The 54,056-nt window shown below is 37.7% G+C and overlaps 4 protein-coding genes across 4 annotated transcripts; 3 read left to right on the top strand and 1 right to left on the bottom strand.

Annotated features, from left to right (window-relative positions):
• Positions 1-17,568: 17,568 nt before the first annotated feature.
• Positions 17,569-18,507, top strand: OR4A47C (olfactory receptor family 4 subfamily A member 47C). Its single transcript, NM_001388959.1, has one exon. It carries the CDS (start codon positions 17,569-17,571, stop codon positions 18,505-18,507), a length of 939 nt encoding a protein of 312 aa, NP_001375888.1.
• A 7,029-nt stretch (positions 18,508-25,536) lies between these two features.
• Positions 25,537-28,699, bottom strand: DLA-79 (MHC class Ib). Its single transcript, NM_001020810.1, is given in 8 exon segments — positions 25,537-25,565; positions 25,724-25,765; positions 25,890-25,937; positions 26,568-26,681; positions 26,782-27,057; positions 27,650-27,925; positions 28,132-28,404; positions 28,612-28,699. Coding segments are annotated over 8 exon segments (1,146 nt in total).
• Positions 28,700-37,064: 8,365 nt separating this feature from the next.
• On the top strand, positions 37,065-37,994 carry OR4A47D (olfactory receptor family 4 subfamily A member 47D). Its single transcript, NM_001388955.1, is given in 1 exon segment — positions 37,065-37,994. A coding segment is annotated over 1 exon segment (930 nt).
• Positions 37,995-46,994: 9,000 nt separating this feature from the next.
• On the top strand, positions 46,995-47,956 carry OR4A47B (olfactory receptor family 4 subfamily A member 47B). Its single transcript, XM_038562482.1, has one exon. It carries the CDS (start codon positions 46,995-46,997, stop codon positions 47,910-47,912), a length of 918 nt encoding a protein of 305 aa, XP_038418410.1. The 3' UTR covers positions 47,913-47,956.
• Positions 47,957-54,056: the final 6,100 nt, after the last annotated feature.

Below are 54,056 nucleotides of genomic sequence, written 5' to 3'. Positions count from 1 at the left end.
GTGCAGATAGTTAAATGTTGAATTTCATAGTTGTTGCCAAACCGTCATCCTTGACATTGTACTAACAGCTATCCTGCTGTCACATTCTATGAGAATACTTCTGTTCCTATACTCAACAACTATCTTATAAATACTCATGGCATAAGGCAATCTGAATAAATTGTAGTCTTTCTCATAGTATTGAGTTTGAGTATCTTTTCATATGCTTAGTATAATTTATATTTCTTTTTCTGTGAATTGTCTATTAACATCTTTTACCTGTTTCATGTAATTGTTGATCTTTTCCATTCTGATATTAGTGAGTCGATTATACTAAAGAAACAATCTCTTCTACTGTTGTATAAGTAATTGTTGGTTTTTTAGCTTGTGATGTGTTTTTAGTACTTGTATACTGTATAGAATGCTTTTGGCATGTAAACAACATTCTAATTAATTTAATATTAATTTAATATTAATTCTAATTAATTTAATATTAATGACTTGCTTACCAAGACTTCCCCACTTCATTCATATTGAAATATTCTTCACTGTTTTTTTATCATTTAATTTTAAAGCACTTTTGAGGTTGTGTATCTATTAAACTTTTGCTCCATCTGGAATTTATTTTGATATAGGCATTAAAAATATATGGATTTTTAGTTGGTTTTCTAAATTTCAAGGTTTTTTAAATAGTCGCAGAATTTTCTTCTTGCCATTGACTTGAAATTCTATTATCTTCTAAAGCTCCATACATACTTGGATCCCATTTAAGTTTCTGTTCTCTTTCATTAATTTCTATTCATGTGCCAGTTGATACACAATAAAATTGCTTTCATATATAAGATATTGTGATATGTGATGAAGCTAGCAGTCTCTCATTTCTGATCTTTTTCAGATTTATGCCTAGTCTTGCATATTTATGTTTCAAATTCAAACTTAAAATAATGAGTTTACATTGAGATAAGATAAGTTTAGCATTAAAATAAGTTGTCAGTTAAAATAAGTTTAAAATAACTTAGTTACAAACAAAAGTCAGTTATTACTTTAAAGAAGATTCAATTTAAGATTAAGAAGATTGATTTAAGATTCAATTTATTTAAGTTTACTGCTTTGAGTACTGGGACCTGTTATCCATAAGTGGATCTTCGATTCAACAAGTTATCTTTCATAAGCTTGGGTACTGCTTCTATTTCCTGCCTGTGTGTCTCAACCCTTCCAGATATCTGTTGCTCTTCATCCATGACCCCTGAAATGCTGCTTGGCATTTTTGCAGTAAGAAAAACCATCTTTTTCAAGAAGTGCATGACTGAAGTCTTTGCTGAGCACCCATGTGGCCATCTGCAAATCCCTGTAGTATGAAATCATCACAAGTGACAGGGATACAGCTTTGTCTTTCAGGTGGCATGTGCTAGAGGCTTTGTCCTTGCAACCACTCAGGTCCTCATCACATTGTGGCTGCCTGTGTGTGGCTCCAATGTCATAGACCACTTGAGTGTGATGTAAATCCTTGGTTGAAAGTCATCTGCATGGACACTCATACCCTTGGTCTCTTTGTTGCTGTCAAATGTGTGTTCATCTGCCTGTGAACATTTTCCTCTTGATGGTCTCCTAGCTGGTCATCATATGCTCCCTGAGGACCTGTAGGTTGTAAGACAGACACAAAGCCATGTTTACCTTTATCTCACATGTCACTGTGGTGGTTTTAGTATTGTGTCCTGAATATTTATATATTTGCATCCAAACACCATCTTCTCCACTGAGCAAGTTTTGGCTGTATCTTATACCATGGTAACTCTCCTGTTGAACTTAAACTTAAAACTTGCACATTCAGAAATTTGGAAGAGAAAAATGCCATGAGGAAGTACTGAGGTAAAAATGGTAACTTTGACAGATATCCACAACTTTATAAAGTTTTCTGCTAAATGGAAAAGAGAAAAGAATCTCTGGGGTACAGGGGCACATGAACACTATTTGTCCAATGTATGCTTATTTTGACATCTAGGTACTGTGAGGAACGGTCCAGGGAGGAAATTACTTATCACTGTAAAAATATCCCACTTAGATTTATGAATTTATTGTCCAATGGATAGTCAAAGTTCAATGTACTGTGAGAATTAGAGTTCTTATAAAATGCAGAGTGTCAGGACACAGCTCTGGTGATTAATTTACCAGTTTTCTTGTTGGATGACATATGTACTTTCTAAACTGGTGTCTGTAAAGCCAATGATAAATAGCCATTGCAGTTTATATTGAAATCATGTAATTATTAATGAATCAACTTAATTTTTAAATGTAGCTTTCAACTTGCAGTAAGATACAAATAACAAAAATTTCTACATGCGTAGTTCAGTGCTGCTGAGTCATTTCACATTGTCATGATGGTTAATTAAGTAAATTGATGTTTGTTATGCAAACACCAGTACCATCTATGTCCAGTGCCTTTTCATCTTCCAAACTGAAATATCACACTCATCAAACACTAATTCCATATTCCCTCTCTCTGCGCCTTAGACAACCACCATTCTGTTTTCTTTCAGTCTATGAATTTGGCTATTTTAAGTACCTGTGTCTGTGGAATCATAGAATGTTTGTCTTTTTGTGACTGTCTTACTTCACTTGGCATGGTGAATTGTAGGTTAATGTATGTTATAGCAGGTGTCAGAATTTCCTTCATTTTTAAGGGTAAATAAAAATCCGTTGTGTGCATATATCTCATTCTGTTCATACATTTATCTGTCAGTGCACACTTTGGCTACTTGTACTTTCTAGCTCTTGTGAATAATACTGCGATGAAAGTGGGTATGGGACTATCTGTTTGAGACCATGATTTCCATTATTTTATACACCCCAAAGTGGAATTGTGGATCATATAATAATGTTTTCCTTAATTTTTTAGGAAGTATAATAACATTTTTCCTAGCAGCTGTATAATTTTACATTCCCACCAGCAATGCACACTTGTTCCAATTTCTCCAGCGTCTTGTATGTGTTATTTATTGCATTTTATGGTCATAGCTTGGATATGAAGTAGTATTGCATCATGGTTTTCAAATGCATTTCTCTAATAATTAGTGACATTGAGCATCTTTTCATGGGCTTACAGGGCATTCACATATCTTCTTTGGAGAAATATTTATTGAAGTTCTTTGCTCATTTTTAATCAAGATGGTATTTTGTGTGTGTGTTTTTGAGATGTAAAAGTTCTTCCTATAATCTGGATTTAAACACTTTATCAAATGTATCAGTTGCAGATATTTTGTCTCATTTGTAGGAAGCCTTTTCTCTCTGTCAATAGTGTCTTTTGATGTTCAAAGTACATAAGTTGATAAAGTATAACTTATGTCTTTTTCTTGCCTGTGATTTTGGTGTCATACCAAACTCATTGCCAAATCCAAAGTTATGAATTTTTCTCCTAATATTTTCAGAGTTCTAGTCAGTAGTTTAGGTCTTTGGTCCATTTTGAGTCTATTTTTATATATGATGTATGTTAAGGGTTCAGTTTCAGTACTTTGTAGATATTCGGTTTCACAGTGTCATATTTTTTTTGAACACGCTGGTCTGGTCTATTAATGTTCTTGTTATTCACTGAAAATCATTTGGACACCTATGTAAAGGTTTATTTTTAGGCTCTGTATTCTGCGCCATTGCTATGGCTGTCATTATGACAATATCACACTGTTTTGATCACCATAGTTTTGTAGTAAGTTTTAGAACCTAGATATAGTCCAACTATTTGTTTTTTTCCCCAAGGTTATTTTGGATACTTGGAATGACTTGAGTTTTGACCTGAATTTTAGGATGAATTTTTCTTTTTCTGCAAAAACAATTTTTTAAAGATTTTTTATAGGGATTGCATTGAATCTTTAGATCATGTTAAGTAGTATTGACATCTTAATAACATGACCCATATCAATTCATTACAGTCTTTCCATTTATTTGTGTCTTTTAGAATATCTCTTACCAACAGTGTGTAGTTTTAAAATATAGGAGACATTTGCCTCCTCTTTAAGTTTATTGCTAAGTGTTCTTTTCCTTTTGATGCTGTTGTAAAAGGAATAGTTTTTTTAAACCTCTCTGGGTTATAACTGGTAACACAGAAATTCAATGTGTTTTCTTTAAGAAAAAACAACCCTCTTGGGGTTGTGGTGCCTGGGTGGCTCAGTCAGTTAAGCATCTGATTCTTGATTTCCGCTCAGGTCACGATCTCAAGGGTAGTGAGTCGAGCCCCACATTGGGCTCCATGTTGAGCATAGAGCCTGCTTAAGGTTCTCTCTCTTTCCCTCTCCACTTGCCATTCCACAGATCACCACTTTCTCTCTCTCTCTCTCTCTCTCTCTCTCAAACTCCCTCCTCACCACCCAAAACAAGAAAATAAAAACCAAAAACTTATCAGGGAGCTAATATGGGGGAGCATTATGGGGAGCATATGCTTGCCTGATGCCTTGAAAACAACTTGATAAATATCAAATTATCTGGACACCAAGGAAATTGTTCTGAGTACTGAGAGAAAAATGCAGAACCAGGAGGAGAAAAGAGGCCACATCATGGAAAGTATGTGATGTGATCTGGGGGAGAAAAGAATGGTCAGTCCAGTAGAAGGGAGGGAGCCCTGATCAGGGAGGGAGGAGAGAAAGAGAGAACAGAGCACAAGGCTTTGCATACTTTCCCCAAACCACTATTAGGAAATATGAGGAGGGCTGATTATTGTAAGTTTTTACAAGCAGTGAGAGAGCCCAAGAGTGTCATTGAGCTGCCCAGTTCATTAGCAAAGGAGCAAAGACTCCTGCTAACCGATGCTGGCTTTTTGCTGTGCTTTGCCATAAACTCCAAGGGCTTGTGCATTCATGCAACTGCCCTTCTGGGACAAATTGGCACCAGCCATAGTGTGGCGAGACCCTCCCTCAGATGATCACCACAACTCTGCCATGCCAGGTTCCTAACATTTGGAGTTTTGAAATCAAGCTAGAATGTCTGAGATAAAACACAGGAGCACTCTGCTGCTGGGTGGGCAGATAATTCTGATGTAGGGTAAAGGCCTGGGCCTGAGGGAAGCCTGGGACAAATGAGGGGAGATTTTTCTTTATGTGAGGGCTTCCTGAACAGTGGTGGGTGCAAATTCCCCTCTCGAGGGACAAGAGAGCCAGTTGATGCCATTTTTACCCACACCCATCAACACAGTACTCACAGTGGACACTTGCACTGCTTACGCCAAGCCCCATCCCCCTGTACTCTGCAGGTGCTTTTTTCCCCCCTGGGCAAGTGTGTCTGAGAGTCAGCATCAGTGTCCCACCAAAGACCAGCACAAACCCCTGCATGCACCAAATCTAATGACCATAGAGTGCTGCAAAGCTCCAGCTCTAGGGGATAAAGGATCTAGCCTCTTTTAATAGGCAGACCAAAACACACCTAGCCAAACTCAACACATGGTAGACAAGGTCCAAACATTCCCCAGTGGACGCAAGGACATACTCTGCAAATGACTCACCTGAGGGAAAGAGAAGCCAGAACACAATAGCACAGTGCAGACAGACTACACCAGAAACACTTCCTGACGTGCCCGCCTCTTGACAGTATATGACCTCTTCCTCAGATAACCATTTCTCTCAGGAGCAGGAAACATAACAGGCCTTTCTAGCACACAAAAGACAGAGACCTAGATGAAATGTCAAGATGGAGGAATCCATAGAAAGAATAAGAAGAGTCATGGGAAGGGATCCAATCAAAACAGATATAAGTAATATGCCTGAACTAGATTTTAAAAGAGTAATCATAAGGCTACTACTTGGGCTTGAGAAAAGCATAGGAGTCACTAGAGACACCAATATCTCTTATTTCAGGGATAAAAGACCTAAAAACTAAAAGTTAGGCTGAAATAAAACATGGGACAACCAAGATGGAAAACCGGCTGGATGTAATGACCGTAAGAATGAGGAAGCAGAGAAAGGAATCGGTGATATAGAAGACTAAATTATGGAAAATAATGAAGCTGAAAAGAAAAGGGAAAGAAAATTATTGGATTATGAATGTGGATTTAGGAAACTCAGTGGCTTCCTAAAGCATAATAACATTCATTTCATAGGAGCCTCAGAAGAAAAAGAGGGAGAACAAGGGGAAGAAGGTTTATTTGAGCACAACATAGCTGGTAATGTACCTATCCTAGGGAAGAAAGAGACACCGCATCCAGACAGCATAGTGAACTCCTGTTAACATCAACAAAAGCAGGCCAACACCAAGACATATTGCAGTCAAATTTGCAAAATATTGAAAGACTCCTGAAAACAGCAAGGGAAAAGATATCCCTAAACTACAAGGGATGACTGATCAGGTTCACATCACGTCTGTCCACAGAAACTTGGCAAGCTGGAAGAGAGTGGCATGATATATTCTATATACCAAATGGGAAAAATATAGGGCCAAGAATACTTTATCCAACAAGGATGTCATTCATAATAGAAGGAGACATAGTTTCCCAGACAAAAACTAAGGCAGTTTGTTACCACTAAATCAGATCTGTAAGAAATATTAAGTGGGAAAGAGAGATGGAAAGTGACAAAGACTAGAAAGAACCAGAGCAAATCTTCATAAATACCAACTTTACAGGTAATACAGTGGCATTCAATATATATCTATCATAATCATTCTAAATGTAAATGGAATAAGTGCTCCAATCAAAAGACATAGGGCACCAGGATGGATTAAAAAAACAAGACCTATAAAAACAAAACAAAACAGGACCTATCTATATGCTTCCTGCAAGAGACTCATTTTTGTCATTTTATTTTACTTTAAATTTTTTTAATTTAAATCAATTTTGTTAACATATAATGTATTATTAGCTTCAGGGGTAGAATTTAGTGACTCATCAGTTGTGTATAACAACCAGCACTCATTACTTAAAGTGCCCTCCTTAATGCCCATCCCCCACTTACCCCATCCCCCCACCTACCTCCCCTCCAACCCCCACTTAGTTTCCTATAGTTAAGAGTCTCTTATGGTTTTCCTCCCTCTGCTTTTATCCTATTTTATTTTTCCTTCTCTTATCCTGTGTACATTTCTTTTGTTTCTTAAATTCTACGTATGAGTGAAATCATGTGGTATTTGTTTTTCTCTGATTGACATATTTTCCTTAGCATACTTGCCTCTAGATCCATCCTTATTACTGCAAATAGCAACGTTTCATTCTTTTTGATGGCTGAGTAATATTCCATTATATATATAATGGAATATATATATATATATATATATATATATATATATCATGCATATATATAAAACTCACATCTTCTTTATCCATTCATCTGTTAATGGACATCTGTTCCCTTTCCATATTTTGGCTATTGTGGACCTTGCTTATATAAACATGGGAGGGGGGCATTAACGCTTCAAATGACTCTGTATTCTTTGGAGAAATACCTAGTATTACAAGTACAATTGCTGAGTCATAGGGTAGTTGTATCTTTAACTTTTTGAAGAACCTTCATACTGTTTTCCAGATTGGCTGCACCATTTTGCATTCCCACCAACAGTGTAAGAGAGTTATCTTTCTCTGCATCCTTAGCAACATCTGTTGTTTCATGAGTTGTTAATTTTAGCCATTTTGACCAGTGTGAGATGATGTTTTATTGTGGTTTCAATTTGGATTTCCCTGATGCTGAGTGATGTTGAGCATATTTTTTATAGGTCTGTTAACCATTTGTTTGTCTTTTTTGGAGAGATGTCTATTTGTCTTCTGCCCACTTTGTGACTGAATTTTTTTGTTTTTTAGGTGTTCAATTTGATGAGTCCTTTGTAGATTTTGGAACTAGTCCTTTATCTGATATATCACTTGTGAATGTCATCTCCCATTCCATATAGTGTCTTTCAGTTTTTTTTTATTGTTTTCTTCACCTGCAGAAGCTTTCAATTTTGATGAACTCCCAATATTTTGTTGTTGTTGTTGTTGTGAGGCAATTTTTTTTTTGCTTTTATTTCCCTTGCTGTGTCTAACAAGGAGTTGCTGCAGCCAATGTCAAAGAGGTTGCTGCCTGTGATGTCCTCTAGGATTTTTTTTTAAAGATTTTATTTATTTATTTCTGAGAATACACAGAGAGGAGAGAGAGAAGCAGAGACACAGGCAGAGGGAGAAGCAGGCGCCATGCAAGGAGCCTGACATGGGACTTGATCCGGGTCTCCAGGATCAGGCCCTGGGCCGAAGGCGGTGCTAAACCACTTAGCCACCAGGGCTGCCCTGTCCTCTAGGATTTGATAGATTCCTTCTCACATTTAAGTCTTTCACCCGTTTTGAATTTATTTTTGGGTATGGTGTGAGAAAGTGGTTCAGTTTCATTCTTTTGTATGTGGCCCAATTTCCCCAACACCATTTATTGAAAAGACTGTCTTTCCTCCCTTGGATATTCTTCCTGCTTTGTTGAAGATTGACCATAGAATTGAGAGTCTATTTCTTCTTTCTCCCTGAAGGATTTCAGCACTGATGGGCAGGATGAATATGGCTGTGCCCTCTCTCTTGCTCCAGAGCTGAAAATTCCTGCCCCCAATTCCAGTGAGCCTTCACAGAGAATCGATTAGTCACTCTTTTATCCCAGTTTCTGTCAGAACTCTGTGTTCACCTGGCCTGTGACTGAGTGTTTTTATCTCAGGCACGTAAGGGAGTTTCAAACTTCAAAGGCTATGGACCTCCGCGGCATGGACCTGCGCTGTTCCTTCTGGGGTGCGGGGGTGTCTGACCATGCTTCAGTCTTTTGTAGGAAAGTGATCACATGATCTCAGAGAAGTTGTAGCTTATTACAACACAGAGCAGAAAGCGGAAACCTACACTCACTGTTCCATGCCAGCCTCCTCACTCCTATGCCTGGGAATTCTACCACACGCAGGCACCAACCATTCTTCTTGCAACCATGGGGTTCCTCAGACCATGCTGTCACACCTGGGATTCTTCCCCAGTTCACCACTTAGGCACCTTGAGTCCTGGCACATTCCTCACTGTAGCCCACTTCTAAAAGGTTCAGTTTGCACTCCACTTGTCATAATATTTCGCAGTAGCCCCCTTAAGCAAGTTCCCCCCGCACCACAGCCTCAGCTATCACGTGGGATTGAAGGATCAATTCTCTATACCTGTACTTTCCAAGCAGTGGTCCCTTTTCTACTTGTAGACTTACAACATTTGTTTTCCTAGATCTCTGATTGATTTCTTGGGTGTTCAGAAAGATTTGATAACTATCTAGTTGAATTCGAGGGATGAGAAAAACTTAGGGTCCCTCTACTCCTCCACCATCTTAACCCCTTGAGAGACTTATTTTAGACCTAAAGACACCTGCAGATTGAATGTGAGGGGCTGAGAACCATCTCGTGTGCTAATGGACATCAGTAGAAGGCTGGAGTAGTCATACTTATACCAGATAAACTAGATTTTAAGCTTCAGACTGTAATAATAGATGAAGAAGGGGACTATATCATAATAAAGTGGCCTGGGGTACCTGAGTGGCTCAGTTGGTTAAGCATCAGACTCTTGATTTCTGCTCAGGTCTTGACTTTGGGTTATGAGTGCAAGTTTCTCATTGTGAAAAATTAATGAGAAAATAAAGAAACTCATTGATAACAATATAGTAATAATAGGGGACTTTAACACCCACCTTACAGCAGTGGACAGATCATGTAAGCAGAAAACCAAGAAGGTAACAAAGGCTTTGAATGACACATTGGACCACATGGACTTAAGGAATATGTTCAGAACATTTCATCCTAAAGCAGCAGAATACACATTCTTTTTGAGTATACATGGGACATCCTGTAGAATAGATCACATATTAGGTTGCAAATCAGGCCTGAACAGCTACAAAAACATTGAGATCATACCATGCCTATTTTCTGACCACAGTGCTATGAAACTTGAAGTCAACCACAAGGAAAAATTTGGAAAGTACAGTAATGCACGAAGATTAAAGAACATCCTACTGAAAATGAATAGGTTAACTAGAAATTTAAGGAATACATGGAAGCAAATCAAAATGAAGACATAGCCATCCAAAATCTTTGGGATGCAGCAAAAGCAGTCAGGAGAGTGAAGTATATAGCAAAACAGGCCTTACTCAAAAGTAAGAAAAATCTCAAATATGCAACCTTAGCTTGCACCTAAAGGAAGTAGAAAAGAAACAGCAAATAAAGCCTCAAGCCAGCAGAAGAAGGGAAATAAGAAAGATTAGAGTAGAAATAAATTATATATAAACAAAAAAAAAACAGCCCCCTCCCCAAGCCCCAGTAGAACAGACCAATGATATTAGGAGCTGGTTCTTTGAAAAAATTAATAAAATTGATAAATACGTTGCTAACTTATCAAAAAGAAGAGAAAGAACCAAAATGAATAAAATCATGAGTGAAAGAGGATATATCACAACCAACACCACAGAAGTATAACCAAGCATAAAAGAATATTAGGGAAAATTATATGCCACCAAATTTGGCAATCTGGAAGAAATGGAAAAATTCTTAGAAACATATAAACCACCAAAACTGAAACAGGAAGAAATAGAAAATTTGAACAGACCCATAGCCAGCAAAGAAGTTTAAGCAGAAATCAAAAATCTCCCCAAAAGTAAGAGTCCAGGACCAGATGGTTCCAAGGGGAATTCTATGAATCATTTATTTTTTATTTTTTTTATTTTTTAATTTATTTTTTATTGGTGTTCAATTTACTAACATACAGAATAACACCCAGTGCCCGTCCCTGTTCTTCTCAAAATCTTCCAAAAAATAGAAATGGAAGGAAAACTTCCTAACTCATTCTATAAGGCCAGCATTACCTTGACTCCACAACCAGACAAAGACCCCGCTAAAAAGGAAGAATTACAGATCAATATCCCTGAAACATGGATACAAAAATTCTAATAAGATACAAGGAAAACAAATCAAACTGTACATTAAACGAATTTTTCACCACAACAAGTTTATTCCTGGGCTATAAAGTTAGTTTGGTATTTGGAAATCAAACAACATTACCTACCTCATTAATAAAATAAAGGACAAGAGATATATGATCTTCTAAATAGATGCAGAAAAAGCTTTTGACAAAATAAAGAATTCACTCTTGATAAAAACCCTCACGAGGGTAGAGATAGAAGAAACATGCCTCAACATCAAAAAGGGCATATAGGAAAGACCCACAGGTAAAATAATGCTCAATATGGAAAAACTGAGAGTTTTTCTTCCATGGTCAGGAACAAGACATGGATTTCCACTCTCACTATTCTTATTTAACATAGTACTTGTAACCCTAGCCTCAGGAATCAGACAACAAAAAGAAATAAAAGGAATCCATATCAGCAAGAAGGAGTCAAACTCTCTATTCATAGATGATATGATACTCTCTGTAGAAAACCCTAAAGACTATATGTTGGCAAATCGAACTTAAAAATAAAAAAATACATATAAATAACCCACCCCCCCAAAAAAAAGTACATCAAAAAATTGCTAGTACTGATGCACACATTCAACAAAGTTACAGGATAAACAAAATGAACATATAGAAATCTCTTGTATTTCTACATATCAATGATGAAGCAGGAGAAAGAGAAATAAAGGAATTGATCCTGTTTCCAATTGCACCGTAATCCATAGGATACCTAGGGACAAACCTAACAATGAGGTAAAAGATCTCTACTCTGAAAAATATGGAACACTTATGAATGAAACTGAAGATGACACAATAAAATGGAAAAACATTCCATGCTCATGGATTAGAAGGATAAATATTGTTAAAATGACTGTTCTACCCAAAGCAAGCTACACACTCAATGCAATCACTATCAAAATACCACCAGCATTTTTCATAGAGCTGGAATAAACAATCCTACGATTTGTATGGAACTACAAAAGATCCCAAAATGGCCAAAGTAATGTTTAAAAGAAAACCAAAGTGGAAGCATCACAATTCCGGACCTTAAGGTATATTGTAAAGCTGCAATCATCAAGGTAGTATAATACTGGCACAAAAAAGACATCTTGATCAATGACACAGAAGAGACAACCCAGAAATGGACCCTTTACTATATGGTCAATTAATCTTCAACAAAGCAGGAAAGAATATGTAATGGAAAAGAGATAGTCTCTTCAACAAATGATATTGGGAAATCTGGACAGCCACGTGCAGAGGAATGAAACTGGACAATTTTCTTACACCATACACAAAAATAAATTCAAAATGAATGACAGACCTAAATGTGAGACAGGCATCTATCAAATCCTAAAGAAGAACACAGACAGCAACCTCTTCGACATTGCTGCAACAACTTCTTGTTAGACACATCTCCAAAGGCAAGGGAAATAAAAGCAAAATGAAACAAAACCATTGGGACTTCATCAAGATAAAAAGTTTCTGCAAGTGAAGGAAACAGTCAACAAATATAAAAGACAATCCCTGGAATGGAAAAGATATTTGTAATTCACATATCTGATATTGGGTTAGTATTCAAAATCCATAAAGGACTTATCAAATTGAGCACCCCCAAAATAAATAATCCAATTAAGAAATGGGGAGAAGACATCCAGATGTCTAATAGATACATGAAAAGATGTTTGACATCATTCATCATTAGGAAAATACAAATCAAAACCAGGATGAAAAATCATCTCTTATCTGTCAGGATGACTAAAAGGAACAACACAAGAAACATCAGGTGTTGGAGAGGATGTGGAGAAAGCGTAACCCTCTTACACTGTCGGTGGAAATGCAAACTCGTGCAGCCACTCTGGATAGCAGTATGGAGGTTCCTCAGAAACTTAAAAAGTGAACTAATCTATGTCCCAGCAAATGCACTACTAGGTATTTACCAAAGGATACAAAAATACCGATTCAAAGAGGCACTTGCACCCTGATGTTGATAGCAACATTATCAACAATAGCCAAATTATGGAAAGAGCCCAAATGCCCATTGACTGACATATGGATAAAGAAGAGGTGGTGTGTGTATGTATAAACACACACACACACACACACACACACACACACACACACAGGAATATTACTCAGCCATCAGAAAGAATGAAATCTTGCCTTTTGCAACGATGTTAATGGAGCTATCCTGCATTTTGCTAAGTGAAATAAGTCAGCTTGAGGAATAACAATACCATATGATTTCACTCATATGTGAAATTTAAGAAACAAAACAGATGAACATAGGAGAAGGGAAGGAAAAACAAAATAGGATAAAAACAGAGGGAGGAAATCCATAAGATAATCTTATAGAGGGATCCCTGGGTGGCGCAGCGGTTTGGCGCCTGCCTTTGGCCCAGGGTGTGATCCTGGAGACCCGGGATCGAATCCCACGTCGGGCTCCCGGCAGGGAGCCTGCTTCTCCCTCTGCCTGTGTCTCTGCCTCTCTCTCTCTCTCTCTGTGACTATCATAAATAAATAAAAATTAAAAAAAAATCTTAGAACAAACTGAGGGCTGCTGGAGGAGAGGTGCGGGGAAGAAGGGTTAGATGGCTGACAGGCATTAAGGGGGGCACTTGTGATGAGCACTGGATGTTGTGTGTAAGCGATGAATCATTAAATTCTATTCCTGCAACAAACATTATACTATATGTTAACTGACTAGAATTTATTTATTTTTTTAACTGATGGGAATTTAAATAAAAACCTACAACTAACTAACTAACTAAATAAATAGAAGAAAAACAAAACAAAACAGAAACTTCAATTTACATAAAGAAACACAGTTCACCTACCTGCACCCCAATGTTTATAGCAGCAATGTCCACAATAGCCAAGCTGTGGAAGGAGCCCTGATGTCCTTTGATAGATGAATGGATAAGGAAGATGTGGTATGTATATATACAATGGACTATTAGCCATCAGAAATGACAAATACCCACCATTTGCTTTGACGTGAATGGAACTGGAGGGTATTATGCTGAGTGAAGTAAGTCAATTGGAGAAGGACAATCATCATATGGTTTCATTCATATAGGGAATATAAGCAATAGTGAAAGAGATTATAAGGGAAAGGAAGGGAACTGAGTGGGAAAAATTAGACAGGGAGACAAACCATGAGAGACTCCTAACTGGGAAATGAACAAAGGGTTGCGGAAGGGGGGATGGGCAGGGGGTTGGGGTAACTGGGTGATGGGCACTGAGGAGGGCATTTGAAGGGATGAACAGTCAGTTGGTGTTATACTATATGTTGGCAAATAGAACTTCAATAAATGGAAATGGAAAAATAATGTATAAATAATATAGAAATTCTATATTCATATGTTTTTTCCATATATTGATAAGAAACTTACATGTACTTTTGTTTATAATGTCTCAAAGCCAAAAGCTGCATGCTAATTAAAGATAGAGATAAAAAGGATAGGATAAGCATCAAAAAAAAAAAAAAAGAAAGAAAGAAAAGAAAAGAAATACAGTCCACTGAAGAAGGGTCAAAGTAAGGTAAAATAACATATCTTATTTATCTTAAAAAAATAAATTTAAACTTCCAAAGAAGTTGCAAAAATACTAAAGAATTCTCACATACCTTTTGCCAATAGCACAAGAAATTAGATGCTCTGTAAACATACGGAAATGTAAAGTAAAAATCACTTAAAGAATGAAAAAAAAATCTTCTCAACAAACTGGATACAGAAGGAATTGACTTCAACATATAAAGGCCAGATTTAATATGGGTAATACGACATTCAAGAGGGAAAGGTTGAAAACTTTCCCACTCTTATCAGGAATAAGATGAGAGTGCCTACATTCACCATTCCATTTTACAATAGCAGTGTAATAAAAATCGTGGGGAAATTTTTAGCATTTTTCTGCATGTAGGTCATACCATCATTGGAGTGAGAACAAATTACTTAGCATCTTTATTTAATTTTACTGCCTTTAACAATGTTCCTGATGGTAGCCACCTTCTATCCTTTGGATCTCAGCCTAAGCTTCACCTTTGAAGAAAGGTCTTCTCCATAGTAGAATTCTCCCTAAGTACCTTGTTTGTTATAATATTAACTCTGATGAAGACTATAATTAGTTTAGTAAGTTGTCCCCTTATTTGCTGTCTGACTCTTTTATGAGTATACCAGGCCCATGCTGGAAGGACCTTTTGCATAAATTTCCCCCCTATTTCACTAATTGCTATGTTCTCCCTCATAGAATGGTTCCTGGCGCTAAACAGGACCTTCAAGTTAAATAAATTAATAATTTAATAGTTACTATGTCTAAATCTGTAAGTAAATAAAATATCTAACCACACTTAAATTGTCTATTAAATAAAAGGAAATAAAACTTACTATGACAAGTGGGGAAATATATGATAAATTAATCTTCCCTTACACAAAATGACTGGGCTGAAATTTTGTTCCTGACTGGAATTAGTCTTATCATGGTTCTAATGCTATATACTTTGTTTGTGTTACATCTTTTTGGCTCAAACTATGTGATTTGACCTAATCCTGTATCCAGATATTTTCAGAGTTTTTGTTGAAAGTCCCAGTGAATTTAATTAAGCAAGAATCAGTCTTGGACACTTTCCAATTTTAGGACTTAATGAGGAATGTGGTTAGAAGGGATAAAATGTCCAGTGATCTTTGCTCGAATTGGGAAGAAGATTCTATGCTCCTAACAACTGATACATATTTTTTAGGAGGTTTCAGTTAGGTTTAAAGCATTACCGATAAAAGCACAAGAATATCTCTTGAATTATCAAGTCAGCTTATCTGAGCAAACTAACAGGACAGAATGAGGACAACTGAACAGTTGAATGATATTTTTCGTTTTATAAATTAGTGGGAATGAAGTTATTTGAAAAAAATCTCCCCCTGCAAATGGCTAGTTGCTCTCTTCTTATGTAAGATGAGATTTATTTGTCTTTTTAATAAATTATCCTAATGTGATACCTTTTTCTTTTTCTGTGTGGAAACTGGAATTCCTAGGAAGTAATCTACAGTGCAAGTTAAAGCAACTGACTAAATAACCAGAAGACTCCCTGGATAAAATGAATAGACAGTTGAAGGAAATAAATATATTGTCAAGGAATGTATCTTTTTACCCTCTCTTGTCAGATTGGATGACAGAAGGATTCAGGTCCTGATGAGTGAGTAAAAAGTGTCCCTTCAAATTGTGGATATGCGACACATATAAGACTAACAAAAAATAATGGAAACCAAGCTTTGCAATTGTGTGAGTAGCTTTATTATGTAAAAGTTAGACCACTTTGAGATAAACCAAACTTGGATTCCAATTCTAGTTTTATCATTTAAAAATGGGTGACATTGGAAAATTAATTACATGATCTGAGCCACACTTTCTTGAACTATGAAACGGGGATTACAGTTTCTTTTACTGTTAGGTGAAATGTGATTCATTAAGTTGTGAGTGTGTGATTGGAATCCACTGTAGTTGTGAGCAGTGGAGTGATAGATCAGAATCAGATTTAGAAAGGATCATTTGTCTGCTTCAGGTAACAAATTGATGGAAGCCAGAATGAAAGGGGAGGGGGTGGGAGGGGGTTAGTGCAGTGGGGAAGAATAAGTGATGGGGGGGGGGAGGCAAATGATCCAGTTTGTGATATATTTTAAAGGAGGTTAATAGAATTTGTTAAAGGCATCAATATGCCATATGAAAGCAAGAAAGCCATGCAGGATACTGTGGTATTTCTTATGTGAGCAATGATGTGGAAAGTGGTACCATTTAGTGAGGTAGGAAACACCTATGATTTTCTGAGGAAAATAAAAAATTCAGTTTCAGAAGTACTGAATTGAATTCTAATTGGAGATGTCCACAGTTGGAGATGCTGTATATATGAAGTTTAAAAATTAACAGAGAGATACAATGCTGGAGTGCTTTCCCATTTATTGGCCAAGTAAAGGGGTCATAACCAACCAAAGACCAGAAGAAAGAGGTCTCCAGGAGGGGACAGACAATCCAGGACAGTGGCCTTCCATTCCTAGATTGATCTACTCACTTTAAATATGTCAGTTACCTTAAATGGTTCTCAAGTATTTCACTTTTGTGACTTTATAAACTGTGCACCTTTATTTGGAATTCCCTTGCCTTCTTTTCTTGTCCTTACTCTTTTCCTTTGAAACTTAGCTAAAGCATTGCTTCCTTTGGGAAGTCTTCTTTGAGTTATCTTTGGTTAATATATTCCTACCCCTGTTCTTTGCATTGTGTGACTGTTTTTATAATGGCAGTTATTTCATTGATGATTATTATGTATGATATCAATGAGTATAGGAAACTATGACTTATTTAACTTTGAAATCATAATGTCCATTACACATGTGACATAAACAGGTACTCCTTCCACAGCCTTATTATTATTTTTTTAGATTTTATATTTATTTGAGAGAGACTGAGAGAGAGAGATAATAGAAGAGGAAGAAGCAGACTCACTGCTGAGCAGAGATCCCAATGTGGAGCTTGATTCCACAAGATCCACAAGATCATGACCTGAGCTGAAGGGAGAGAGTTAACTGACTGAGCCCCAAGAACCCCATCTTCCACATTCTTTTCATTAAATGAGTCAATAGAAGAGTGATCTAATAATGCATTTAATGGTTTTCCCTCTCCTTTTGTAGATCACCTGCTTCTAATATGAGAAGTCAGCTCCTATGCAGAAGATGGAACTAAGAAACAATGTAACTTACTTTGTCCTCTTGGGCCTCACACAGAATCCAAAGGAACAGAAGGTCCTTTTTGTTATATTCTTGCTCTTCTATATTTTGACTGTGGTGGGCAACTTGCTCATTTTGGTGACTATATCTCTCAGTAAGACCCTGGGCTCACCTATGTACTTGTTTCTTGCTAACTTATCATTTATGGATGTCATTTATTCATCTTCTATATCCCCTAGATTGATTTCAGACTTATTCTTTGCGAAAAATACCATATCGTTCCATTCTTGTATGATTCAGCTCTTTACAGAGCACCTTTTTGGTGGAACAGAAATATTTCTTCTGCTGGTGATGGCCTATGACCGCTATGTGGCCATCTGTAAGCCCTTGCATTATTTGGTTATCATGAAGCAATGGGTGTGTGTTGTGCTGCTGGTGGTATCCTGGGTTGGAGGTTTTCTGCACTCAGTAATTCAACTTAGCACTATTCATGGGCTCCCATTCTGTGGGCCCAATGTCATCGATCATTTTTTCTGTGACATGTACCCTTTACTGAAACTGGTCTGTACTGACACATATGTTATTGGGTTGTTAGTTGTAGCCAATGGAGGGATGATCTGCACTATTGTGTTTTCATTCTTGCTCATCTCTTATGGTATCATCTTGCACTCTCTAAAGAACCTTAGTCCAGAGGGGAAGCGGAAAGCCCTCCAGACGTGTGGCTCCCACATCACTGTGGTGGTCTTTTTCTTCGTTCCATGTATTTTCATGTATGCAAGACCTGCTAAGACATTCCCCATTGACAAATCCCTGAGTGTGTTTTATACAGTCATAACCCCAATGCTGAACCCGTTGATCTACACTTTGAGAAATTCTGAGATGACAAATGCTATGAAGAAGCTATGGAGAAGAAATACTATATCTTTCAGTAGATAAGTGTATTATTTACCATGAAGAGAGTTATTTTATATTGGATTCCATTTTCTAAGAATGTAGAAATCTTTAAAAAATGAATCTGACTCTTTTTGTGTCAAGAATTTAAGTTAATTAAAGAATAAACAAGATGATTATGGTATAATAACATTTTCCCTTTCTCATAGAATGTGAAGTTTATAGTGTCTTATAGATCACTTCATTTAGAACGAGCACTGCGTATCATATGCAACTAAGGAATCACTAAATTTTATCTCTGAAACTAATAATACAGTGTATATTAACTAAATTGAATTTAAATAAGGAATTTAAAGGAAGAAAACAATTTTTATCTATTTTATGTATTTATTTTAAAACATTCTTTAATATTTATTGTGCATAATTCGTTTTTTATATTATATTAATTTATAAGATATAGATCTGTTTATGTATGTGTGCATTTCCTTTTTTATAAAAAAGGAAGGTTTTATTATTTATTTATTTATTTATTTATTTATTTATTTATTTATTCATTTTTATTTTTGGTATATTTTTTATTGAAGTTTGATTTGCCAACACATAGTATAACACCCAATGCATCAAGTGCCCCCCTCAGTGCCCAACACCCAGTCACCCCATCCTCCCACCCACCTCCCCTTCCACTACCCCTTGTGTTAATTTCCCAGAGTTAGGAGTCTCTCATGTTTTGTCACCCTCCCTGATTTTTCCCATTCATTTTTCTCTCCTTTCCCCTATAATCCCTTTCACTACTTTTTATATTCCCCGTATGAGTGAAACCATATAATGATTGTTTTCTAGCTCTTTTAGGTTAAGGTTAGATTGTGTATTTGAGACTTTTCTTACTTCTTGAGGAAGGCCTGTATTGCTATAAGCATCCTCTTAGGATCACTTTTGCTGCATCCCAAATGTTTTGAACTGTTGTGTTTTCAGTTTCAGTTGTTCCCATGAATTTTAAAAATTCTTCTTTAATTTCCTGGTTGACTCATTCCTTCTTTAGTAGGGTATTTTTTAACCTCAATGTATTTGTGGTCCTTCCAAATTTCTTCTTGTGGTTGACTTCAAGTTTCATAGCATTGTCTTCTTAAAATATGCATGGTATAATCTCAGTCTTTTTGTACTGGTTGAGAACTGATTTGTGGCCCAGTATGGGATCTATTCTGGACAATGTTTCATATGCACTCAAAAAGAATGTATATTCTGCTGCTTTAGGATGGAACACTCTCAACATATCTGTGAAGTCCATCTGGTCCAGTGTGTCATTCAAAGCCCTTGTTTCCTTGATCTTCTGCTTAGATGACATGTCCTTTGCATTAATGGGGTGTTAAAGTCCCCTCTTACTATTATTAATTAGTTTCTTTAATTTTTAATTAATTGGTTTATATATTTGGCTGCTCCCAAGTTGGGGGCATAAATATTTACAATTGTTACATATTCTGGTTGAATAGACCCTTTTATTATGATATAATGTCCTTCTTCATCTCTTCTTAGAGTTTTTGGTTTAAAATCTATTTTGTCTGATATAAATATGGCTACTCTAGCTTTCTTTTGATGTCCATTATCATGATGAATGGTTCTCCACCCCTCACTTTGAATCTGGAGATGTCTTTGGGTCTAAGATTAATCTCTTGTAAATGACATATAGATGAGTCTTTTAAAAAAAAAATCCATTCAAATACCCTATGCCTTTTGATTGGAGCATTTAGTCCACTTACATTAAGAGTAATTGCTGAGGGGATCCCTGGGTGGCTCAGTGGTTTAGCGCCTGCCTTTGGCCCAGGGTGCGATCCTGGAGTCCCAGGATCGAGTCCCACTCGGGCTCCCAGCATGAAGCCTGCTTCTCCCTCTGCCTGTGTCTCTGCCTCTCTCTCTCTCTCTCTCTTTCTGTGTCTATCATAAATAAATAAATAAATCTTTAAAAAATCCTAAAAAAAAGAGTAATTGCTGAAAGATATGAATTTAGTGCCATTCTATTGCCTGTAAAGTTACTGTCCTTGTAGATTGTCTCTGTTCCTTTCTGGTCTTTGTTACTTTTGGCCTCTTTCTTCCCTCAAAGGATCCCCTTTACTATTTCTTACAGGATTGTTTTAGTGTTCACAAATTCTTTAGCTTTTGTCTGTACTGGAAACTCTTTATCTCTCCTTCTATTCTAAATGAGAGTCTTGCTGGATAAAGAATTCTTGGCTTTATTTCCCCATTTAGCACCTTGAATATATTATGCCAGTCCTTTCTGTCCTGCCAGGTCTCTGTGGACAGATCTACTGCAGGTCTGCTGTCAGCGTTATGTGTCTATCCTTGTAGGTTAAGGACCTCTTATAGGTAAAGTAGGTTAAGGACCTTAATCTACTTTCAGGATTTTTTCTTTATCTTTGTAATTTCCAAGATTCAGTAATCTGCCAAGGTGTTGAACTATTTTTGATAATTTTGAGGGGAGTTCTCAGTGCCTCTTGGAGTTGGATGCCTATTTCCTTCCCCTGATTAGGGGAGTTATCAGCTATAAGTCATTTAAATAAATCTTCTACCTCTTTTTCCTGTTGCTTCTCATTTCTGGGACTTCCAGAATATGGATATTATTTTGCTTTATGGAATGACTGAGTTCCCTATGTCTATGTTCATGATCTATTTTCTTTCTTTCTTTTTTTTCAGCTTTTTCATTATCCATCACTTAATCTTTTGTATCACTGATTCACTCTTTTGGTTTATTTATCCTTCTTTTCATGGCCTCCATTTGGGACTGCATCTTGGTAATAACATTTCTAATTTTGACCTGACTAGATTTTAGTTCTTTAATTTCTACAGTAAGGGATTCTCTAGTGTGCTCTATGCTTTTTTTTTCAAGCCCAGCTAGTGTCTTTATAATCACTGTTTTAAGTTGTAGTTCATCTTACTTATATCTGTATTGATTAAATACCTGGCAGGGAGTACTGCCTCTTGTTCTTTTTTGTGGGGTAAATGTCTCCATCTTGTCATTTTTTCTAGAAAATAAAAGATGAATGAAAAAGAAAATAAAGAACAAAAACAATAACAGCAACTAAAAAATCAAACAAAAAACTAGATCCTGGGAGGGTTTTGGTCTTGTTAAAAGCACAAGAATCCAAAAGGAAAGTAAAACAATAAAATAAAATAATATGAAAGGAAACAAAAAAATAAGGTATATAAAAAAGAAAAAAAGAAAAAAGAAAACAATGGAAAAATAAGAAAATAACAAAAAATTATACTAAAAATTAAATGAAAATATAAAGAATTCTATATATTGCTTTCCTCAAGAGCTGAAGCTTTTGTAGTCCTCTATGATTAAAACCTGGTGAGAATGAATTGTTTGTGCTGGTTTTCCAGAGAAAGCATCTGTTGCACTGATTCTCAAGTGGTTCTGCCCTAGTGGAAATGCTTCTCCAGGGCACAGGGAAGCAGGGCTCAGTATAAGCAGTTCTAGACTTCAGTAGGTGGCACTGTTTTGGGCCCTGAAGGCTTTCAGCACTGATGGGTAGGATTTATATTGCTGTGCCCTCTCTAGCTTCTGAGCTAACCTGAAAGCATTGGTCTCCCATTCCAATGAGCCCTCACAGAAAAGCAATTAATCACTCTTGTCTTCTTGTCAACTCTGTGTCCATCTGGCCTGTCACTGAGCATTTTTATCTTGAGCTTGTGACTGAGTTTCAGTACTCCAAATTTTAAGGACTCCCTTGAGGTGGATCCATACTGTTCCTCACAGGAGAGGGGCAGGATTTCTCATGCTTCTGCCTTTTGCTGGACTCATCCAAGGAGAGAGGTCCTAGGACCATGCCACAGTTTGCAGTATATGGCAACACAGAGCAGAATGCTGGCACCTAGACTGTTCTCATGCTGGCTTCCTCCCTCTTATGTCTAGGGAACTCTACTACATTCAGGCACCCTCATTCTTCTTGGGACCCTGGGGATCCTGAGACTGTGTTGTCATGCCTGGGATTCCACCTGCTTCACTACCTTTAGGCCAGGCCCTTCCTCCACTGTAGCAGACTTCTAAAAGTGTCAGTGTGGGGCTCTGCTCCTTATAATACTTTGCAGTAGCCTCCTTAAGCAGGCTCATTCTCCTCCCCCATATCCTCAGTTTTATCACACAGAGTTCAAGTCTCTGCACCTCCTGCCTTCCAAGCTTCTGCACCTTCCTGCCTTTCTACTCCTAGAGGTGCAGCATTTGTGTTCTTAGATCTTTGATTTCTCAGGTTTTCAGCATGATTTGACAACTGTCCAGTTGTACTCGAACGAGACAAACTTAGGCTTCTCCTACTCCTCTGCCATCTTTATTCCTCTCCTTTACGTACAAATCTAAATGATTTTTTGTAGGAAGAAAAATGCAAAATGTGCTGGGAGGTTTCTCTCCCAAGGGGTACAGCCAGGTGGCAGATTAAAGAAGTGGTATGAGCTTGACAAGAAAAACTCTCCTTGCTAAAAGAATAGAACTGAAATGTTCTCACCACAAAGAAAGAAACAATAAAGTATGTGAGACAATGCAGGTGTTAGCTAATGTTATGGTGGTAATCATTTTGCAGCATAAAAATGTATCAGATCAAAACGTTGTACACTTAAACTTACAATAGGTTATATGTCAATTATTCTCAATAAAACTGGAAAAAATTTCTGTTCTCTGAAAGTATACCGTCATGGATTCCTTGCTCCTTGTTTTGAACAACAGATTCCAAGTTGTTTTAATTGAAACTATATGTTTATATGGAAACACACACATACATACATATAGATATATATCTTATAAATTATAAATATAAAATGTGAATTATGCACAAGAAATATAAATATTAAAGTATATTTCAAAGTGAATATATGAAATGTATATATGTTATTATTTTTTAAATTTTTTATTTAAATTCAATTTAGTTAACTTACACTGTATTATTAATCTCAGGGCTAGAATTTAGTGGTTTCTTAGTTGCATATAATACCCAGTGCTCATTAAATCCAGTGCCCTCCTTAATGCCCATCACCCAGTTTGCCCATCCTCCCATTCACTGCCCCTCTAGGGCCCCTCAGTTTGTTTCCTGGAGTTAAGGGTCTCTAATATGCCAACAGATGCTTCTAAGGAGAGGTTGTATTGAATGGATTATCTTTCAAAACTGTCTTACAAAAAAAAAAAACAAACTGTCTTACAACTCCATAGCTCACTCAGAGGAAACTCCAAGCCCTTCTAATGTTAAGGCCTAACATCTGACTTCATTTCAATTGCTGTCTGCTCCAGCTACAGTGGCCTCCTCACCCTTCCTTGAACACAAGACATGCTCTTGCCCTAGTGCATATGCACTAGAGTTTCCCTTGCCTGAGAGGACTTCCCCCAGATAACCACTTAAACAATTGTTTCATGACCTTCAAATATCTCAGAGGTCACCTTCTTGGTGGGCTCACACTCACCGCTATAGTAAAGTAGCCATATTTCCTGTCCCCACACAGGTTTACTCTGGGTCACCTTCCTCGAAGCACTTCCCAACTTCTAACATACACTCTTCCCTTGTTCTGCCCCTTACTACCAGAACATGTGCCTCACAAGGTGGGCAAATGTAGCCCATTTCTAGTCCACCGAAGTGTCTTAGATGTTAAAATAGTGTTCCTGTGTCTGACAATTATCAGTTGAATGAGTGACCAGCATACTGCCCCCTCTCTCTTCCAGATGATCCTCAGGCCATAGCTGTTACATGGTGTTGCTTTTCTCCTCATTGCTGATCTCCCCCCATAACCTCCATTGATTGCCTCTATTCCATACCACCCGCCCCCTGCACAGCACAGGAAACAATTATAGTTCTCCTTCAGAAAAAGTTGTACCTAGGCTAATGGGTCATGTATGCCAGACAAATGTGAATTGAAATTAGACGCTGCTTTATCACTCTATGAATTAGAAGTGGAACCAGAACTAGATCACTAGATCTATGGGTAGGGAGCAGGTAGATGAGCAGAGAAGACAGAAACTAACTAATTTAATAAAGATTAGAAACAGTCAGATCTTTTCTCTAACTCCAGAATCTGCCTTTTTAAAAAAGATGAGGAAAAAATGGAAAGAATAATCCAGAATAGCCCTAGAAGGAGGAGAAGAGATGAATGATCTGAAAATGCATCTTGTGATACCACAGAGACTCCTATGTGCAAGGGTTCACTGGGTCTTGTGGAAACAATGAGAGGCTTAGGACTCCTGCGACCATCACAGACAGGGGAACACCAGAGAAAATAAGACCAGAACTTACACACGAGAGTAAAAATAGACCTAATTCTCTATATTAACAAAGAGAAAGAACACCCAAAAGCTGGGGGCTGAGGGCTTGATCCAAGCTGGGGCCTAAGCTGACCTGGTCATAGGAAGCTCTTGATGCCCATAGTCATAAAGACAGGTGATGTCTGAGTCCCTGTGATCACAGGTCCTGGTGTGACAAAATTCCACTGAAGTGACCAGCTATAGCAAAGATGACTCAACTGGGGAGTGACCATGTTAAAGCCCATAATGTACTGAGTACTGACCAGGCAGGGTTTTGTCCACACTTGGCTCCTCACAGCCTCTCCTGGTCCACCTACAACAGACAGCACAGCAATCTGGCAGATTCTGGAAGGTTCTCAGTGCTTCCATTTATTTCGTATCTCAACTTTAAGAGTCTTCTACTTTATTACCATGCCAATTTTATATGACAAGAATAGGAAAAACAAAGTCATATCCAGATTTTCTTTTTTTTTTAACTTTTTTTTTAATTTATTTTTTTTATTGGTGTTCAATTTACTAACATACAGAATAAGACAAGTTAAATATTACTTCCCAGCCAAATATGAAGTAAAGACAAGGATGGTAATGACCCAGTCCCATCTCTGCTGGAAGAGGAAAGCAGATTAGGGAAAGAACACAGGTCAGTTGGGGGAAGGGACATGATGAGTAGAGGTGGGCCAATTTCCCCACCTGCTCACATTATGCTAATAGGAACAGAGTCACTTTCAGACACCATTAGCAGATGGAGATATCCGGGGCTCTTGAAGTCAAAAAAGTGGGAGTGTGAACAAATCTTGCATCACTCAGAGTCCCACAAGGCAGCTGGCTTGCTCTGTGAAAGAAAATAGTCATGAACAAATTCAGGTCAATCATGTTAAGTGCTGACATCTCCACATGCTTATAATGTTCCACTCAAAGAATCCTCATAACCCAGTCATGTCCCCTCTGCCCCAACCACTCCCCTTGGCTTCAGGCCCTCCAGGGTCTCACCATTAGGAGCCATGACAGACATCTGAGAGTCCTGAGCACTGCCTACGGTAGAACAACAGGATGTGGTCAAAACCCACAAGAGATGAGACTAAAGGAGGAGCTATATAGGGTGGCTGAGTTCCCCCATGGGGTCCTATCTATACTATCCCAGGGTCTCAAGGATCACTCCCTCCATACTTATTTTCAGCCTGTGAGTAGCTCCCTCCTTTTCTGCCTGTGGGAAGAAAATATCATGTCAGAGGCTAAGGAGAAGGCTATGGTATCCAAAGGAATACCCTAGTCCTGTACCAAAATGCAGTTTCCAGGACTGTTAACTGAAGACTCACGGCTGTATCGGAGACCACAGAGAAAGTATATGTAGGGGCACTGGGCCAACTGTCTTCCCGGAGGTCTGTCTGTATCAGGGAATTCCCCCTACCTTCAGCTGCTAGGGCTCAGGTCCCCAATGCCAGAATAGAAAGGTGAAAAATCTGTCCTTCATTTGCACAAGTCTTTACTAAGGAGTGAATGTTAGCAGCTGGCTAGCACATGTATGTGGATGGTACCTCTTTTTCTGTCTCTTTTTAAAAGATTTTATTTATGTATTCATGAAAGACATACAGAGAGAGGCAGAGACATATGCAGAGAGAGAAGCAGGCTCTGTGCTGAGCAGGGAGCCTGATGTAGGACTTGATCCCAGGACTCCGGGATCGTGACCTGTGCCAAAGGCAGATGCTCAACCACTGAGTCACCCAGCTACTCCAGATGGCACTTCTTATTAACAAGACAGGACAAACTTCTACTTTGGGCTTGAAACCTCCCAGTAGGACAGGAAAACTCAGATTCCCCCCACTCCCTTCCCTACCTGAGTGCTTCTTCCTCCATATCACAACTCCAACCAGCATAGCTCCAGTGATCACAAGGAGAACCAGGCCAGCAATGATGCTCACTATGGGGATGGTGGACTGAGGAGGTGGTTCTGGAAAGGGAAGGGAAGGCGAGGGGCCCAGACCTCAGGCTTGAGTCATGACCTCACAGTTGTTCTCTGAGAAGAGTGTCTATGCCAAACCCCTCCTTACCCCATCTCAAGGTGATGGGCTTGGGCAGGCTCTTGTGCAGAATATGGCATGTGTATCTCTGCTCCTCTCCAGAAGGCACCACCACAGCTGCCCACTTCTGGAAGGTCCCATCTCCTCCAGGCCTGGTCTCCACAAGCTCTGTGTCCTGGGTCTGGTCCTCCCCATCACGCTGCCAGGTCAAGGTGATCTCCGCAGGGTAGAAGCCCAGAGCCCAGCACTTCAGGGTGACCTCATGCTCAGAGATGGGACGGCGGGTCACAGATGTTTTGGGGGGGTCTGAAGAAGAAGAATCAGAAAATCCACACTCTGGGTTACCTTCATGGGTCATTAAAGCAGCACTTGTGACCATGCTGAGGATGGAGAGGACAATTGGTTTAGAAGGAAAAAGCACAAAACCCTGACACAGCCTAGACTTGGTTGTCTGGAATAACATTTTAGAATCACGGAAAGATCCCAGGACAGGAGAGTGCAGGTCTAGAGTGGGGAACACACTAACGGTCTGGACTGCAGCAGAGGGTCAGTGACTCAGAAAACCTGGAGTCAGACCTCCAAAAATGTTCTCCGATGGAGAACAAGGCCTTGAGAAGGAAAGCCATGGTTCACAAGGTGGTTTCCAGGATGGAGGAGAACTCTGATGAGTTATTTCAGGGATGGTCTCCACCTGCCTCCAGGGAGACTGGATTCCTCAGTTGTCCTCTAGAGGAAAGCAGCTCTTTTGAAGAATTACTCTGTAGTGGGAATATGAATGTTGAGATGGATCTCTTTCTTCCCACCTGTGGGAGGGGGCAGTATTCTGACACTGAGTCCACCCTCCCTTCCTTGGGGGAAGCCAGCCCCAGCAGAGTGAAGATGGGGAGGCCCCTGGTACCTGCGCGCTGCAGCGTCTCCCTCCCATTCTCCAGGTGTCTGCGGAGCCACTCCAAGCACCTGCCCTCCAGGAAGTTCTTACGGTTCTCAGCTACAGTGGCCGCATCCCACTTGCGCCGAGTGATCTGAGCCACCGGGTCCTCCACGATCCAGGAGCGCAGGTCCTCGCTCAGGGTGATGTAATCCAGGCCGTCATAGGCGTGACGCTGGTACCCGCGCAGGAAGCGCCCATCAGGTCCCACGTCGCAGCCTGTTATAGTCTGGAAGGTGTGAGACCCTGGCCCCGCCCCACGATGTGTCAGCACGAAAGTCTACAACTGAAAACAAAACCCAGTCGCGTCCCCAGGAGTCTCCTTCCCTTTCGGGGACGGGGACGGGTGAGTCCCGCAGCCTCGGGGTGGCCCTCGGCCCCAGACACTCGGGGCGACCTCGGCCCGTGGGCGGAGACGGGGATGGCGACCTGGACCCGCCCCCGTGGCTCACCGGTCCTGCTCTGATTGGAGTAGTCCTGCGAAACTTCGTTCAGCGTCCTTCGGAGGACCTGTGTGCAGGTCCTGGAGTTCAGCGTGCGCTCTTCCCAGTACTCAGGCCCCTCCTGCTCCAGCCACCGCACCAGCGGCTCAGGCCGCCGACCCTCGCGTTCGCTGTTGAACCGTTCGAACGGCGTGTCGTCCACGTAGGCGACTGCCCAGTGGCGGGGCTCCCCGTGGCCAGGCCGGGATACGACCGTGTTCAAGAACCTCAGGGAGTGCGAGCCTGCGGGCGCCAAGAGGCTGAGCCTCCTCCCGGGCGGGGGTCCCGGGGGCTTAGGGGCTGGTCGGTGGGGAAGGGGCCAGGGGCGGGAGGTGAGTGGGGCCGAGGTGTGGGCGAGGCGGAGGTGAGGGCCTGGGTCCATCCCGGGTGGAGTAGGGCTTCCTCCCCGCTCCCCGCCTGCGGCGCTTTCTCTGCGGACCCCAGGCTCACCTGCACTGGTCTGGGCCAGGCCCAGGGTCCCCGACAGCAGCAGCAGCAGCAGCAGCAGGAGGAGGGTTCGGGGGCGCATGACAGGCATCCACGTGTTCCAGGCAGCAACTGAGTTGCAGAGGAGACACTGTCAGCCCTGAGCCACGGTGAGGTGACGCCGATTGGCTTCTCTAGAAACCCGACTGGCAATGGGAATGCCACCCGGAGTCGCGTCACGAGTATCCCGGCAGAAGGACCTCAAGCAGGATGTGAGAGGAAGTGAAACCAGCGCATGTGGGGACTCCCCAAGCAGGGCTTCCCCCGCCCCAGACACTGCCTTTGCGCGGACAGCCTGAGCGACAGGCCTGGGGATTTATGACTTTGTCCTTGACCCCTCTTCTCCTGCAGGGAGTGCTCTTGTCACATGGTCTCACTGCTGCAGTCCGTGATTCTCAAACATTTCGTTGTCAGGATATCTACAAGTTAGTGAGGACCTCCAAGAAAGATTTTGTGTGTGGGGGCTATGGTTATATCTATCAATATTGCCTGGGACTCCAGGATCACGCCCTGGGTCAAAGGCAGGCGCTAGACCGCTGAGCTACCCAGGGATCCCTCTTCTTCTGTTTTGAATGATAACATTGCTGGATAGGGTATTCTTGGCTGCAGATTTTCCCCATTCAGCATGTTGAATATATCATGCCCGCTCTCCTCTGCCTCACCATGTTTCTCCAGAGAGATGTTGAAAACCTTATTGGTCTTCCCTTGTAGGTTAGAGACTTCTTTTGTCTTGCTGCTGTTAGGATTATTCTTTATCTCAATATTTTGCAGATTTAACTACAATATCTTGGTGTTGACTTGCTTTTGTTGATTTAGATGAGAGTTCTCTGTGTCTTCTGAATTTGGTTGACTATTTCCTTCCCTAGATTAGGGAACTTTCAGCTATAATCTCCTAAAATAAACCTTCTGTTCCTTTTTCTCTCTTCTTCTTCCAGGACTCATATGATATGACTGTTTTTTACATATGATTAAGTCACTGAATTCCCTGTCTACTCTCATGATCCAGAATTTTTTTCTTTCTTTTTTCAATTTCAGTATTGCTCATAATTGTCTTCTATAGCATTTATTTATTTCTCTGCATCTTCCATTCTTGTAGTCATTACATCCAGTTATTGCATTTTTTATTTCATCCTGATAGTTTCTTCACTCATCTTTGTAGTAAGGGTCTCTCTGATGTCTTCTCTGTTTTTCTCCAAGCCTTGCTAATATCCTTATGATTGTGCTTTAAAGTCCACATCAGGCTTATTACTTTTATCTGTTTTGATTATATCCCTGGCCATGACCTTTTCTTGTTCTTTCTTTTGGGATGGATTCCTCTTTTTTGGCATCTTGACTAGGACTTTGCTTCTTCTCTGTGTTAGGGAAGTCTATTGTGTTTCCTGTCCCTTAGAGTAATGGCTTTATGTAGAAGAGGTCATATAGTGTCCAGGGTCTGATGCTTCAGAAAATGTCTTTGGTGTGTGCTTCATGTACTCTGACTGTGTTTTGGCTGCTCTGTCACTCAGGTCAATTGTCTGCAAAGATTCTGTTTGCATCCGGAGGAGATCGTTTGGTCTTTGGCCAGAATGCAGTGAGTTTTAACTAGGTATGCTCTGGTCTGCTTGATTAAGGAGACCTGATGCTATTTCCACTAGAAGTGAAGCTTTGAAGAATTCTGTGGTCAGTAGAATGTGTGGTGAATGCAGGGATTTCTGGTGGTCCTCTGGGAAAGGGACCTGTTGCACTAGTCCTTGGGTACACTTGCCCAAGAAAAGCATTACCATCAGGGTACAGTGAAGAGGGACTTGGTATAAGTAGGTTAGGCAGCCAGTTTGGCAATGTGCTGTTTTTTGAAGCTGGTTTATGCTGATGGGTAAGGGAGGGAAATAGCACTAGCAATATCCTTTGTCCCCAGAGAGTAGGGTCCATGCTTGCTGCTCTCAGGAAAGCAGTTTCAGAGGAGCAAATAATTTCCCCTCAAGTGTCCCAGTATTTTTTAGGTCTCTGATTTCACACACTGTCTGCATCTGGTTACTTGCCTGTCTAGAGCAGTGCAGTGCACCTTGGGCTCTAATCCAGACAAGCCTGCTGACATTTAAAACTCTAAACTTCATGATGTGTACAGAAACCCACACTGGTCTTCTGGAGTAGGGTCTCACTGTGTTGGAACCCTTGCATGTTTGACCCAGAAGGACAGTTTTGTTAGAGTGCAGGGGCATGCGATTTAGAGCAAAGCAGCTTAAAGAGCCAGTGTCCAGGTAAACCACCCCTAGCAGGTGTCTCTGTTCCTATGCTGATGGGTGGAGAAGGGAAATGGTGCCTTCTGGCTCTTTTGTCCCCAGAGAAGCAATGCTACCTCTCAAAGATGTGCTCCAAAAAGTAAAAATGATGTCTCCCCATGCCCCTTAAGCGATCCTTAGATTGTGCTATCTGCCTGGATTACCGGCCTGTCTCTTTTCCAGAAGTAAGGCAGCAACCTCATATCTCTCTGTCCTAGCCAAGACCAGGGAACCCAGTCTTTGAGCCCCACTGGTTGCAAACACTTACAAAAATCAGCCCCTCTTATTATCCCTACCAATGGCTCCTTGTGTGTAGCCTTGTGTTCTCCACTCTCTCTCACCATTCTCTGCAAATGGGGCTCTCCCCCTTCAGGAACTGGGATCCCTTTCCCCACAAAGCACATCATCATACTTCTTACCTTCCTCCATGTGGCTTATTGCGTTCCTCTAGTTGTGCAGTTTATTCTGTCAGTCCTCAGATAAATTTTTGGGTACTCAGAATAATTTGAAGGTTATTTAGTTGTGTTCGATGGACTAGGGAAGCTTAGGGTCTTCCTACTATGCTGCCAACCTAGCTACTCCAAATTATGATTTTATCCATTTGTAAGTGCATAAATCAGTGGCACTGAGTCATTTTGCATTGTCATATTCATTAAGTAAGTTAATTAACATGTGTTATGCAAGCACCAGCACCATCCATGTCAAGTGCTTTTTCATCTTCCAAACTGAAATTCCACACTCATCAGACATTACTTCCCCATTCCTTTTCTATGGGCTTTAGGCAGCCATCATTCTGTTTTCTTTCTATCTATGAATTTGTCTATTTTAAGTACCTATGTCTGTGGGATCATACAATATTTTTTTTTTGTGACTGTCTTCTTTCACTTAGCATAGTGAATTGTAGGTTAATGTATATTTTAGCATGTGTTAGAATTTCCTTCATTTTTTAGGGTAAATACAAAACTGTTGTGTGTATATACCTCACTCTGTTCATACATTTATCTGTCAGTACACATGTTGGCTGCTTTTACCTTCTGGCTATCATGAATTATACTGCCATGAATATGGGCATAGAAGTAACTGTCTGAGTCTGTGATTTCTGTTATTTTATGTATATATCCCAAATTGGAATATGGATCATAAAATAAAGTTTTACTTAATTTCTTAGGAAGTACCATAACATTTTCCATAGCAGCTGTATCATTTTACATTCCCACCAGCAAAACACAGTTGCTCTGATTTGTCCACTGTTCTACATGTGTTACTATTTTTACATTTTGTGATCATAGCTGTCTTGTTGGATGTGAAGTGGTGTTGCATCATGGTTTTAAAATACATTTCCCTAAATGATTAGTGACATTGAATATCTTTTCATGTGCTTATAGGGCATTCACATAGCTTCTCTGGAGAAATGTCTGGTGAGGTCCTTTGCTCATTTTTAATCAGAATGGTGTTTTTTTTTTAAGATTTTATTCATTTGACAGAGACAGAGCACAAGATAGCACAAGCTTGGGCAAGGCAGAGGTAAAGGGAAAAGCAGGCTCCCTGCTGAGCAAGAAGCCTGACTTGGGGCTCTTGCTGCAACAAGGACACTGCTATCATGAAATGAGACAGAACATAAAGACTCCTAACTCTGGGAACCGAACTAGGGGTGGTGGAAGGGGAGGAGGGCGGGGGTGGGGGTGAATGGGTGACGGGCACTGAGGGGGGCACTTGACGGGATGAGCACTGGGTGTTATTCTGTATGTTGGCAAATTGAATACCAATAAAAAAATAAACTTATTATTAAAAAAAATGAAATGAGGCAAAGACTTTTTTTTTTTTTGAGATGTGGAAGTTCTTTATATGTTCTGGATACTAACACTTCATCAAATATATCAATTGCAGATATTTTCTCTCATCTGTAAGATGCCTTTTCTCTCTGCCAATAGTGTCCTGTGACGTGCAAAGTTCTTAAATTTGACAAAGTATAATTTATGCATGTTTTCTTTTTGTGCTCGTGCTTTTGGTGTCCTACTCAAGAAATCATTCATTACCAAATCCAAAGTTATTAAGCTTTCGTTCATGTCTTCTTCCACGAATTTCATAGTTCTAGTTGGTAGTTTAGATCTTTGATCTATTTTGAGTCCGTTTTTGTGTATGGTGTATGTTGTTAAGTGTTCAGTTTCATTCCTTCACATGTGGATATCCAGTTTCAAAGCACCGTTTTTAAACCACCCGTCTTTTCCCAGCAATACTCTTGTCACCGATCAAAGATCATTTGAGCACATAAGCAAAGGTTTTTTCTGGGCTCTGTATTTGATTCTATTGTTATGTCCACCTTTATGCCAATATCACACTGTTTTGATTACCATAGCTTTGTAGTTTTAGAACCAGGAAGTCCTCCAACTTTTTGTTTGTTTTTTTCCCCCAAGGTTACCTTGACTGCTTGGAGTGTCTTGGGTTTCCACCTGAATTTTAGGATGGATTTTGGTATTTCTGCAAAAAGTATTTTGGATTTTGTTAGAAGTTGCATTGAATCTTTAGATTACTTTAGGTAGCACTGACATCTCAAAAACAAGAACTATATCAGTTGCAGAAAGTCTTTCCATTTATTTATATCTTCTAGAATATCTTTCAGACACACTGTCATTTTTCACTGTAGAAATGTTGCCTCCTTGTTTAAGTTTATTCTTAAGTATTTTGTTCTAGTTGTGCTGTAGTAAAAGGAATTGTTTTCTTAATCCTCTCTGGGTTGTCATTGGTAGTACAGAGATTCAGCATTTTTTATTTTTTTGTGAAAACAAGCGAAGAAGCAAACAACTTTCAAAAAAAAAAAAAACACAAATTGGATACAGAAGGACTTTACCTCAACACGATAAAGGCCATATGACAGATCCATAGCTAACATGACACCCAGCAAGGAAAAGTGGAAAGCTTTCCCACTACAATCAGGCACAAGATGAGAGTGCCTAAGCTCACCCTTCCTTTTCAAAATAGCTCTGGAATAAAACTCCCTGAGAAATGTTTAGCCATCAGTGAACTGAGATTATTTTACTTAATTAATTTTTATTACCTGTACCAGTGTTTCTGATGGTAGCCACTTTCTATCCTTTGGATCTCAGCTTAAGTATCACCTTTGAAGAAAGGCCTTCCTTGATCACCTTCTCCATAGTAGAAATCTCCCTGAGAACCCTATTTGCTCTATCATTAACTTTGATGAAGGATATAATCAGTTTACTAAATTTTCCCCTTATTTACTGTCTGACTCCATTATGAGAATATAAGGTCCACCCAGAAAGGACCTTTTGCATAATTTCCCCCCCAATTTCATTAATTCCTCTGTTCCCATTCATAGCAAAGTTCGTAGCAGACAATAGGATCTCCAAATTAAAGAGATTAATATTAATAGTTATTATGCCTTAATCTGTGAATATATATCTAGAACATCTAATCACACTTCAAGGCAGCAAAAATTGAGTGTTTAATGAAAGGAAAGAAAAACTATCTATGACAAATGGAGAAATACATGATAAATTAATCTCATCTAACACAACATGACAGGGCTGAAATTTTATTCTTTACCAGCAGTAGTCTCACAACAGTTCTAAAGCTATTTTTTTTATTATGTTACATCTTTCTGAAGCTAATTATGTGATTTGCCCTATTAGTATCTTTTTAAGAGATGTTTTTAAAAGTTTTTGTGGAAAGTCCCAGTGAATTTAATTAAACACAAATCAGTCTTGGATACTTTCCAATTCTAGCACTGAATGAGGAATACGGTTAGAAGGGATAAAATGTCCAATGATCTTTGTTCCTACTGGGGAGAAGATGCTATGCTCCTAGCAACTAATACACATTTTTTAAGGAGGATTCAGGTAGGTTTTAAGCATTATCTGAAGAAAAACACAAGAATGTCTCCTAAAATATCAAGTCAGCTTATCTGAGCAAACCAACAGGACAGAATGAAGATGACTAAACAGTTAAATGGTATTTTTCTATTTAGAAATTAGTAGGAAAGAAGTTTCTTGAGAAAAACCTCCCTGGGAAATGGCCAGTTGCTCTCTTTTTATGTGAAGACTTACTTGTCTTTTTTTTTTTTTTAATTTATTTATTTATGATAGTCACAGACAGGGAGAGAGAGAGAGACAGAGGGAGAAGCAGGCTCCATGCACCGGGAGCCCGATGTGGGACTCGATCCCAGGTCTCCAGGATCACGCCCTGGGCCAAAGGCAGGCGCCAAACCGCTGCGCCACCCAGGGATCCCATCTTTTTTTTTTTTTTTTAATTTATTTTTTATTGGTGTTCAATTTACTAACATACAGAATAACCCCCAGTGCCCGTCACCCACTCACTCCCACCCCCCGCCCTCCTCCCCTTCTACCACCCCTAGTTCGTTTCCCAGAGTTAGCAGTCTTTATGTTCTGTCTCCCTTTCTGATATTTCCCACACATTTCTTCTCCCTTCCCTTATATTCCCTTTCACTATTATTTATATTCCCCAAATGAATGAGAACATATAATGTTTGTGCTTCTCCGACTTACTTCACTCAGCATAATACCCTCCAGTTCCATCCACGTCGAAGCAAATGGTGGGTATTTGTCATTTCTAATAGCTGAGTAATATTCCATTGTATACCATCTTTTTGATAAATTATCCTAACGTGACATATTTTTGTTTTTCTGTATGGAAAGTGGAATTCCTAGGGAATAATCTACGGTGCAAATAAAAGCAAACTTCCAAATAACTGAAGACTCCGTGGAGAAAATAGATAGTTGAATGAAATAAAATACACCCGCAAGTACTGCTGAAGTTTTTTGCTCTCTCTTGTTAAACTGAATGGTGGAGGAATTTGAGGTCGCTGTGAATGGGTAAAAAGTGTTCCTTCAGATTATGGACTCGCTTTCTTATGGTAAGACTAACAGTAAATAGTGGAAACCAGGCTTTGCAATTGTATGAGTAGCTTTATTATGTAAAAGTGAGATCACTTTGAGATAAAGCAAGCTTGGATTCAAATTCTAGTTTTATTACTTAAAAATGGGTGACCTTGGGAAAATTTATTTGATGTTCTAGCCTCAGTTTGCTCAAATGTGAAAAGGAGATTATAGTTCCACTTACTGTAATATAAAATGTGATTCATTAATTTGTAAGTGAATGATTGGAATCCACTGTAATTATGAGCGGTGCAGTGATTAGATCAGAATCAGATTTTAAAAAGGATCATTTGGGCTGTGTTAGGAAAACAAATTGATGGAGGCCAGATGAAAGGGAAGAGACACTGCAGAAGGTTACTGCAGTGGGTCAGAAATGGAGAGGGGAGGGAAATGATCCAGTTTGTGATATATTTTGAAGGGGGTTAATATAATTTGTTAAAGGTATTGATAAATGATATGAGAGCAAGGGAGGTGTGAAGGATACTGTAATATTTCTTGTCTGGTCAATGATGTGGAAAGTGGTACCAATTAGTGAGATGGGAAACTCCCATGTTTATGGAGAAAAATTAAAAAGTTAGTTTTATAAGTACTGAACTGATAATCAAATTGGAAATGTCCAGAGTTGGAGATGTTGCATACTGAAAGTTTAAAAATTAAGGGAGAGACACAACATTGGAATGGTTCCAGATTTCTTGGTCAGGAAAAGTGGGCATATCCAACCACAGATCCTAAGGAAGAGGTTTCAGACAATCTAGGTCAGCAACCTTCCATTCCCAGTTTCATCCACTCACTTAGAATATGTCAATTACCCTAACTGGGTCTCAGGTATTTCACTTTTATAAAATGTGCACATTTTTTCATGGAATTCCCTTGCCCCTTTTTCTTCTGGTCATTCTCTTTTCCTTTGAAATTCAGCTAAAGCATTGCTTCCTCTGGGACACTTTCTTTAATTGCTGTTTGGTTGATAAATTCCTACCGTGTGGCCTTCAGATTGTGTGACTATTTTTATAATGGCACTATTTCATTGATGATTATTTTGTATGCTACCACTGAGTGCAGGAAACCATGGCTTGTTCAAATTGGAAATCATAACGTCTATGAAACATTTGACACAAATGGGTATCTCTTCCACATTCTTTTAATTGGGTCAATAAAAGCGTGATCTAACAATGCATTTAAAGGTTTCCCCCCTTGTTTTGTAGATCACCTGCTTCTAATATGAGAAGTCAGCTCCTATCCAGACTAGATGGAACCAAGAAACAACGTAACTTACTTTGTCCTCTTGGGCCTCACACAGGATCCTAAGGAACAGAAGGTCCTTTGTGTTATGTTCTTGCTCTTCTATATTTTGACAGTGGTGGGCAACTTGCTCATTGTGTTGACTATAGCTCTCAGTAAGACCCTGGGCTCACCTATGTACTTGTTTCTTGCTAACCTATCATTTATGGATGTCACTTATTCCTCTTGCATTTCCCCCAGATTGATTTCAACCTTGTTCTTTGGGGAAAATACCATATCCTTCCATTCTTGTATGACACAGTTATTTACAGAGCACCTTTTTGGTGGATCAGAGGTCTTTCTTCTGCTGGTGATGGCCTATGACCGCTATGTGGCCATCTGTAAGCCTTTGCATTATTTGGTTATCATGAGGCAATGGGTGTGTGTTGTGCTGCTGGTGGTATCCTGGATTGGAGGTTTTCTGCATTCAGTAATTCAAGTTAGCACCATTTATGGGCTCCCATTTTGTGGTCCCAATGTTGTTGATCATTTCATCTGTGAAATGTACCCTTTACTGGAACTGGTCTGTACTGACACATATGTCATTGGGCTATTAGTTGTAGCCAATGGAGGGATGATCTGCACTATTGTGTTTGCGTTCTTACTCATCTCTTATGGTGTCATCTTGCACTCTCTAAAGAACCTTAGTCCAGAGGGGAAGCGGAAAGCCCTCCAGACCTGTGGCTCCCACATCACTGTGGTGGTCTTCTTCTTTGTTCCATGTATTTTCATGTATGTAAGACCTGCTAAGACCTTCCCCATTGACAAATCCCTGAGTGTGTTTTTTACAGTCATAACCCCAATGCTGAACCCGTTGATCTACACTTTGCGAAATTCTGAGATGACAAATGCTATGAAGAAGCTCTGGAGGAGAAATGTTATATCTTTTAGTAGATAAGTGTATTATCCACCATGAACAGAATTCTTTTACATGGGCCCATTTTCTATGAATACAGAAATATTCATTTTTTAAAAAAAGATTTTATTTATTTTTTCACAAGAGATACAGAGAGAGGGGCAGAGACATAGGCAGAGGGAGGAGAAGCAGGTTCCATGCAGGGAGCCCAATATGGGACTCAATCTAGGACTCTGGGATCATACTCGGAGGCAAAGGCAGACGCTCAACCACTGAGCTGCCCAGGTGTCCCAGAAATATTCTTAAATGAATCTGAGTTCCTTTTTTTAAAAAAATAACTCAAGTTAATTATAATTAAAGAATGAACTGGATTATTGTGCTATAATTATACTTTCTCTTACTGCTAGAATGTAAGGTCCATAATACCTTGTAGATACTTCATTTAATGGTGTAATGCCTTTATAGCAAGAATCAACAATATGCAATGAATTAATGAGGAAATATTTATATGATTACAACGTTTTAATCAGTTTATATTTTAAAGTTTTTTTCTGATACTTAGCATTATTTTAGTTATATTCTTTTTTTTTCTTTTTTTTTTTTTAAGATTTTATTTATTTATTCATGAGAGAGAGAGAAAGAGAGAGAGGCAGAGACACAGGCAGAGGGAGAAGCAGGCTCCATGCAGGGAGCCTGATGTGGGATTTGATCCCGGGTCTCCAGGATCAGGCCCTGGACTGAAGGTGGCGCCAAACCGCTGAGCCACCCGGGCTGCCCTATTTTAGTTATATTCTTATAACTTAACCTGGCTAGCTCAGTGGGTTAATGCATCTGACTCTTGTTTTCTCCTCAGGTCATGATTTCAGGGTCATGGGATAGAGCCTTGGATCAGGCTCCCTGCTTAGTGTGGAGTCAGTTGATCCTCTCCTTTTGCTCCTCCCCTCAAGTCTCTTTTTTCTCAAATAAAGACATAAAAAAAATCTTAAAATAATAAGGTAATTCTCTTTATTATATTATCTGTAATTCTTAATGATGTATATAGACTGTTTTATTTATTAAATTTCTGTTCTTAGTTATAAAATAAAAAGTGTAATACTTGTTTTTATAAGAAAGATTGAAATGTAATGGATAATAAATAAATAAATGCAAAGCTTATACAATGGGATAAAATGTTGAATAAATTGCCTACTTATCTCTCAGCATGGTCTCTACTCCTCTTCCTTTAGCTAGTTTTTAATCTCTTGCAGACTCTTGAGGTAACAACTTTACAAATGCACTTGGATTTAAATATATGTATGTGAATTTTTCTCATGTATTTAAATGTTTGCTTTTATTATGCAACTTCTTTTTTTAAAAAAATAAAGTTTTAGTGTGCCTGGGTGGCTTTGGTAGTTAAGCATCTGCATTTGGCTCAGGTCATGATCCCAGAGTCCTGAGATTCAGCCTTGCATCAGGCTCCTTGTTCAATGGGGAGTTTACTTCTTCCTCTTTATCTACCTCTCCCCACTGCTCGTGCTCTCTCTTCCTCGCTTTCTCTAACTTAAATAAATAAATAATCTTTTAAAATAAAAAGTAAAATAAAATAAACTTTTAAGTTAGGATAATTTAATTTTTAATTTTTTAGTTGAAGCATAATTGTCATACAATATTACATTAGTTTCAGATATACAATACAGACAACAATGATGTACATTAAGGGATACTTATTGTGATAAGTGTAGTTTTGATGTGTTACCATACAAAGTTGCCACATCATTTTTTACTGTATTCCCTATGCTGTCCTTTTCATTCTTGTGACATATTTATTTTATCACTGAAACTTTGTTCCTTTCATCTCCTTCACATACTATGCCTATCCGTCCATCCTCCTCTGCTCTGGCAACCACCAATCTGTTCTCTAAATGTCTGAGTCTGTTTCTGGTTTTTGTTTATTTATTTGTTTGGTTTTAAAAAATTACACATAAAAGTGTTGTAACATCTTGAGGATATTCCATACCAGTCCTTAGAAATCTCTTAGTGCTCCATATTACTTACTTATATATGCTAAAAGAAATGTATCCATTTCTGTTCCTGTTATTACTAACCTTTTTCTATAACAAAAAATTTTGCAATAATTATATGTTTGTGATAATGTGTAAGTATGAGCTCCTAGGAGTGGAATTGTTGCGATATGTATTTGAATTAATGATTAAATGTCAATATTTATTGTTCTTGCCAAATTGTCAACCTTGAGATTTTACCAGTAGCTACACTTCTACTTATAGTCTGTGAGAGTATTTGTGTCCACATTCTCAACAAACCATACCTGATAAATGTTCAATAAGACAATCAATTGTTCAATATAAGACAATCTGATTAAATTGTAATGTTTTTCATATCATTGAGTTTATCTCTTCATGTTTAATATTATTTGTATTCCTTTTTCTGTGAATCATCTATTAATGCTTTTACATACTTCATTCAATCGTTGATATTTTACATACTGGTTTTTTATGATTGGTTACATTCTAAAGAAATGATCCCTTTTATTATTGTATATATATAAGTATTATCTTTCTGGCTAACAGTATGTTTAATATTTATATAGTATGTAGAATGCTTTTGGCATGTAAAAGGTGTTTTTTTTAATTTAACATGTAATGATTTTTGCTTTTAAAAAGACCATTCATATAAAAATATTCTTCAACTTTATGTTAGTACTTAAATTTTAAAACATTTTTGAGGTTGTGTATCATACATTAAAACTTTTGGTCCATCTGGAATTTATTTAGACACAGGAGTTAAAGAGTATTAGAATTTTAGTTTACTTTCTAAAATTCAGGTTTTTAAAAATAGTTTCATGCTTTTTTTTATTCTATTGACTTAAAATCCTAACTATTATATTCTAAACCCTCATACATATTTGGATCTAATTTAGGACTCAATTCTGTTTCATTGATCTCTTTATTCATGTCCCAGTTGATTTGTAACATGATTGCTTTGATATATCATCTTCTGATATGTGATGAGACTAACAGTCCCTCATTACTATTCTTTCAGTATACTAGTCTTGCATATTCTATTTCCAAATCAAGTGTAAAATGAAATAGTAAGTTTACATTTAGATAAGAAAGATAAGTTTAACATTAAAATAAGTTTACAATGAAGGTAAAATAAGTTTATCTTGGTTTAATTGCAAAACCAAAGCCAATTATTATTTTTAGAAGACTCAATTTAAGAATATCAATTTAGGAAGAGTTTAAAGGTTTCCAGTACTGAGAACTGTTATCCATGAGCGATCTTTTCATTTAACAAATCATCTTTCATGACCTTGGGTACTGCTTCCATTTTTCTGCCCATGTGGCTCATCTCTTCTAGATATCTGCTGTTCTTCATCCATGACACCTGAAATGCTAGTGCATGACTTATGTCTTTGCTGAGTATCCATGTGGCCATCTGCAAAGACTTGTAGTATGGAATCATCACAAGTGACAGGGATACAGCTTCGTCTTCCAGGTGGCACGTGCTAGAGGCTTTGTCCTTGTCTCAGAAGAAGACTCAGGTCCTCTTCATAGTGTGGCTGCCTGTGTGTGGCTCCAATGTCATAGACCATTTGTGTGTGATGTAAATCCTTGGTTGAAAGTCATTTGCATGGACACTCATACTCTTGGTCTCTTTGTTGCTGTCAACAGTGAGTTCATCAGCTTGTTAAAATTTTCCCTTGGTGAACTCCTAACTGATCATCCTATGCTCCCTGAATACCTATTGCTGGGAGGATAGACACAAAGCCATGTCCATCTGTGTCTTTCATGTCACTGTGGTGGTCTTAATATCATGTCCTGCATACTTAAGTATTTGCACCCATTCACCACCTCACCACCTTATCCACTCTTCAAGGTCTGTGTTTTATACCATGCTAATTCCCTTGTTAAACCTGTGTACTCAGAAACTTGGAGGTGAAAAATGCCATGAGGAAGTTCTAGGGTAAAAATAACTTCAAGAGATATCCATAATTTTAGAAAATAATTTTGTCTTTTAAATGGAAAAGAGAAAAGAAGATAATTTCTATGGTACTGAGGCTCATGAACACTATTTGTCCAAATTATGTTTATTTTGATATAAAGCCACTGTGAGGAAAGATCCAGGGAGGAAATTATTTATCACTGTAAATATATCATATTTGATTTATGTGTTGTCAAATTGATTGTCAAAGTTCAATGTACCATGGGAATTAGAGTTCTGGTAAAATGCAAATTGTTGGGATACAGCTCCAAAGATTTTAATTTGCTAGTTTTATTTGGGATGATGTACCTATTTTCTAAACAAGTGTGCGAAAATCCAATGATAAGTGCATATACTCTAGCCATTGTGCTGTAGTTTATGTTGATATCATGCACCTATTAATAAAGTCAACTTAATTTTTAAATGTGTTTTTTAACTTGTAGCAAGACACAAATAACAAAAATTATGGTTTTAACCATTTGTGATTATAAAGTTCAGTGGCACTGAGTCGTTTCAGAGTGTCATGATGGTTAATTAAGTTAACCATTTGTTATGCAAGTACCAGCACCACCAATCTCAGAGTTTTTTTCATCTTCCAAACTGAAATTCCACACTCATTAAACAATAATTCCCCATTCTCTCTCTCTGGGCCTTAGACAACCACCATTCTGTTTTCTTTCTGTCTATGAATTTGTCTGTTTTAAGTACCTATGTCTGTGGAATCATACAATGTTTGTCTTTTTGTGAGTGTCTTCTTTCACTTAGCATAGTGAATTGTAGATCAGTGCATATTTTAGCAGGTGTCAGAATTGCCTTCATTTTAAGGTGAATAAAAGTCTGTTGTGTGCATATACCTCATTCTATTCAAACATTTATCTATTTGCACACATTTTGGCTGCTTCTACTTTCTAGGTATTGTGAATTACACTACCATGAAAATGGGTAAAATAAATTATCTAAGATTGTGATTTCCATTATTTTGTGTTATACCCTAAAATGGAATTGCGGATCAAAAAATATTTTTTTACTTAATTTCTTAGGAAGTAACATAACATTTTCCATGGCAGCTGTATCATTTTACATTCCCATCACCAAAGCACAGTTTTTCTTTATTTGTTTACTGTCTTACGTGTGTTACTATTTTTACATTTTGTGATCATAGCTGTCCTGTTGGATGTGAAGTGGTATTGCATCATTATTTTAAGATACAGTTCCCTAAATGATTAGTGACATTGAAAATCTTTTCATGTGCTTATACGGCATTCACATATCTTCTTTGGAGAAATGTCCAGTGAGGTCCTTTGCTCATTTTAAACCAGGATGGTGTTTTTTTGCATGTGTTTTTGAGATGTGGAAATTCTTTATATATTCTGGATACTAACACTTCATCAAATATATCAATTGCAAATATTTTCTCTCATCTGTAAGATGCCCTTTCTCTCTGCCAATAGTGTCCTGTGACGTGCAAAGGTCTTAAATTTGACAAAGTATAATTTATGCATGTTTTCTTTTTGTGCTCATGTTTTTGGTGTCCTACTCAAGAAATCATTACCAAATCCAAAGTTATTAAGCTCTCTTTCATGTCTTCTTCCACGAATTTCATAGCTCTAGTTGATAGTTTAGATCTTTGATCTATTTTGAGTCCATTTTGTGTATGGTGTATGTTGTTAAGTGTTCAGTTTCATTCCTTCACATGTGGATATCCAGTTTCACAGCACCATTTTTAAACCACCTGTCATTTCCCAGCAATGCTCTTGTCACCAATCAAAGATCATTTGAGCACATAAGCAAAGGTTTTTTCTGGGCTCTGTATTTGATTCCATTGTTATGTCCACCTTTATGCCAATATCACACTGTTTTGATTACCATAGCTTTGTAGTTTTAGAACCAGGAAGTCCTCCAACTTTTTGTTTGTTTTTTTCCCCCAAGGTTACCTTGACTGCTTGGAGTGTCTTGGGTTTCCACCTGAATTTTAGGATGGATTTTGGTATTGCTGCAAAAGTTTTTTGGATTTTGTTAGAAGTTGCATTGAATCTTTAGATTACTTTAGGTAGCACTGACATCTCAAAAACAAGAACTATATCAGTTGCAGAAAATCTTTCCATTTATTTATATCTTCTAGAATATCTTTCAGCAACACCCTGTCATTTTTCACTGTAGAAATGTTGCCTCCTTGTTTAAGTTTATTCTTAAGTATTTTGTTCTAGTTGTGCTGTAGTAAAAGGAATTGTTTTCTTAATCCTCTCTGGGTTGTCACTGGTAGTACAGAGATTCAGTATTTTTTATTTTTTTGTGAAAACAAGCGAAGAAGCAAACAACTTTCAAAAAAAAAATTGGATATAGAAGAACTTTACCTCAACACTCTAAAGGCCATATGACAGATCCATAGCTAACATGACATCCAGCAAGGAAAGGTGGAAAGCTTTCCCACTACTATCAGGCACGAGATGAGAGTGCCTAAGCTCACCCTTCCTTTTCAAATAGCTCTGAGATTATTTTACTTAATTAATTTTTATTACCTGTACCAGTGTTTCTGATGGTAGCCACTTTCTATCCTTTGGATCTCAGCTTAAGTATCACCTTTGAAGAAAGGTCTTCCTTGATCACCATCTCCATAGTAGAAATCTCCCTGAGCACCCTATTTGCTCTATCAATAACCCTGATGAAGGATATAATTAGTTTACTAAATTGTCCCCTTATTTACTGTCTGACACTACTATGAGAATATAGGGTCCGTGCAGAAAGGATATGATTTTTTTTCCTTATTGCTGTATCCTTAATTATAACACATTTCCCGGCATTAAATAGGCACCATATATAATAAAAATACTAAAGAATAAAAAAGTACTAAAGAATAAAAACAAAGACAAAAAAAAAACCCTTGAGTAGTCATTACAATTAAATTTGTGTATAATATATTTAACATATGTGACCACACTTCTAAGCAGAGTATATTGAATATTAAATAAAATGAAAGAAAAATTTACTGTAAGTGGGGAAATAAATGACAAATTAATCTTTATTGGAACAAAATGACTGGGCTGAAATTTTATTCCTGAGTGTAAAGTTCTGTTAGGACCGTAAAGCTATTTTTTGTCTCCATGTGATATATTTTAGGTCTTCATTAAGTGATTTATTCTAGTATATCTTTACATTTAGATGTATGTTTGAACTTTTGTAAAATCCCAGTGAATGCAATTAAGTAAGAATGATTCTTGGAAACTTTCCAATTCTAGGACTTGATGATAAATGTGGTTGGAAAGGAAGAAATGTCTAGTGTTCTTTGACCTTGTAGGGAAGAAGATGCTATTCTCTTAAGAACTGATAAACTATTCAGAAAGCCCTTACTAGGCTTAAAACATTACCTAAGGAAAAGCACATCAAAATTTCAAGTCAAGTGTTCTGGTCAAACCTACATGATACAATAAGAAAGACCAACCAACTGAATGGTATTTTCTATTCAGAAATTAGTAGCAAAGAAGTTACTTGAGAAAAATCTCCCTAGGAAACCGCTGGTATCTTCTTATGTAAGGATAGGCTCTCTTTTTTTTGATAAATTATCATAATGTGGTATAGTTTTGTTTTTCTGTGTGAACCATGGAATTCCTAGGAAGTAATCTACAGTATACATAAATGTAAATTCTATATAATCAGAAGACGCCCATGGAGAAAATGGATAGACAGTTGAATGAAATAAAATATATCCTCAAGTAATAATGCAGCTTTTGCCCTGTCTTGTCAAACTGGATGACAGAAGAATTTCAGGTCCCTATGAATAGTCAAAAGTGTTCCTTCATATTGTGGACTTGCCTTTCTAAGGTAAGACTAACAGTAAATAGTGGAAATCAGGTTTTGCAATTGCTGAGTAGCTTTATCATATAAAAATTAAGATCACTTTGAGATAATGCAAGAACTATTTCAAAGTCTAGTTGTATCATTTAGGGTGACCTTGGGAAAATTTATCCAATGTTCGGAGCCTCAGTTTGTTCAACTGTGAAATGAGGTTTACAGTTCCTCTTACTGTAATATGAAATGTGATTCATTAAATTGTGAGTGATTGGAATCTACTGTAGTGTTGTGAGCAGTGGTGTGATTAGATCAGAATCAGATTTAAAATGGATCATTTGTGCTGCCTCAGGAGAACAAACTGATGGAAGTCAGAACAAAAGGAGAAGACAGTGGGCCAGAGAAGTAGTGGGTGGAGGGAAATGTTCAAGTTTGTGATATATTTTAAAGAGGATTAATAAGATTTATTAGAGGTATCAATATATGATACAAGAGCAAGAATGGCACAGAGGGTATGGTGATATTTCTTGTCTGAGCAATTACCTGAAAGGTGGTACCATTAAGAATTGTGGAACACTATGTTTACAGTGAAAAATTAAAAATTTAGTTTCATAACAACTGAACTGATATCCCATTTGGAGATGTTCATAGTTGAGATGTTGTGCATATGAAGTTTAAAAATTAAGAGACAGAAAACTCTGGAGTGCTTTGAATGAATTTATTGTTCAGGAAATGTGACATATCTGACCAAAGATCCTAAGAAAGAGGTTTTATGAGGGAAGAGACAATCCAGGTCAGTGACCTTCTATTCCTAGTTTAATTTACTCACTTTTGATGTCGATTACCTTGAGGGTCAAATATTTCACTTTTGTGACTTTATAAGCTGTATACTTTTTCATGGAATTTCCTTGCCCTCTGTCCTTGCACTTTTCCTTTAAAACTCAAGAAGTATGCTTCCTTTGGGAAGCTTTCTTTGATTGTTTTGGTTGATATTTTCCTATCCCTGGCCTTTGCATTGTGTGACTTTTTTTATAATTACACGTATTACATTGATAATTATTATGTATACTATTACTGATTGTTGGAAACCATGGCCTATTCAACTTGAGAATCTTAATGTCCATTACACATGTGACACAAACAGGTGCTCCTTCGACAGTCTTTTAATTGAATTGGTCAATAAAAGCATGATTTAATAATACATGTAAAGGTTTCCCCCCTTGTTTTGTAGATCACCTGCTTCTTATATGAGAAGTCAGCTCCTATCCAGACTAGATGGAACCAAGAAACAACGTAACTTACTTTGTCCTCTTGGGCCTCACACAGGATCCTAAGGAACAGAAGGTCCTTTGTTTTATGTTCTTGCTCTTCTATATTTTGACAGTGGTGGGCAACTTGCTCATTGTGTTGACTATAGCTCTCAGTAAGACCCTGGGCTCACCTATGTACTTGTTTCTTGCTAACCTATCATTTATGGATGTCACTTATTCCTCTTGCATTTCCCCCAGATTGATTTCAACCTTGTTCTTTGGGGAAAATACCATATCCTTCCATTCTTGTATGACACAGTTATTTATGGAGCACCTTTTTGGTGGATCAGAGGTCTTTCTTCTGCTGGTGATGGCCTATGACCGCTATGTGGCCATCTGTAAGCCTTTGCATTATTTGGTTATCATGAGGCAATGGGTGTGTGTTGTGCTGCTGGTGGTATCCTGGATTGGAGGTTTTCTGCATTCAGTAATTCAAGTTAGCACCATTTATGGGCTCCCATTTTGTGGTCCCAATGTCATTGATCATTTTTCCTGTGACATGTACCCCTTACTAGAATTGGTCTGCACTAGCACCCATGTCATTGGGCTGTTAGTTGTAGCCAATGGAGGGATGATCTGCACTATTGTGTTTGTGTTCTTGCTCATCTCTTATGGTGTCATCTTGCACTCTCTAAAGAACCTTAGTCCAGAGGGGAAGCGGAAAGCCCTCCAGACGTGTGGCTCCCACATCACTGTGGTGGTCTTCTTCTTTGTTCCATGTATTTTCATGTATGCAAGACCTGCTAAGACCTTCTACATTGACAAATCCCTGAGTGTGTTTTATACAGTCATAACCCCCATGCTGAACCCACTGATCTACACTCTGAGAAATTCTGAGATGACAAATGCTATAAAGAAGCTCTGGAGGAGAAATGTCACATGAAGTAGTAAATCAGTGCTTCATCCGTCATGAAGGAAGTAATTTAACATCAGGGCCAATCTCCTCAAATGTTAAAGTCTATTTTACTGTAAATGCATTTCTAGTCAGAGTCAATAAGTAATGTGCAAAGAAATAGTCAATGAAATATTTATAGAGTTACACTAAATCGTAATTGCTGCATTTGCTTTTGTAAGTTTTCTCTCATTCTTATTTTTATTTCTGGTCAGTTTCTCCTCTTGTATTTTCATTCCTGTCCTTGTTAAAATATTTGTTGCTATATAGACTACCTTCTCTTTAATTTGTTTTCATATTAAATTTTTTGTGTAACATTTTACTTTTTAGAATATATTTGAAAGCATAGTAGATAATAATAAATATAAATATAGAATCCTTACAAAGTGGAAATGGTGTGGAATGAACATCCTACTTGTCCCTCACCAGAGTCTCCCTGTTCTTCTATTAGTATCATTATATAAAGTTTGTTATTGTTTCTAAGACTGTTCAATTAATAATCTTTGGGAATAAAATCATATTTTCATATATGTGTTTTTGTCTTTGTGTCTGTGTATAACTTTCATATTTACTAGTCAGCCTTCTAAACATCTTTCTATACCAATACACAGATACAACTCATTTTTAGGTTCCTTGTACTGCCCAAAACTTCTTTATAAAGATATGGTAAAATTAGCGTTTCCAATTTTCATCATGGTTTTTTAAAAATATTTTTCTATGATAAATAGCTCTGCAGTGCAGTCTTTCTGAAATTTTCCAAATATGAGCTTTTATCAGTGGAACTGTTCAATCAATTGGTACATGTATTTAAAATTGTCAGTGTTCACAGTAATTGTCCAAATGCCATCCATGGGCTTATACCATACTGTGCTACTTTCCTCAGTTTATACAAATACCCATTTGTGCACATTCTCAATAACCAGTGCTTGATGAATATTTATGATATTTGAGCATCTGATTGTTAAAGAAATTATATTTCATTTGTTTGATTGAAATTTAACAAATATAATTTAATTTGATTTACAGGTTTAAAATTATTGTCTTTTGTGCATGATCTTTTATTGACTTTTACCTGTTTTGTTTGATTGTTGATCTTTTTCATATGAATTTTTATGATTTCATCATACACTAAAGAAGCTATCCCTTTTCATCTTTGTATGTGTATTATTTTTCCAGCCAACAAGTTTGGATGTTTTTATATCATGCAAAATATTTTTGGCCGTTTGGAAATATTTTTACATATACATAATTAAATCTATTCATTTTTTGACTTTCTAATCTTGCTTAGAAAGTCTTCCTTATTTCAATGTTAACAAAATATTCTTCCACATGTTTCCAACATTTGTTTAATAGTTTCGTGGTTTTACATTTTATGTTGAATTTTGGATCCATCTACACTTTGATGTAAAGACTTAATTAAGGATTAAATTTTATTTATTTTTCTGGGTGGGCATTTATAGAAATGTGTACTTATTTTCCCCACTGCTTTGATATCTTAAGTTTGTATTAAAAAATATTGCATATGCTTGGATCCAATTCAGACCTCTGTTATTTTCCACTTTTTAAAATATTTGTATGCCATTTAAGACATATTGTAATTGCACTTAATTTATGGGACATTTTCATATCCAGTAATTTCTTATCAGAACTATATCTATTGTTTTGTATTTATGTTTTAAAATCTTTTAATAGGCTACTCTAGTAAAAACTATGTTTAATTAATATTTACGTATTATTTGAATTAGTAAGAGCTAATATCTTTAGAGAATTGAGAATTCTTATCCAAAAACTGGGTAAGTCTTTTCACCTAACAAGCTTTCTTTGATGTTCATATAGACCTAGTAGGTTTCTTTGTAAATTTAGTCTTTTTGAGTAAATTTATTTTATGCTGTTTTGCCAATAGAATCTTACCTTCTATTGTATTTTCCAGATGTCTTTTGTTTCAATGTATAAAATCTGTCCTTTTCCACTTTTAAATAAGATATAATTTTCACAGTGCATCATTCATCCTTTTAAGTCTAAGTTTTCCAAGTTTTGACAAATACATACTATTATGTATTTGTGGTTATGTAACCACTGTTACAACAGATGTACAAATGTTTTATCACCAAAAATAATTCCCCATGCATCTTTGTAGTCCCTTTTATTCTAGCTTCTAGGAGTTGGCAAATTCTGGTCCATAATTCTATCTTTTCCAGAATTTTTTATAAATTGAATCCTCAGGATAAAGTTTTTTTCTTCTAGCTTTATTGAGATATAGTTGACTAATTGAAATTGCATATACTTAAGATGTGACATATGATAATTTGATACATGTATTCATTGTGAAGTGGTTAGCACAATCAAGCTAATGAACACATCTATTATGTCACATAATCTTTTTCTTTTTTTTATGGTAAGATCACTTAAAATGTACTTTTAGCATATTTCAAGTAAACAATACAGGATTATTAACTAGAGCCACCATGCTGTATATTGGATCCTCAAAACTTACTCATACTATAACTGAAAGTTTGTAGTTTTTGAACATTTCCCCCAACCCCTAGTCCCTGGCAATCATCATTCTCTTCACTGCTTCTATATATACAACTTTTTTTTTTAGCTTCCACATATAAATGAGATCATATAGTATTTCCTTTTCTGTATCTGGCTTATTTCATTTAATGTCCACCAGGTTCATCCATATCTCAAAAAGCAGAATTTCCTCTGTTTTTGTGGTTGAATAATATTCCATTACTTATATATGTCCCATTTTTGGTCCATTCATCCATCAGTAGACAGATTGTTTTTCTATTTTGGCTATTGTGAATAACACTTCAATGAACACGAGGATTCAGATATCTCTTCAAGATACTTATATCATTTCCTTTGTATAAATACCTAGATGTATGATTGCTGTATGATAGGAGAGTACTCCTATCATTTTAACTATTTTAACTATTTCAGGAATTTCCATACTGTTTTTCATAGTGGTTACACCAGTTTACATTCTGTCCAACAGTGTAGAAGGGTTTCACCTTTTCTATGTCCTCACCAACATGCTGCTTTTATCAGGGTATTTATTTCATTCATGAGGGTTCTGACCTCATGATCTAATCAACTTCCAAAGGCACACATAATACCATTACATTGGACACTAGGATTTGAAAATATGAATTTTGGGGAATGCAAACATTCAAACAATAACTCAGGTCTAATTTCATTCTTTTACTTATTGATATTCAGTTTTCTCAGCACAACAAAGTGACTTTCCTTTCTCCGTAGTTTATTCTTGGCCCCCTTTTCAAAGATAAATTGACCACATATACATAGAATTATTTCTGAGATTTCTATTCAATTCCATTGGTCTGCATACCTATTTTTATTTTTTCATACCTCTTTTTATGTCAATAATAGCCTTTTGATTACTCTAATTTTGTAATGTATTTTGTGATGTCTCTAGCTTTGTTCTTTTTCAAGATTTTTTGGCTGTTTGGGGTCTTTCATGGTTTCATATGAATTTTATGATTTTTTTTTAATTTCTGTGAGAAATGCCTTTGGAGTTTTGAAAGGGATTGTATTGAATCTGTAGATTACTTTCGATAGCATGGAAATTTTAACATATATTCTTTCAATCCATGAATATAGGATATCTTTCCCTTTGTCTGTATATTTAATTTCCTTCATTAGTGTCATATTATTTTAAGGGTGCAAATCTTTCATTTACTTAGTTAAATTTAATCTTAAATATTTTATTCTTTTGATGGTATTGTAAATGAGATTATTTTCTTAATTTCTTTTTTGGGTAGTTTGTTGTTAGTATGTATAAATACAACTGGTTTTTGTATGTTGATTTTGTATGTTGCAAGTTTGTTGAGATTGTTTATTAATTTTAACAGTTTTTGGTGGAGATGTTGGGGTTTTTTAAATATAAGATAGTGTCCAAAATGTAGTATTTTAAATCTGGCTTATCCTACTATAATGCATTTGAAATTTATGCATATTGTGTTTAACAATAGTTCATTTATTTTTATTGCTGAGTACTATTCCATCCTATGGTTATATGAGAATTTGTTAATCCCTTCAATTTTTTTTCATTATCTCATCTCATCAGGCACCTTCCTTCATGCTCATCACCCAGTTACCCTATTCTCCCACCCACCTCACCTTCTGCAAACCTTAGTTTGTTTCCCAGAGTTGGGTGTCCCTCATGATTTGTCTTCCTCTCTGATTTTTCCCAACTCAGTTTCCCCCCATTCCCTTATGGTCCCTTTCACTATTTCTTCTATTCCACATATGAGTGAAACCATATGATGATTGTCCTCTGATTGACTTATTTCACTCAGCATAATAACCTCCAGTTCCACCCATGTTGAAACAAATGGTGGATATCTCTCTCTTCTGATGGCTGATTAATATTCCATTGTATATATAAACCACATATTCTTTTTTTTATTTTTTTTATTTTTTATTGGTGTTCAATTTACTAACATACAGAATAACCCCCAGTGCCCGTCACCCATTCACTCCCACCCCCCGCCCTCCTCCCCTTCTACCACCCCTAGTTCGTTTCCCAGAGTTAGCAGTCTTTACGTTCTGTCTCCCTTTCTGATATTTCCCACACATTTCTTCCCCCTTCCCTTATATTCCCTTTCACTATTATTTATATTCCCCAAATGAATGAGAACATATAATGTTTGTCCTTCTCCGACTGGCTTACTTCACTCAGCATAATACCCTCCAGTTCCATCTATTCATCTGTTGAAGGACATCATGGCTCCATCCAGTTTGGCTATTGTGGACATTACTGCTGTGAAAATTGGGATGCAGGTGTCCTGGTGTTTCACTACTTTTTAAAAAAAATTTATTTATGATAGTCACAGAGAGAGAGAGAGAGAGAGAGAGAGAGCCAGAGACACAGGCAGAGGGAGAAGCAGGCTCCATGCACCAGGAGCCTGAGGTGGGATTCGATCCCGGGTCTCCAGGATCGCGCCCTGGGCCAAAGGCAGGTGCCAAACTGCTGCACCACCCAGGGATCCCTGTTTCACTACTTCTATCATTGGGATAAATACCAGTGCAATGGCTGGGTTGTAGTGTAGCTCTATTTTTAACTTCTTGAGGAACTTCCACACTTATTTTCCAGAGTGGCTGCACCAGTTCACATTCCCACCAACATTGCAAGAGGGCTCTCCTTTCTTCACATCCTCTCCAACATTTGTTGTTTCCTATCTTGTTAATTTTAGCCATTCTCACTGGTGTGAAGTGGTATTTTATTGTGGTTTTGATTTGTATTTCCCTGATGACAAGTGATATGGAACATCTTTTCATGTCCTTTCATGTCCTTGTTGGCTAAGTGTAAGTCTTCTTTGGAGAAATGTCTGTTTATGTCCTCTGCCCATTTCATGATTGGATTATTTGTTTCTTTGGTGTTGAGTTTGATATGCTCTTTATAGATCTTGGATACTAGCCCTTTATCTGATACATCATTTGCGAATATCTTCTCCCATTCTGTAGGTTGTCTTTTAGTTTTGTTGATTGTTTCCTTCACTGTGTAGACTTTTTATCTTGATGAAGTCCCAATAGTTCATCTTTGCTTTTGTTTCCCTTGCCTTCATAGATGTATCTTGCAAGAAGTTGTTGTGGCCAAGTTCAAAAAGGGTGTTGCCTACGTTCTCCTCTAGTATTCTGATGGATTCTTGTCTCATATTTAGATCTTTCAACCATTTTGAGTTTATCTTTGTGCCTGGTGTAAGAGAATTGTCTAATTTAATTCTTCTGCATGTGGATGTCCAATTTTCCCAGCACCATTTATTGAAGAGACTGTCCTTTTCCCAGTGGATAGCCTTTCCTGCTTTGTCGAATATTAGTTGACCATAGAGTTGAGGGCCCATTTCTGGATTCTCTATTCTGTTCCATTGATCTATGTGCCTATTTTTGTGCCACTGCTATACAGTCTTGATGATTACAGCTTTGTAATACAACTTGAAATCAATCATTGTGATGCCCCTAGCTGTGGTTTTCTTTTTCAACCTTCCTCTGGCTATTTGAGATCTTTTCTGATTCCATCAAATCTTAGGCTTATTTGTTCCAGCTTTATGAATAAAGCCCATGGTATTTTGGTAAAGATTGCATTACCATAGACATTTTCACAATATT

This window comes from Canis lupus, chromosome 18 (assembly GCF_011100685.1).
Source record: "Canis lupus familiaris isolate Mischka breed German Shepherd chromosome 18, alternate assembly UU_Cfam_GSD_1.0, whole genome shotgun sequence".
Taxonomy (NCBI): Eukaryota; Metazoa; Chordata; class Mammalia; order Carnivora; family Canidae; genus Canis; species Canis lupus.
The sequence above is the reverse complement of the archived record's forward strand: the minus strand, read 5'-3'. Positions and strand labels throughout refer to the sequence as shown.

What these genes read in the sequence shown, in the direction of transcription:
- OR4A47C (NM_001388959.1), top strand. Translation starts at nt 17,569, where the DNA reads ATGCAGAAGATGGAACTAAGAAACAATGTAACTTACTTTGTCCTCTTG.
- OR4A47B (XM_038562482.1), top strand. Translation starts at nt 46,995, where the DNA reads ATGGAACCAAGAAACAACGTAACTTACTTTGTCCTCTTGGGCCTCACA.